Below are 72,089 nucleotides of genomic sequence, written 5' to 3' on the forward strand. Positions count from 1 at the left end.
AAAGTTGCCAACTTTAGGTATGGAAATTCCTGGAGATTTGAGGGGTGGAGCCTGGAGATGGTGGGGTTTGAGAAGGAGGTGAGACCTCAGACAGGTACAGTGCCATAGAGTCCACCCTTCAAACCAGCCATTTCCTCCTGGGGAAACATTGTTGCCAATATCCAGGGGAGGGCTGGAGATCACTGAGAATTACAACTGCTCTCCAGAAGGGAGGGGAGAGGAGATGAAAAACTGAAGTCAGAGGGGCAGATAAAAGTAGGTTGATGGTTGGCTGGGAAGGAGATAGGCTTGCCAACTCCAGGTTGGGAAATTGCTGGAGATTTGAGGGGTGGAGCCTGGATAGAATGGGGTTTGAGAAGGGGTAGGACCTCAGACAGGTACAGTGCCATGGTCTCCACCCTCCAAACCAGCCATTTTCTCCTGGGGAACCATTTTTGCCAATCTCCAGGGGAGGGCTGGAGATCACGCAGAATTACAGCTGCTCTTCAGATGGTACAGATCAGTTCCCCTGGAGAAAATGGTAAGCTCTGTGTCATTATACCCTGCTGAGGTCACCACAGCAAATTGATGCTGAATGCCCAATGCCAGGGCACCCACCCAGAGCCTCTTTCTAGAGCTCGTTGTATTTATTTCCACAACAGGCCTTATTCCTAGTGTAGAGATAAAGGCAAAACTAGGCCATATCATGTTACATGGTGTGTATTCTGCCATTGCACTAAACAAAGTTTACAGTTTTTCTCAAGCCTAGAAGTTTAAAACCTTCCTCAAGTTTAAAGCCCTCTTCCAGGCAAGGATGTTCCTCCAGGCCAGGGGTCTCCAACCTTTTTCAGTCCATGGACTCAGATGGAATTCTGACAGAGGGTGGTGGGCACAACAAAAAATGGCTGCTTCAGGAGGTGGAGCCAATAAAAATGGCTGCCAAAGGAGACAGAGCCAACCACAAAATGTCAAGGAATGATTCAGGTGGGTAGCTGTGTTGGCCTGAAGTAACAGAATGACATTTGAGTCCAGTGGCATCTTTTACTTCTGGGTATAAGCTTTTGTGTGCATACATACTTCATCAGGTATCTGCTGGAGCTGGGGAATCATGCAAAGGATTAATGAGAGTCCATAGTGGAGCTCCCATGTGCATTCTGGAACTGCTAGACTGGGGCTCTAATGTTTACAACTCCAGCATTAAGCTGTGCTTGCAGATGAGGCTAATTTTCTTCTGGCATACAGGATACCTAAGATATAACAGAATTCTTCAGGAATGTTATTGCGCTGGCAAATTTGAGAAGACAAACCACTGTCTTTCCAACCTTATACATAAAATCTGAGAAAAGAGAAGACAAAAATCAATTGAGATTGTCCTGATTTTTCAAGAAATTGGAAATAATGTGTTTTTATTTTGCCTTTAAAATTGTTGCTGGTTAAACAAGCTCTATTTAAATAATTCTAAAGGGCACTTTAAAAAGTGCTAATTCCTCGTATCATGAGAGCTCTGTTTCCAGGCAATTGTATAACTAGAATCCAGAGTGAAACTGTTTTGCGTCCTTAGATTAATTACCTTGTCAGTTTTTTTCTCTTCAAAGTCTGAATAGGCATAATTTGAAGGTTACTTCTTTATGTAACTTGATGAAGGATATAATGATTCCATTCTAGCTATGCTAGCAGATGGAGCATTGTTGTGAGACAACATAACATTAAACAGAATAGATTAAGTTCCTTTCTTATGCAGATTATATAAGTAAAAAGCCAGAAATGTTCTCCTTTAAAAACAACCTGATAAGTTTACCACACCATTTGCAGTGAAAAATATTGGGTGTTTACTGGAGAAGTGGAAGAAAAAGTCCAACGAGAAACGTTTCTTACTTTTCTGAAAGAAGGGCCATTCCATTTAAACATTGAGTGTTCAATCATCCTGAATCTGAAAGTCCTCCCAAGCACTCTAAATTTATCTGACGCATACTGGACTTCAGGATAACATTTACACAATGAGAAGAAGAAGAGGAGGAGGAGGAGGAGGTGACTGGATTTATACCCCACCCTTCACTTGGAGTCTCAGAGCGGCTTACAATCTCCTTTCCCTTCTCCTCCCCACAACAGAGACCCTGTGAGGTAGATGCAACTGAGAGAGCTCTGAGAGAACTGCTCTTGAGAGAACAGCTCTGAGAGAACTGTGACTGACCCAAGGTTAACCAGTTGGCAGAATGTGGAGGAGTGGGGAATCAAGCACAGTTCTCCAGATTAGAGTCCACCACTCTTAACTAATATACCAGACTGGGAATGTGGTCCTAATAGTGCCACCATAAGCAGAGTTACACCCTTTGAAGTCTGTCGAAGTAAAAGGGCTGAGAAGGTGTCAATGGGACTCTTCAAAATAAAGCACACAGCTAGGATCTCTCTTTGAAATCAATTAATCAGTTAGGGGTACCTGAAAGGACTTGCTAGGGGATCTCATACCCTTCCTACTGCTTCTCCTCCCCATGCTGTCTCCACTATCTTTCCTTCCATCTCCCTTGAAGCCCCTGCAGCTTCTACCCTTTCCCAGCTTAGTTTCCTCCCTCTGCTCCCCATCAATTTTCTTTCCTCTTTCTTGTAGCTTTAATTTTCCTCGGCATTTTAAAAAACAATTTAAACAATTTCTCCAATCTTGGAGGTTTCCCCAGATTTGTTGAAACATCTCCCTAATCTATGCCTGGCTTTATTGTGTGATCTGTACTTTAGGGACTTCGTTCAGAATTAGATGAACAGATAGGTCCGAAGTACAATTTTTCAGTGTACATATATTGTTCTTAGACAAGTGGCAGGACTGCTCTGACCTCTCTTCCACTTCTTTCAGCATCCTCATTGGAATCTGTTTGCTCTCACAACAGCAGCTTTTATATAGATGCATCTTTTCCTGCCTTCCTGATACCAGCTGCTAAGAATGATGGCAGCAGGCTATCACTACATAGCCATTCATACACAGCTACATGACAACATCAGTTGAGAGCGAGGGCAAAAAAAAATATGTTCTCACGTCTACTGGGTACCAAGGAGGGGCCACTGCTGTTAACATTAGCCCTTTTCAGACAATACGTTTGAACATGTGTACAAGGCAAACACATCAGGCCCATAGCCAGGATTTTTTTTTGATCCGGGGGGCATTTCAATTTTTAAGGAGGCAGTCAAATTACAGTTACCTAAATTCATCTGAATGACTGTCTTTAAAGGGGGAGGCTCCAAGCCCGTTTCTAGCCATTCCTTTCAAGGGACAGGGCACCAAGCACATCAATTTCTAGGAAAAAAAACAAAGAGGGCATTTAATTGCCTCCAGAAGACATTTAAATGCCCTTTGAGTTCCCTTCCACAGGGCAAGAAAGCTTAGAAGGGCACTCAAGAGTGGCACCTTCAATACATCTCCAGCAAGCCCCCTTTCTGCTAGCCCAGTCCTGCTGCATACCACCTAGGTCATGGTGAGTCTTTCAAAAACATTCCCGTGAGCCTTTCGGAAACATGCATGAGCAAGTATGTGTGTTAGGGCTGTCAGCCTCCAGGTGGCACCTGGAGATCTCCTGCTATGACAACTGATCTCCAGATGATCAAGATCACTCGTCCTTGAGAAAATGGCTGCTTTGGAGGGTGGACCCGGTGGCACTATACCCCACTGAGGTCCCTCCCCTCCCCAAGCCCCACCATCCCCAGGATCCACCCCCCAAAAAAATATCCAGGGATTTCTCAACCCAGAGCTGGCAATCCTATGTGTGTTCCAAGGCTGAAAACCCACACATTGCACCTTTCAGACAACATGGTGATTGCATGTACTGGAAAGATTGCGTTTAAGCCCTTCACATCATATACACTGTCAAGTGTATCGCCTGAAAAGGGAATTTTCTGTCCACATTTGTAGACCCTCTCCTTGAACTTTCCCCCCAAAGGGAACACTGTTCCCCTTCAGTTTTAATTCAGTCTGAATTACAATTGCTTAACTTTAGTAGGACCATGCTGTATTTTTGCCTCGTAACAGAAGTATTTTTTTAATTGCTATATGCAGGGTTAACATGACCTCAGAAGTAAGGCCGCACTCTCCAGGGTTAGCCTTACAGCAGACCTACAGGCCGATAGATATTATCTCCTTTTGCTGGCAGATTTCATTTCAATTCATCAGGTCACGAAAGAAAGAAAGAAAGAAAGAAAGAAAGAAAGAAAGAAAGAAAGAAAGAAAGAAAGAAAGAAAGAAAGAAAGAAAGAAAGAAAGAAAGAAAGAAAGAAAGTCTCACTCCCAAGAATTAAATGAATTAATTTGCCTGATGATAGCATGTACAGCTGACATGGGGCATTCAGAAGAGAAGAAGAAGAAGAGATTGGATTTATATCCCGGCCTTCACTACCCAAAGGTGTCTCAGAGCGGCTTACAAACTCCTTTCCCTTCCCCTCCCCACAACAGACAACCTGTGAGGTAGGCGGGGCTCAGAGAGCTCTTGACAGAAACTGCTCTTTTTCAAGAACAGCTCTTATCAGAGCTACGGGTTGCCCAAGGCCATCCAAGCCAGGTGCAAGTGGAGGAGTGAGGAATCAAACCCGGTTCTCCCAGATTAGAGTCCGTGCACTTAACCACTACACCAAACTGGCTCTTCACCAACATCTTGTAGGCAGCTGTAAACATCTGTGTTGGTGCCAATTAATCCTTGATAGTATCATTAGGCAGGAAGGCAGATCAGTGAAAACACAAAGCTCTATTCAGCACCAACAATAGTGAAGTTGTACAGGTGTTCAAGAGACTCCCCTCCCGCTTTGGTGGCAAAATCTCATGCATGAGGTAACTGAGGTGCTACTCATGTTGCATGAAATAATTGCACTGCAGATAAACAGTCTTTTTAAAATACATGTATTCCTGTTGGTTGTAATTCCAGTATGTGTTTTGTACAGCACCTAGCTCACCACTGGGGCTGACTAAATGTCATGTAAATAAATACATGACTAGTAAAGGTAAAGGTAAAGGTTCCCTTGCTCGAAAGCCAGTCGAATCCGACTCTAGGGTTGCGGTGCTAATCTCCGTTTCAAAGCCGAAGAGCCAGCGCTGTCCAAAGACGTTTCCGTGGTCAAGTGGCCGGCATGACTAAACACCAAGGCGCACAGAACACTGTTACCTTCCCACCAAAGTGGTAGCTATTTATCTACTTGCAATTTCTTGCTTTCGAACTGCTAGGTTGGCAGGAGCTGGAACTAGAGATGGGAGCTCACTCCACCATGCGGCACCCGGGTCTCGAACTGCTGAACTACTGACCTTCCACAGCCTGCAGTTCAGCGTCTTAACCACTTGAGCCACTGCAGCTCCAAATACATGACTAGACTAGTGCTTTCTTCAAGGATTCAAAACATTTTACAAATGGAGCACCGGGTTGCAGTAAAGATTAAAAAAACATCACCACAACTATAGATATAGGAAATGCTCCACATTGATGTCACATCATCATTCAAGAAACAATCTCTGAAAGAACACAGCTTTACAAGCTTTATGAAAAGTTGACAAGGAATGTTCCTTCTGCACCTTTTCTGCCCAGCCCTTCCACAGCACCAGTCCCACAACTGTAAATGCCCTTGTCTGGGCTGAAACAGAGCAGGTAGACTTCATAATGGGTACCGTAGGGAAGGAGTCATCTGAAGGACATTATTGGCACACATATGTTTGGAGATTTATTCCTATAGGTATGCAGACTGTGACCTTGAAGGACCTGGTATTTTGGCCACTGTGTGACAGAGTGTTGGACTGGATGGGCCATTGACCTGATCCAACATTGGCCTTTCTCCTTATCTTGGGCAGAAAGCATATAGTTGACTACCACTGGTCTAGTCACAATGAAGAACTTTCTTAGTTAGTTAGTTCATGTATACATCACCTTTATCTCCAATGGGGACACAAAGTGGCTTACTTCATTCTCTTCCCCATCACTTTATCCTCACAACAATCCTATGAGGCAGGTTAGGCTGGGGTGCATGCCTGGCCCAAGGTCACTCAGGAGGCTTCCATGGCAGAGTGAGTGTTTGAACCTGGGTCTCCTGGATCCCAGGGCAACACTCTCACCAAGACACCAGGCTGCTCTTACGAGTGAAGATGTTCTTGAAAGAAGAATAATAGAGTCAAGAAGTGTACATGGTAGGGAATATGTGGTTAAAAGACAAGAGGATGGAGGGAGAGTAACAATGTGCAGGCATTGCCACGAAGGCATAGAAAAGTGCAATCTGCTGAAATACAGGTGTTACATATTCCATATGATTAACCCCAGCCTGTGCCTTTGCCCTTGTCCTTGGAATAAGCACCTGGTCTCCAGCTCTGGTGTGAGACCTCCCGCCTTCATGCAGAGAAGTGGAGAATCAAGCTCTGTTCTCTGAACTAGAGTCTACCACTCTGAACCACTATACCATGCTGGCTCTCAACATCCCTATTCCATCACAAAACTCAACAGGTGACTTTGGGCCAGTCATTTTATCTCAGCCTAACAGGTTGTTGTGAGGATAAAATGGAGGAGGGAAAAACTTTGCATGGCTGAGTTCCTTGGTGGGATAAAAATGGTTCAGTAGATATCACATATCTTGAAACTAGGTCAGTGTTGTTTTGATGAGGAGGTGTGTTCTGGCTGACAGGTCATTGAGGCTAAATATATGGAGCATCAATTATATTGGGAAAAGTAGGCAGAAATGTTGTCTGCTTGTTCCTGCAATGGCTGCAGATACTCATCTAGTCATCTATTTATCTTGGACTTTGTGACACTCATTTCAAACTAAATTTATAAAAGGGAATGCTTTATATGCTTTCTGACATTTTTGTATCTGTATCTGCTCATTCTTTTCCTGTTACTTCTTGTACCTTGCAGAGCATATTTTGGGAAACCTGCATGGACGCAACCTTTGTTTTGTGGCTGGCTGGTGAATGCGGGCTTTTGTTTCTTTTGCATTGGGGAATGGCTGCCCAACAAATAAAACATGATACTTGGCTTTAAAAGAAGATTTCTTGTATTAGAACAGCAATGCTAACTAGCTTCAGGTGTGTGTAAACAAGTGCCACTGAAGAAAAGCGAGATCTACACGGAAAAGTGAGTGTTTGTCTAAGCGAAGACACCAGAAAGCAACCTGAAAGCCTCCCCTTAATAGAACGGGGGGGGGGACTTCCCCTCGAAAGAAAAAGTGGACTGATAGATGTTACTATAAGGAGGAGCGGATTGAAAAAGTGTGGACTAAAATACAGAACGTTTGAGAACTTATCAAGCGATTTTAAAGGCATTTGAGACTTTGATAACAATTTCTAAAAAGTAAACAATTCCCAAATATGGCACCAAAGAAGGAGGAGAAGGACAAGCAAACGTATCTGAAATTCCCTGCCGGAAATGCCAGCCCAGCGAGTTCTGGTCCTAGACAGGGCACTACCAAAGACTTCCAAAGTATGCTGACTGTGGCTCTGCGACCTCTGCTGGAGCAAATGATATCGCTCCATGCAAAATTTGATGCACAACAAAGCCAACTAAATGAAACTACTAAAAATACAGAAAAAATGGAACAAGAGCTTAAAGAAGTGGATGCCAACACACAAAAGCTGCAGAAACAAATGCAGAGGATGGAAAAAAAGCGAGCAACTGAGAAGGCGCAACTTCTACAGCTGCAAATGGAAAAAGCAAGCTATGTCTTAAGATTTCAGGGGGTCCCTGAAGCAAGAGGGGAAGATCTGAAACAATGTGCGATTTACTGGGTCTGGTTGCAGATTTAAAAGTGGAGTTTCTACAAAATGAAATAGATACAATATATAGATTCTATTCTGACTTCATAAGAAAGAATAATCTGCCCGGTGAGATTGTGGTGAGATTCTCCAGGAGACAAGTAAGAGATCAAGTTTTGAAAGCAACAAACAGAGCCAACCTGAAGATCAAAGACAAAGAAATAAAAGTTTTGAAGGATGTTCCATTTGAAATAAGGAAGAAGAGAAAGAAATACAGAGACTTGGCACTGTTTTTACAGAAAAATAACATTCCCTACAGATGGGCTGTTCCTGAAGCCATGAAGGCTGAAAGCTGGGAGTTCAGAGAATCTGATATGAAGAAGGATATAATGTTATATCAATATTCAGTTGCTATTAGAAAAAAATGAGAAACTTAATTGGCATGGGAGGGAATGGCCACTAGTGAGGGACTGGGGCAGGAAAACTGTGGAAGCCCCATTGCTGCTCCTACTGCAGTGCAATGGGGAAACTACACAAGCCTGTCCGCATGTGAAAAACACCTAAAACAAAAGAGACTGTAGGGTGTTGTTTGTTTGTTTGTTTGCAAAAGGGTGTCCAGAATATAATGAGATAAACAAGAACTCGTGGGCACTCCATGAAACTGCAGAGCGGTCGGGTTAGAACGGATAAAAGGAAGTACTTCTTCACCCAAAGAGTGATTAACACATGGAATTCACTGCCACAGGAAGTGGTGGGTGCTACAAGCATGGACGGCTTCAAAAGGGAATTAGATAAGCATATGGAGCAGAGGTCCATCAGTGGCTATTAGCCACAAGGTATAGCTAGGGGCTCTGGGGCAAGTGATGCTCTGTCTTCTTGGTGCTTGGGGGGGGTCAACAGTGGGAGGGCTTCTAATGTCCTGGCCCCACTGCTGGACCTCCTGATGGCACTGGTATTTCTGGCCACTGTGTGACACAGAGTGTTGGACTGGATGGGCCTTTGGCCTGATCCAACATTGGCGTCTCTTATGTTCTTATGTTCTTAAGCCATTATAAATGTCAGAAAAAAGTAAACACTGACAACTATACAAATGTCTGTCCCCTGTTTTAATTTTTTGAGGGGCGGGAAGCTGAACACATTTGATGGTCAGCAATTCATCCCGTGCTGCCCTCAAACCCATTGAACCAAACCAAGGAATGTGAGACTTTCACCCTCCTGCCTGTAGTATGCTTTTGAGGAGCTCTGGGTTCCCTGGAACTCAGGAGCCTAGTTTACACAACAGCCCCATGCATTCCCTGAAAACACAGGGAGGAAGAAGAAGAGGAAGAAGAGATTGGATTTATACCCTGCCCTTCACTACTCGAAGGAGTCTCAGAGCGGTTTACAATCACTTTCCCTTCTCCTCCCCACAACAGACACCCTGTGAGGTAGGTGGGGCTGAGAGAGCTCTCTCAAGAAATGCCCTGGAGAGAACAGCTCTGAAAGAATTTATGACTGACCCAAGGTCACACCAACAGCTGCATGTGGAGGAGTGGGGAATCAAACCCCGTTCTCCCAGATTCTAACCACTACACCAAACTGGCTCTCTGGAAGTGTGGGAGCAAGCACACCGTCCTCACTCTTGGCCAGGCTGTCTCAGGGGCAAACACATGGAGGGAGTAGCCATGTGAACTCTCCCTTTCAGTGATGTTCCAAAACCAGCATCACTGATCATGAGGAGGGAGAATTCACAGAGCCATTTCCTCCACATGTGCACCCATGCAGATAACCAGGAGATCACACAGAGGTGGGTGGGTGAGTGGGAGTCCAGCACACTCCCTCCCACTCTCCCTCCCTGATCATGCAGTGATTGTATGGGGCTGTTGTCTATACTGGGCTAGAATGAAAAACACTGCATTGGAATGACAGAAATAGCCTGTTTGTTCTAACCTAAAGGTACACATCAGTGGTAGCATTTTTAAAATCTCCCTTATTACCTGAACACTGTTGGTCATTCAATAGAGTAGCTATAAATGTTGACTGGAATCTGAATCATGCCATGCATATATGCATGATTTTTTTTTCCTTTGAGAGTTTTCTTCTCAGCTGGTGGTACAATACAAGTACCCCATGGAATTTAAAACTGGGGGGGAGGTAGCATGCAAGGCAAGTCCTGTAGAGCAGAGGTGTCGAACTCATTTGTTACAAGGGCCAGATCTGCCATAAATGTCACTTTGTCTGGCCGGGCCATGTGTGCCATAAAACGTAATGCCAGGTACTGGAGATATAAATTTTTATAAAGGACAGCAACTGGTAAGCTCTGAGTTGGTGTGTCCTAACTGCAAGGCCCCCTGGGGTGGGAGGGGGGTGCAGAGGAAAACCCACATGGGTGAACTAAAGACCCAGCAGTGCAGCAATGGGCAGACACTCCCATGCCCCAAAAGAGGATCATCTGCACCCCCTCCCATGTGCAAACGCTGATCCCTGAGGCTATCCGGGACAGCACCCCCAGAGCTGCAGGCTGAGTGGAGAGGTATGAATACAGCTGCAATGGCTCCCAACTTACCAGTGAGGCTGTCCCTGAAGTGAAGGCGTTCTGCTTGACTGCTACAGACTCCACAATTGGACTGGCTCCACTCACCCACCCCCAAGCAGCCTCCTGTTCCCTCCCTTGCATCAGTTGCTCGTGGACCACATAACAGCCCTGGACACCCCTGCTGTAGAGGAACAACTTGGTGAGGAAAAAGCATGTACATGCCAATGGCCCTAATATCACTTACAAAAATTGGGATGAGAAGACTATTGCAGCTTGTGCCTTCTGATCAAACACAAACTGCTGTTTCAAATTCTGGAGAGTTTAATAAGTGTGGCGTCTTGACGGGAGAAAAGACCATCATTCTTAGATGGTTCGATCCCTGACAGAAATTAGCAGCCTTAGGGGTACACCAACAGTGTTAGAATGATGGTGAAGATTTCCGTGGCCAAAAATAGTGACTTCCAAACTGTTTGTGGCCTTTGGCTTACAAAATGTGGTTGTAAAACGGAAGATATTTTCAAGGGAAAACAGCAATAAAGGGATTCTGGGATACAAGGAAATCTCTCACAACAGCTCTGGAGCAAGATTTTTGTTTCCTTTTGTCCAGATGCTACAGGCACCATTACAACGACATTATTAAAAGCAAACACAGAAATGACTTTTAAATCCGCCGGCAGCAGCAGCAACCCCCCCCCCCCCACCGCATGCTGTGATTTATGTCTGCTTCATATAGCTTGGATAATCTTCACATTGTACTAACACTTAAAATAATCTTCGAAAGCCCCCACTTGCTGGTTTGTCATGATGGTGCTAAACAGAGATTGCCAACAAACTGTGAGTAAATATCTGCCTCTGAATAAGCTCTAAACCAAGGGCTGATCTTTTATTTCGACACCCAAACAAGGATGCAATTTTGCTAGTGTGGCTGAATAAATAGCATTGACTGCATATGGCAAGGAAGTGAATGCGCAGCACAAACAAAGACCCAAAGGAGTCTCACTGAGCAGATCTCCAAAAACCTGGCAGTCAGCAATTTTTCTAATCCAGGTAATTTCATTTTTATTGAACACATAGAGAGACAGCAGGATGGTACCTCCATCAGAGGGTGATTCCGCACTAGACCTTAAATCCTGGTTCAACCCTGTCCCTGAACTTACATTCTACACTACACTCGAGTTGACCCCTGTAATTATCTCAGGGTATTCTTTCTTTCCACATTACATTGAGGTCACCCCGGTTTTGCCCCACACTTGTCCCGGGATAAACAGATGCTGTTATAACCAGGGATAAATGCAAGGTATTGTGTCACAAACTCTGATAAAACCAAGGATGAGATCCAAGTGCAGAAAGGATCAGAGTGTGCTTAGAGACTACAACCACCTTTGATACCTAAGGAAGAAGGCCAGGAAGACATGGCATAGGGGTGCCAGAGTGCTGCTGAGAAGATTTGTTGTTGTTGTTCAGTCGCACAGTTGAGTCCGACCCTTCGCGACCCCATGGACTAAATCCCGCCAGGCCCTCCTGTCTTCCGCTGTCCTCTGAAGTTTGCTCAGTTTCATGTTCGTTGCATCTATGACACTGTCCAACCATCTCATCCTTTGCCGTCCCCGTCTTCTTTGACCTTCAATCTTTCCCAGCATCAGGGTCTTCTCCAGTGAGTGCTCCCTTCTCATTTGGTGGCCAAAGTATTTGAGCTTCAGTTTCATTATCTGGCCTTCCAGGGAACAGTCAGGGTTGATTTCTTTGAGGATTGACTGATTTGATCTTCTTGCAGTCCAAGGGACTCTCAAGAGTCTTCTCCAGCACCATAGTTCAAAAGTATCTATTCTTCGGCACTCGGCCTTCCTTATAGTCCAACTCTCGCAGCCATACATGACTACTGGGAATACCATTGCTTGGACCATGCGTATTTTTGTTGGCAGGGTGATGTCTCTACTTTTTATCATGCTGTTTAGGTTCGCCATCGCTTTCCTCCCAAGGAGCCGGCGTCTTTTAATTTCATGGCTGCAGTCACAGTACTGGTAACCAAATAGGGTTGGCAGGTCCTCCCTGGCCACCAGCAGGGTGTGGGGGGTTAGGATTGCCAGATCCATGTTGGGAAACTCCTGGAGATTGGGGATGGAGCCCGGGGAGGAGAGGGACCTCAGTGGGGTAGAGTGCCATAGAATCTACCCTCTGAAACATCCATTTTCTCCAGGGAAACTGATCTCTAGAGATGAGCTGGAATTCCAGAGAATCCCCAGGTCACATCTGAAGGCTGACATCTCTATAACCAAATGGAATTGCTGAGACTCTTAGTCAAAGGATAGAAACTCTCTTTTGTCTAGGGATCAACAAATTATGAGAAAATTCTTCTGGAAATGAAATAATCTACGCCTGTCTGCCTTTTTCTAATTATATGTGCAGGTAGTACAAAATGAGATTTTAAAGAGAATCACCAGATAAAACATTTGGAAGACATTTTGTACAAAAAAAGATATGTCAGTGTTTTTACATGCACTTCACAGCTATTTGATTTTTTATTCATCTGGAGCGGATTGAATGAAGAAACAAGAAACACCAAGACATTTACCCACATATCTGAAATCCAGGCTGTAAATATGTTTGACACTTAATCCCCTTAACAACAGTATAACCAGACCTTAGGTCTATAGCTTTTGAAACCAAGAAACTTCCAGATACAATCTAAGGAAGTCTATGTCCATCAAGACTAATCAGATGACCTTCTCAACTCCAGCGGTAACTTCTGCAGGTAAGTACTTGTCTCAGTAGTATGGGCATTCAGAAGTGGGGAAAAAAAGAGTTGTGTTACCCTAGTGGCTTCCGGAGTGGATACTACTACAGAAATTTAAAACTTTTCCCCCCTCAAGTTACTGCTGGACATCTGTTCTGGTGCACTCTGAGACCAGATTCTGAGCGGCAACCCTACATTTTTTGTGAATACATATACTAGAATTCAAACTCCCCAGCATAGGAAATATGTAGAGGCAGGCTGGAAAATATTGGAGGCCCCAGTAAAGTGCCTTAAAATCAGGAAGGTTGCAGTTCTGAGGATCGGCACATGCTTTGCCCACAGTCATCAACTCTAACATCTCTAAGACAGAAATCCTAAACAATTCTCCTCAGAATCTGACTCAGGTCTATTCAATAGGGCTTACTCACAGGAAAGTTTTCTGAGGAGTGTACTGTAATTAGGGTCTTAGGTAGCAGGTGTTTCCTCACTGGAAACCTTGAGGAGTCATTACCAGCCAGAGCAGACAATACTGAGCTGGATGGACTGACTTAGTATAAAACATTTTTGTATGATGTTAGCAGTGGGCACATCAGTGGAAAGGCAGTGGGCAGGGATATGACATCTGCTGCAGCATCACATCACTTCTAGCTAAAAAAAAAGAAAGAATGTGACACAGGTAGCTCTAGGAATTGCTGGAAACTATGTGGTTGTACTACAGAGTTTCCAGCAATCCCTAGAGCTACCCTATGTCATGTCCAGGTTTTTTAAAAACAAGAAGTGACATAATTCCACAGCTAGGGTTGTGGGTTTTTTTTAAAAAAACATAAATTACACACACACACTACTGAGGGAATGGGGCTCCTAGTGTTGAGCTATGGCAGGAACAATTGTTCTGGCTCAAAAAATGACTTTTATATATGGTTCCTAGCTTAACCAACCAAGGGAAAGCTACCACAGTGATTCATCTGGATGCAGTAAAAATCCCAACTTGTTTGAGATACAGTTGTATAATAGGAACATACTCAAAATAGGCATATAAAGGGTCTTTTCCATTCTTCCTCTCTCCTCATCCCAATTCCCTTCTTCCTTGTATTTCCTTTACTTGTCCCACAACTCCCTCTCTGATCTTTAGCAGACACTTTGGCGCCCAGCAGATTTCTTCTGTTTCATGATGTCACACTGGGGATTTTTGGCAGATAGGGTAACTTTTGCTTTTGGCGGCAGGCCACCTTGTATATTAATGCTCACACTCGCCAGGGCTTTCCTGAATGAGATGCAGGTCAATTTATGTTGCTGCTTGCATGGCCTCATGGGAGTCCTATGGCTCAGGAAAAAAATAGTCAAATAATGGATCTGGAATATGCCAGATTCCATTTCAGAATTAAGTGTGACCAAATTCTGAAGGTAAAGATTAATGTTTTGTATTATGGCACCTAGTTAAAGGTGACCTCAACCTGCTTTGTTAATCTATAATGAGGTTCAGCACGGCTCATGTGGTGCATTAGCCCAAAAAGAGAAAGGGGAATAAGTACACTTTATCAGCTGTCCAGGGCCCTAGTCAGGCAACAAGCCATATAATCATAAAAGTTTATGTCATTTCAGAAATATTTTTCTTTCTTTCATGACTCTTGAGAATGTATCTCTCACACTTTCACCCCATTCTTCCTCCAAGTAGCTGAGGATGGCACACATGGTTTCCTCTTTTCCATTTTAATCTCATAACAGGTTAGGCTGAGAAAGAGTGCCTGGCCTGAAGTCACTTAGTGAGCATCATGGCTGACTAGAGATTTAAATCATGGCCTCTAACCATTATACCACACGGGCTCTCGTGTATGAGATGGAAATGTATGTGTATGGGTAGGCTACAAAATTAGACTTGCCAGCTCTGAGTTGGGGAATTCCTAAATATTTGGGAGTAAAGCTGGGGAGGAGAGGGTCCTCAATGAAGTATGATGCCATAGAGTCTACCCTCAGAAGCATCCATTTTCTCTAGAGGAACTGATCCCTGATCAGTAATAATTCTGAGAGATATCCCGGCTCCACCTGGAGGTTGGTAACTTTCTCAAGATTGTCGTGGGCACAGATAAATTATGCTGGGGCCCTGAGAGTCATTCTGCCTGAGGATTTCAGCCACCCATTACATATCATTCTCTCAGTGTTCACTGCCCCAGAAATCTTTCAGCATTTGCCAGTGTAGGGCTGGCAATCCTAGCCACAGTGCAGCTGCTACTATAATATATATCAAGCTTCAAAACTGCACATTACCTCAGGCTTCAATCAGGTCTTCAAGTGAGGCAAATGTATATCTTCTGGGAGAGGTTCTCTATATGCAATGTGTGAACAGGCTAATTTCATGCATCCATCCAGATAAAAGTCAAAGTTCAAACTGTATGAGGCGAAGGGCATATGATCTGGGATCATTACTGGAGATCAACATCCTTCTAATATCCAGGAAAGGCCATTTAATCATTTGTGCAGGTGTGACCAGGAGCATGACTGCACAGATGGATCTCAGTCAGGCAAGAGGAAGGAAGGAAGGAAGGAAGGAAGGAAGGAAGGAAGGAAGGAAGGAAGGAAGGAAGGAAGGAAGGAAGGAAGGACTTAAGGAGGTGAGGGACGAGGAAGGAAGGAAGGAAGGAAGGAAGGAAGGAAGGGAGTTTCTTACTTTGCCTTTGTATACAGGAAAGAGGTAGATTAGTAGGGAAGGGCAAAATGGTTAAAGAATCAGTGGAGAAGGAATGTGCAAGAATTGGAAAGGTGAGTATCAAAGAAGGATATGATATAATTAAGCTCAAATGACCAGATACCTTGTTTTCTATAACATAGACTCAGTGACAATAGGCAGTTATCCATGCATAAGGAACTGTTCTTCAAGACAGGGAGGTCTTATTGGACATGTATGGTTTCACATGTCTGGGGAACACAGAGCATTAACTTCTTAATGTGTGGAGGCACCAGGTGTGAGCAGCCGCAGGGGGAAGTGTAGGATACTCTTGTTATGTAACCAATGCCTGTTTTGGCAGGCGGTGTCCTCACCTGTGGAAGCACATGTACAGTCTGCTGCTTCATGTAAGAATATATGGAGTGAGTTCCTGAGCTTCCAGGGGGCAACCTGAGGAGAGGCTTTGACTCCATGATAGAACACCTGCTATGTATGATGAAGGTTCCAGGTTCTGTTCTCAGCATCTCTAGTTAAAAGAATCTGGTAGTAGCAACCAGCAGGAGCGTTTGGTAGGGAAGGTAACAGCATTCCGTGCGCCTTGGTGTTTAGTCATGCCGGCCACATGACCATGGAAATGTCTTCAGACAGCGCTGGCTCTTCGGCTTGGAAACGGAGATGAGCACCGCAACCCTAGAGTCGGATTCGACTGGCTTTCGAGCAAGGGAAACTTTACCTTTACCTTTTATCCCCTGGCATCCCAGTATCACTTCTGGCGCAAACCAGAAGTTATGACAATGCATCAGGGCAATTCTCTAGCATGCACATATAACTCTATGGTAAAATCATAGAGTTTCAGTTGAATGCAAGAATATCACCCTGACATTTTGATACTACCTCTGGTTTGTGCTGGCAGCAATGTTGTGACACCGGGAGACACCAATTTACTCCCCATTTTCTGCCAAAGTAAGCAGCAGCAGAGGCAGGAGGCTGGTATACGTAGTAGTAGATGATATAAACGATCTCTGCCCAAGACCCTGGAGATCCACTGCCAGAGTAGACAATACTAACTTTGATAAACTAAGGATGTGACTCAGCTGAAGGCAGCTTCATGTGCTCAACTGATTCCCCCCCCCCTTATATACTTTAGTTATTGGTTTTTCTTGCCATCAGGAAGATACTTGTATGTTAACCTGTCCCCCCATTATCCTTTGTTTTAAAATTAGTGTCCAACCATGAAAAGCCTTTTTGCTTTTAATTTGTGCCCTCATCTTGTTGATGTGCCTGCTTACATGACTCAGCCGGTTGCCAGCTTCCAAGAGACCAAGTACAAAATTATTATCCAACAAGGGAGGGACCACAAGTCTCGGGGGGGATCCCATCCCCCCCATTGCTGAGCTGACGAGGCTCCAGGCCCTACAACCAACACTGAGTCTGGCAGCAGGCGTCCACCAGTGCCTCAGGCCTGTAGTGGCGGCTGGCATCTACTGCCACGGCACTCGGAACCTGAGTGGCTGCCGATGCCTGCTACCATGGCAACCAGGCCCACAGTGGTTGCCAGTGTTCTCCACTGATGAGCCTGCAGTGGCTGCTGGTATATACTGCCACCAGGCCTGGAGCAGCAGTCGATGTCCTCCTTCACCACAGTGGCCGGCTGCAACAGTTTCCTTAACCATGTTGTCTGTGCAAGTACAGACAAGGCAATTTTATGGGGGGGGGATTTAAATCCCCCTATGTAATTTTTATTTAAGATTTTTCGGCAAACTTGGGGAATCCCCCAAGTTTGCTGGAAAATCCTTTTAGGCTCCATGTGGCCCTGATCTGTGGATTTAGCTATCCACAGATGGTGCGGGCAGGGGTGGCTATTAGAATATAAGATACTAATTTATTCCCTGGAACCACTCAAAAGGGTAACAATTCTTCCGATTTCTTTTTTTAAAGGAATTAAACATGAAAACATAAGGACTATGAAAACTGCTTCCAATCTATGCTGACTTTCTGCAAGGAACTGCACTTCTCTCTTTCTTTCTCCACCATGACAATCCACATCTGTATAAATGCATCCCATCCAAGCCACAGACAAAATTTCCTTGTTAAAGGCTTTTTCGCTTGCCAAATATTCTCCAAACCTTTAAGCCAACAGCTGCTGTTTAAACTGTTTTGTTATTCATCAAAGGCTACTTTGCAACAGAGTTTGCCAAAAGTGCAAGCACACAAATACATATTCCTCTTTTCTATACAGATAGAATATTTTTAAAACCGTGTGAGCTCCCACCTGCTCTCTGAAGTGGTCCACTTCAGACACAGGTTTACCCCCTCAGTGGGAGCTATGCCTTAGATATTGTATGGATTGATGACAGATTCCCACTAACACAGCTGTAGATTTGAAGAGGGGGGAAAGGTCATTCTGGATGAAACGACATAGATTAGAAGCTAAACTAGAATGATACTCAGTTCTTCTTGAGCGAATTATGGCACCCATAACAAGAGAGAGACTGGAACAAAAACATTAACTATAAATGCTACAGAATGCCAAGTCCAGTTTGGATAATAATTTATGCTTGTATATATTCTATAAATTTCCGCACTGAAGATCCAGGTGGAAGGCAATGTATATTGTCTGAGCTTTTTAATTTGAATTCTGTGTCTGAGGCCTACAAAGATATGCCCTTTGCTCTTTAGAGTATTGCCTCATTGGCCCCAGGCAATTTGATATTCAAAGGGCATAATCCTGATCCATGAATTTCCGCCAGAATTTTGCCCGTGAGTTCAACAGGATGTAGACCGTAGCTGTCAGTTCTATCCATTCTGTATTCCAGAGGTACAAGAGATGAATCGATCAGTCCATCAATTTATTAAAATATATACATGCCATTTTTCTCCTGCATTACAGCACTCAAAGCAGCTTACAAATGTTAAAACTACAACCCTAGAACCAAATACATTGAGACATGAAAAAGGAATAATTACGAAAGTTCCAGCTTTCACCTAGGTGTTCCCAACATCACTCAGATGTCAAAGGCTCATCTGAAGAACTGTAATAAGCCTCTGGGGCTAGCGGTCAGTCTTGAGAAAATATTTAACTCCCCCCCCCAAAAAAGTGCCTACCAGTTCAAAGCCAGTAAAATGGGAGCTCCTCAGTCCTAGTCAAGTTGCATCTTTGTGCATCAGTGGCAACACAAAGCATTGGAGAGCCAAACCCCCCCCCATTTCCATGCAGGAGATAGTTGGAATAATGGGCACTTTGCAGACCATGTGATAAAGTGCCTTCAGGTGGCAGGTATAGTCCTTGTACACGGCCTATGAAGAGCTGCTGTTGCATATCCTCCATATATTTTCAATGCAGAGACTCGTTTTGAAACAGAGGCTGCACATCTGTGTCCACAGCAGCAAATGATTTGATCCAGGGCTCATCAAACATGACTGCTCCTAGCACTTACGGTCTGATGAAATACCTATGCTGAAGAATGGGAGATGAACACAAAACGGCCCATTTCAGGTCTCATGTATTCCTGGTGGAATTTTTGATTCTCTTCTTTGGACACCTCTCTCACACACATCAAAAGACATTGCAGAAATAATTCTTTGTCCTTGTGCAGAGGGTGTTCCTCTCTGTGTAATGACCATGAATTCCCTCAATATGTAGTGGAAAGGACTTCAATGACTTTGAGGTAAGCTTGAGCCTTGCCATTTCTAATATGAGGCATGAGAGCCAGTGTGGCATAGTAATTAGAGTGCTGGACTAGAACTTGGGAAACCCAGGTTTGAGAGTCCCCACTCTGCCATGGAAGCTTGCTGGGTAACTTTTGGCCAGTCACATGCTTTCAGGCTAGTCTATCTCACAGGGTTATTGTGAGAATAAAATGGAGATGAGGAGAACAATGTATGCCACTTTGAGTCTCCATTGGGCAGAAAGGAAGGGTATAAATGAAACAAACAAATAATAATATTTGAAAAGAAACATAAGTTTTAGGAGTGTTAAAACTTTGAAAACTTTAGTCTTCTTTATCCCCATGTATTTTCTTAGCATTGAGTGGGCTTTTTTAATATGGAAAGCTGAATATCTTGCGAAACTAAAAACATCTGTGCTGTTTGGTTGGCTGGTCTCATCCAGAGTCCATGCTTTTGCATTTCTTTGCTATGCTATGCTGGGCTGCTAACATTAGTAAACGGAGTTTATTAGGTGCAGTGTGGGTTGAACAATAACATTTTATACAGTCTGTTGCAGCCTAATGCTTTTTATAGGTAACACATTTCAAATTCTCATTGTCCAACATTACAGGAGGGTGGATCATTCAAAATGTAGTTTTTAAATTATGACAAAAGACCTAATTCTGTTATTATTTATATGTCTGTCAAGCAAAACTCTCTTCTCCAAAAGCCAATAAAATTAAACAGGTAGGACCATAGAATCCATCTTCTGTTGGGCTCATTCTCCTTAAGAACAAAAGCCTGGACTTTTCCAGACCGTGGGGTGGAGCCAGACTAATTTTTCTGCAAGTGCAGGGGAGGGGTTAATTTCCCTCAATTCCCCTTCCCTACTATAGCCCCCTATTTGCCTCTCATACTATTCTTGGGGGTCCATCTGCAAATTACAAACTCCTCATGTTTCTTTGAAACGTTTAGTGCCTCCCAGATGCTTGCTGGTTGTTTTCTGTTTGCAACTATGGCACACATGGAGAAGTGGCTGTAGACGCTTCCCCCTGCTGTTTTTGCATCCTCAAACCGCTCCCGGGAGCTTCTGTTGGCTCTAGTGGGAAACTTAACATATAGCCACACAAGTAATATGATTTTTACTGTGGAGATAATAGCAGCTCCAAGGGTGGTTTGAGGATGTAAAAATGGGGGGGGGGGGTCCCTGTATAGCTGTGGTCACAAACAGAAAAGAGCTGTTGGGTGTCTGGGAGGCACAAAACTCCTGTTGCACATGTGATACAAAGTCTTAATCTTGTTCCAAAACAAAACTGAGAAGTTTGTAATGTGCACAGATTGTAATGTGTCCCGTCCCTCAGGAGCAGCATTTTGGGCTGTTAGTAGGAGGGGGGCAGAGAAGTTCTGTTCCTCAGTCAGTGTCTTGAGTGAGCAGAAAATTGTGTTTGAATTTAGTTCTTTGGGTGAAAGTGTAGCATATTTCTCCCTGAAGAAGCTGTCTAGGGCTGAAAACAACACAAAGACAGCAACATAAGCACAAATTAAATTAAATTAAATGATACTAACATTCTCTACATGGGGCTGCCTTTGGCACAGATTCAGAGGCTGCAGCTAGTGCAGAATGCGGTGGCTAGGCTGATGATGGGTCTCCCCAAGTGGGAATACATCCGGCCTGGGCTGGAAGCACTGCACTGGCTGCCAACAGCATACCGAATCCGTTTCAAAGTGCTGGAACTTGCCTTTAAAGCCCTACATGGCCAGGGTCCGACTTACCTGAGGGACGGCCTTTTCCCACATATACCCCCAAGAGCACTTCGGTCGGGGACACATCGCCTGGTGATTCCAGGCCCCCGGGAGGCAAGGCTCGCCGTGACCAGGGCCAGATCCTTCTTGGTGGCGGCCCCTACCTGGTGGAATGAGCTCCCAGAGGAGATCAGGGCCCTGTGGGACCTTATGCAGTTCTGCAGGGTCTGCAAGACGGAGCTCTTCCGCCAGGCTTTTGCATAGGGGCCGCCACTGCCACCACCAATGGTGTGGATAACAACGGGGCTAGGGACGGCCCCAGGAAGATCTTCTACAACACCACATGGCACTGGTACCACCGGACTTACTTGGGACCAACTACAGGACAAGATCACCCCCAAAGAACTGTTACCATCATGAGATTTATTCAGGGACCATCCTGTTTTAATGGAGCACTTTACTTTTATCTGTGTTATCTAATGGTTTTATTGCTTTTATTATGTTTTACGTGGGCTCTGCCCCTTGTAAGCTACCCTGAGCCAGCTCGTGGGGAGGGCGGGGTAAAAATGTCAAAAATAAGTTAAAAAATAAATAAAAAATAACAAAGACAACCCACTATGAAGCTGTCTTCCATATGTGCCACAGTGCTCATGTATGGCTCCCATATTTCAATAGGATTTGCATAGAGGAAACATCCTTATGGCCTGCATATTTAGTAGTAGTGCTTGCTATGAAACGTCCTTTACACATTTTTCATTTTTTTCTCAGCTTCACTTTTCAAAAAATTGCTTATTCATGTCCATTTTGTGCTAATCTGGTCTACTGACTGCTAATAGGAATGTACGGATATGCCCTTTACATTTAACTCTGGTTTCATATGTTAACATATTTTCATGAGAGCCAGTTTGATGTAGTGGTTAAGTGCGCGGACTCTAATCTGGGAGAACCGGGTTTGATTCCCCACTCCTCCACTTGCACCTGCTGATGTGACCTTGGGTCAGTCACAAGCTCTGGCACAGCTGTCCTTGAAAAAGAGCAGTTTCTGTCAAGAGTTCTCTCAGCCCCACCTACCTCACAGGGTGTCTGTTGTGGGGAGGGGAAGGGAAAGGAGTTTGTAAGCCGCTCTGAGACACCTTTGGGTGGTGAAGGGCGGGGTATAAATCCAATGTCGTCGTCGTCGTCGTCTTCTTCTTCTTCTTCTTCTTCTTCTTCTTCTTCTTCTTCTTCTTCTTCTTCTTCTTCTTCTTCTTCTTTTTTCTGATTTCCACAGCTGCCATTCCAAATTTGTTTGTGTATTTTATAATGTATTCTATACATTATAGCCAATTCTTGACAACTGGTGCAAAAAAATAGGCAACAGATTAAACAGTAATAACTTGGTAAAATAATATCGAAATGATCAGAAAAAAGATGACTGCCATTTCATACTGAACTAGTGTTTCGATGAGATTCAGCAACATTTCTGGTAATATCATTTTAGTCTCCTGCTGCTGCGACTAAAATCATAGTACTTGGACGTAACTTGTTTGTGTCTTGGAAACCAATTTTTCTCGAAAGCTGCACTTCTCAAAGCTCATCATTATTACATTTTTCATTTTCTCTTCATCTCAGAATTACAAGCTCTGTCATTTCAAGGTCACTTTCCCTTCAGGTCACTGTGACAGGCTTCTCCTGTGGGCTTGGGGAAAACCCACCAGTGGCCGTGGCACCTGGTTTCCCTGTGGGGTAGACGACGCTGTGAGTCAGAGGTGGATTGCGAAAGGGAGCTGTGGAAGGACCTCAGACTGGCAGGGGATAGGGTTAACGACACCCCTGAAGTCCCTCTGCCCCGTGCGCCGGATACTGCTCCCTTTTCTCTCTCTCTAGCCTTCACCTTCGCAGTTTCGCTCCCTCGCACGCTGTTCCTCCCCAGTCTCTCCAAAGAGCTCATCTTTTATTTCCCTCCTCCACACCCGGCTCCTCCCCACTCCCCCGCCTCCCTTTCTCTCGGCCTGGCCCCACCCCCATTTATATACATGGATGCGACCCAGGCATCCGGGGTATGGTCGCAGGTGAGCCAGCGGTGGTCCTGCCAGCTCTGGGGCCACACCACCAGCGTCGCTGCCTGGGCGTCCCACTGTGCCTTGCATCAGCTCTTTCTCAGTGGGGCTAGAGCCCTGGTGGTGGGGCTGGGGTGGGCGCAATGCGGCATTCGCTGTGAGGGTCTTGCTCTGCCAGTGTTGCGACCTCTGTCTGAGCTGCCGGGCATCGAGTTGCTGAGCTGCGTCTCCTTTGGGGGCTGCGGTACCATCGCTTCTCCATTCCTCTGCTGCCATCGGGGTGAGTCGGGGCATGGGTGCATCTCCAGGGGTGGGGGATCCTGTCCCAGGACCAGGGAACTGGGACAGTCACCTTTCTCATTTATCATTTCTTCTCACAGTTGGTCAGCTTTCAGTCTCAAATAACTGACACATTGCACTCATTCCCACCAGTGTTCCCTCTAAGCCGAGTTGGTGTGAGCTAGCTCAGTTTTTTAGCCTCCGGCTCACACATTTTTGTCTTAGCTCAAGAAGGATGGCTCCAGAGCAAACTAATTTGTGCAGTAGCCAGATTGCTCGCTCACAACTTTAATGCCAGTAGCTCACAAAGTAGAATTTTTGCTCACAAGACTCCACACCTTAGAGGGAGCATTGATTCCCACCCATAGTTACTTTTTGGACAATACACATTTTATAAATTTAGTGGACATTTGGCATCTTGCTGCAGTATTCTCTCAATGTGTATTGAAGCTGATCTAGGTTTGCCAGCCCCCAGGTGAGGCCTGCAGATCTCCCGGAATCACAACCGATCCCTCAGGCAACAGAGATCAGTTCCCCTGGAGAAAATAGCCATTTTGCTGAGCTCTCTCCCCTCCCCAAATGCTGCTTTCCCAAGGCACCACCCCCAAGTCTCCAGGGATTTCCCAAAAGCCAGAGCTGGCAATCCTAGTCCTATACCAACCGTAAGGGAATGTCCTCAGTCTGGGCAGTGACCCACACAAGCAGCTCTAAGGGCTCTGAGCCTCTACAGGCTTGAAAGGAATACCGAGAATCCAGATTGAGAGGACATAGAAACAAATCAACGAGGAGAATAAGAAAAATATCTAGGCTGAAGAAGGAGCAAACTCAAGTAGTCAAGGAGTAGTCAAGGAGTGTCAAAAATTCAACCATAGAACCCAACACTAGAATCCCCACATTAAGAGCCCAGTATTGTAAGCAATACTCACTCCATCATGCGGCACCCGGGTCTCGAACTGCTGAACTACTGACCTTCCACAGCCTGCAGTTCCACATCAAGTGGTTAAGACGTGGAACTGCAGGCTGTGGAAGGTCAGTAGTTCAGCAGTTCGAGACCCGGGTGCCGCATGATGGAGTGAGCTCCTATCTCTGGCCCCAGCTCCTGCCAACCTAGCAGTTCGAAAGCAAGAAATTGCAAGTAGATAAATAGGTACCACTTCGGTGGGAAGGTAACAGCGTTCCATGCGCCTTGGTGTTTAGTCATGCTGGCCACATGACCACGGAAACGTCCTCGGACAGCGCTGGCTCTTCGGCTTTGAAACGGACATGAGCACCGCAACCCTAGAGTCGGATTCGACTGGCTTTCGAGCAAGGTAACCTTTACCTTTACCTTTATTGTAAGCAGGCACACACAGCGTTTGACACACTCCACTCAACAAGGGTGAGGCAAGAAGACAAAGAGGTAGAATGGGAATAGAGCAGGGACTATAAGGATTTATATGTGCAAGTCCAACAAAAGGTAAATTCCCAAGTGTGCAGGTAGCGAATAAACCAAACATAATCTGAGGGGGGTAGCAGCAGAGACCAGTGTCATGTCAGACTGGCCATTCCACTGCTTAAAAAATTACATCATCCCAGGCAAATGAAAGCTCACAGGGGGGTACTTTGGAAAGTAGATTCTGGTTCCCAATATAGGACAATGGGTGGCGTGGGTTAAAAACAAAACATTATTTTCTTCCTAAATTTGGAAAGAGAGGAAGGGGTAAGGTGGGTATGCTATATGATTGAAGTGGGGGGAGAAGAAAAAAGTTTACCATTCCAGGGAATTTGGATTATTGCAGAGTGCTGAAAATATTTGACCTGCTGTTGTGATTTATGACACATTTTCATATACAATGTGTTTTGTAGTCTTTCTCTCTCCCCCATTTGTCCTCAACATATCCCTGTGAGATAAGTCAATATTATTCCCATTTTACAAATGACACTGAGGGATTATGACTTGCCCAAGGCTATCCTGTAAGTCAAGGAAGGAGCACATCTCTTAAATTGTATGACCAGGGGTCATTTCGTAGAAAAAGAGCTAGGGGAACTCATTAGCATAACTCATTAGCATATGCCACACACCCTGATATCACCGGAAGTGTGTCCTCCCCACACCCGGCGGCGACCTCCAGCGGGCACCAGCAGGGAGCTCCAGGCCGCGCCCTCCCGCACCTCACCCGGGGGGATGGCGTCCCCCCGCGTCCCCCCCAAATGACCCCTGTGTATGACTATATTTTTTGCAGGGAAGCCATCACATAAATAATAGTCAAAGAAATTTGCCTTATATCCAACAAATTTGCCTGATATCCAACAAAGAGATAGTACAAATTCTCAAAAGTTTAATAATTGAACATTGTTTGAGAATGAATATCACTTCTGCAGACAGTGTTCTGTTTCTTGTACCTTTCTTGAAATGAGCTCAGGGTAGAGCCTTTGGTTTTATTTTCACAGCAGCCCTGTGATGCAGGTTTGGCCAAGAGACTGTGAATGGTCTAGGGATCACCCGATATCACTGGTGAGGGTAGAACTACACAATAAACGCAGGACTGTCTCTGAAATAATACAATTTACCTCACATTCTGATATCATAACACTCCTCACCCACCGCACTGGCAATTGCTGTGGGGGGGGGGGACCCTCTGCACAATGACATCCAAACATTAGGTGAATTCTGCTACCAGTTACCAAGGCAAGGTAAACCCACAGCTGCCATTTTCAGCATCAGTCCAATGTTTCTTTTTAACATGCAGTTCTGTCTCTGTGTGGCATAATTCTAACACTCTATTGACTACGCTGCATGATTGACACAAATCAAATGCCAGGTATGCTCACAAGAGATTTGGTATACTGTTGGAACTATTGCTAGGACATAACACTCTTGGATGGTTATTTTGTTTAATATTGGGGGCTGAATTCCTGTTGAAGTAATTTAGTTAGCTATATTGCTGCTGTTGATGTCTAGTTACAAATCACCTTTAAAAAAAAAATGAGAAGGTTTGTTTGGCAGAAGTGACCAGGAACTAATGGATAACACAGAACACACGCTGTTACTCTTTCTATTTTGTTAAACTGGGAATGCTATTCGCCAGTGGAAATGATGCAGAAAATTCACCCCGAGGCTATACGGAAATGGTGTCTAGTGTGAGCGCATCTTGACTCGATAAAGCTTTTTAGCTGAACAAATGTACTTTACAGCAGTCCAGAATGAAAATTTTAATAACAGCAAGCTGGCGCTTGGGATTAAGTCAAAAGAAGGCTGATAGCACACAATTATCACTACCCATGGTCAGAATAATTCTTGTAAGAGCATGAGCTCAAAGTAAGACACATGAGATCCACTGACCTAAGGCAGGGAAGGCCAGAGTCTGTAAGCCTGAAAGCAATGTACAAAAAACTTCCATCACAGCATCCAACCTCCATTACAGTTGTGTTTCTTTTTCTAAAGTAAAGGTAAAGGTTCCCTTGCTCGAAAGCCAGTCGAGTTTGACTCTAGGGTTGCGGTGCTCATCTCCGTTTCAAAGCTGAAGAGCCAGCACTGTCCGAAGACGTTTCCGTGGTCATGTGGCCAGCATGACTAAACACCAATGCGCACGGAACGCTGTTACCTTCCCACTGAAGTGGTACCTATTTATCTACTTGCAGTTTCTTGCTTTCGAACTGCTAGGTTGGCAGGAGCTGGAACTAGAGACAGGAGCTCACTCCGTCATGCGGCACTCGGGTCTCGAACTGCTGAAGTACTGACCTTCCACAGCCTGCAGTTCAGTGTCTTAACCACTTGAGCCACCGCAGCTCCTTTTTCTTTTTCTAGCTCTCACTTTATTTGCCCACTGTTCTCTTTCCAAATACCGGTCCACAGGCAGCAAAATATTGAATTTTTTTGGTTGAGACCACAGAGTTTATTTATTTTAGGACATTCCATATTTCTCCCCAGTGGTGACCCACAGTGACAACAGTCTTCCCATTTTATCCTCGCAACAGCCCTGTGAGGCAGGTAAGGCTGAGAGTGTGTGACTGGACCGAGCTAACCTGGGGCTCCCAATCCTTAGTCTGACACTCTAACCACAGCACCAGCCACAATTCTGAATCTGAATTTTACCACAATCAAAATGTTTACCAAATTTCAAAGCAACAGGGGGAGCGACAGAATTCTCCAGCCTTGGAAACACCAATATGGGCCCTCCAAAGCTTAATAATACTCTGGAAATCTTTTTGGTCTTTCAGGTGCCACTGGACTTGAAGCTAGTTGTATACCAAGGGAAGACATAAATACTGTCCATAAGATGGGCTGGAAACATTTCAGTGGACACCCAACAGGAGTAGTTACAAAATATGATATACTCATTATAGGATTAGCACTATTCAGAAAAACATTCTGCAGAAGGTCATTTCCTTCTACTGTGTGAGTAACCCAAGTCATGATGAAACATGGCCAAAGGCAGGATCAAAAGTATATTTTGGAAATAGCTAGGAAGGACAGAAGAGTCTATGGCTTTTCTTTTGGGGATTCTCAGATAATTTAAAGAACCCTTTGCTTGACCTTCCGCAATGATAGATTTAATGATGCATCCGGTAATGGATCTGTCTGTAAGGGGAAAGTAACAGCTTCTTGAGAGATTAAAGAAACTGAAATTGCAACTTTCTGGTGCTGTCAGATTGATCCTGCACTCATGGGCAGGGCCATCCACAACACTACACAAACCTAGGTGATCACCTAACGTGCCAGATTTTCAGGGCCACCAAAAACCTGAGAGGAATCTCCTCTTCTGACTTGAAGGGAAGCTTGGTATTAACTGGGTTCCAAAATCTCTATAGACATGGACTCTGGCCTTCTATAGCCACCATAACAGAGCATGGAGGTCTTCGGAAGAGCTTCTCTATTTTTATTTTTGCATTTTAAATTTTCAGTGCCCAGTCATTCTATACTCCAGTCATTCCACACATCAAAGTCACAATTCACCTTATGGCAATGGTGTAGGGTTTTCAAGGCAACAGACATTCAGAGATGGTTTGCCATTGCCTGCCTCTGCGTAGCAACCCTGGTCTTCCTTGGCAGCCACCCATCCAAGTCCATAAGAGAGCCAGTCCTGCTTAGCTTCCAAGATCTGACAAGATTAGGCTATCTCAGGCTATCTAAGTTCATCTAGGACACCAAAAAGCCTTGTTTGGTTGGCCCTGTTCATGGATCCTCATTCTAAAATTAAAGCTCAGTCTTCAAGCCACTACTCAGATTCCCACCTGTGAGAACTCTGGATTTTTTATAACACCAAAGAAATAGTGAGCAAAAGGAATCCACTCCAGGTGATTATTTAAGAAGATCTCTGTTTAAAACAAATACGTGGTAGTTGTTTAAAACAAATACTTGGTAAGGTTATGACAAATGTGTGTCAATATGAGTTGTTATGTGGGTTTACGAAAATTGTATGAAAATTTAGGTTTAGCTTAGGTTTTCTGGGAGTATCTACCAGTTGATAATGTTATAATAATTTTAGTTGTTGTAGATTTTCTGGGCTGTATGGCTGTGGTCTCAGCATTGAAGTACCTGACATTTCGCCAGCAGCTGTGACTGGCATCCTCAGAGGTATAACACAGAAAGATGGACAACAAATTTAGAGTCCAATGGCACCTTTAAGACCAACAAAGGTTTAGTCAAGGTATGAGTTTTTATGTGTATGCACACTTTATCAAAAATGTTAGAATGGCATGCAAGGTTCAAATTTATAGTCAAAGAATGAACAGAAAATTAACATGCAACATGATGATGACCAAGATATGCAAAGTGATACTAAATAACAAGTTAAGGTTATAGGGTCGACAGTTGTAAAGGAATAAATATGTCAAACAACAGAAAAATGTCTAAAGATGTCTTTTCTAATTGTGGGAAGTGACTGGGAATCTTCATTCTCTCCTGTCAGGCATGGAGGACACTGTTAGCCAAATTGCCTTGATTTATTAATAAATGTGGGGAATTTGAATATTAAATGGCAGTAGGCATATAAAGGAGCAATAACCTATGTATACAGGAGTCCCGCTTAGTCCAGTATCCCAGAAATAGACGCAGAGACCAGATCTTAATGAAGTGGTTTCTTTACTAGGGAGTTTGCACACACATACAATAAAACTCAAGCACACAAACAACAAGACAGAGCCAAGAAAATCAGACAGAAAGGTATAGCGACATTTAGATTAGCAGGAGAAAGTCGTTGGTTGGGTGATACTGACTTGTCCGACAAGATGAAGCGATCCTGCAGCAAAAAATAGGGAGACTATAAGGAAAAGGAGTCGTATTCTGGCTGGAAGAACACGTGGTAGACTCTGGGCAGTGCTTAAACTGAGAGTCAGCAAGGTAGGATGGGGTCAGGTAAAGAGGAAGTGAGTGAGAGAGAGAGCAATGGCAAATCCTGCACTTTTTATACTTTATTTGAGCTAGGTGTGTGTGTCCTCTAGTCACGTCCCCTAGCCACGTCCCCAGGAAGTTTCAATGCAAAGCCTGGTTTCAGGAGGATGGGGGCTTAATGGTTGGGCAATATTACTTCTATTTATTCTAACAATGGCACCTTTAGGAAACAATAGCAGAAGCGGCCAGGGTCGTTAGTGTTGATGGTCTGGTGATCGCTTTGGGTAATGAGCTTGGCAGGTACGTGTCAGCCAGCTAATCCCTTCATGGAAGCAGTTCTTTTGTTATGCTTGAGAGCATACTTGCAGCATCTGGCAAAGGTGGGGGGAAGGAAGATGCTTGCTTACTGGAGGAGATGTCTACTCATGGAGTCTCTGTAGAGATTCTCAGGTCTCCTTTGCATGGCATGGCATGGCATGGCATTTCTCTACAGCAAACTGTCACTGGCTTCTGTGTGTTTTTTGTGGCTAGGGTGCTTGGCTCCCTCCCTGCTGTGCTGTGAGTGAGAGGTGGCAGGTAACCCATGGATCAACTCTTGGTCTGGCACATCGTCTTAGGAAGAGGCATCCCTCAGCTGTGTGTGTGTCTGCAGTCCAGGTAGTTGGCATCAGCACGTGGTCACCACACAGTCCATTCCACTGGCACACTTATTGCACAGTCCAGTTATTAATTATGGTTCATAAGTCCATGAGAGTGTTATAAGCTCCCTGCAAGGCAACAGCACTTAACATGCTGTTACATCAGCAGACATCCTAATATCCTTTGCATACATTCAGTGTTCTAATATACTATTCTGAAAAAGAAATACACTAAAATACATTAAAATAAAGAGGATTTATAGCCCTTCTTGTTGAGAATACATGTGTGAGGACTGAATGAATTAGCATGTGTAATGACATAAAAAAACCAATATCCCTGTTGAGTCCTGGGGAGGTTTTTGTTCAGTACTCTCTGTGTCAATGTGAGAAGAAAAACGGCAGGTATTTTATATCTACTCAGAAGGTGGGGTAGGGCTGAGTCATTATCTTGTAGGAGTTTCCCAGGCTGTGACATGCTAATGGAGGAGCTTTCCTGAGGAGGTTTTTTGAATATAGATTGGCTGTTGAAATTCTAATCTTATCTGTTGTAAATGCTGTTGTAAGATGTAGAACATTTTGTGTTTTTCAGGACAGGAAACCATGCACTATTTATTTTTAAACTCTCTTCTTTCCTGTTGAAATTGTGTTTATTTTTATGAATTTTAATGGCTTCCCTGTGTAATCTGGCATGGTAATTGGATGTGTTGTCCAGCATTTCAGTGTCTTGGAATAAGATACTGTGTCCTGTTTGAGTTAGGCTATGTTCAGCCACTGCTGATTTTTAAGGTTGGCCAAGTCTGCAGTGTCTTTCATGTTCTTTTATTCTTCTCTGGATGCTATGCTGTATGGTCATGATGTAAACCTGTCTACAACTGCAGGGTATGCAGTATACTCCTGCAGATGTGAGGGGGTCTCTTCTGTCTTTTGCCGATCGTAGCATCTGTTGTATTTTTGTAGGTTGTGTTTTTTCATATGTTTCCCCATCTGATCAGTGATTCCTTTGATATGTGGCAAAAACACTTTTCCTATGGGAGACTGTTTTTCCTCAGTTGTTTGCTTTACCCTTGGTTTAATCGCTCTTCTGATTTCATTCTTGGAGTAGCCATTTGCTTGAAGTGCATGGTTTAGTTGATTTAGTTCATCATTGAGAAACTGTGGTCTTGCACAGTCTACTAATGTTTTGATTATGCCTCTTTTTTGCAGTTATTTACACAAAAACTCCAATCATCACCCTTGGCACCTTCTGTGTTATACCTCTGAGCAGGGCTATTTTTGGGCAGGAACACACAGGAACAGAGTTCCGGCGGGCTCCCAAGTTGGCCACGCCCAGCAGGAACTCATTAGCATAATAGGCCGCACCCAACAGCAGAAACTCATTAGGATTGGCTACATTAGGGGTGTGTGGCCGAACATGCAAAAGGTTCCTGCTACAAAAAAAGCCCTGGGTTTTGACAACAAGCAAGGTAAACAGAATAAGAAGCAAAAGGTGGGTGTGGCTGGATGACCACACTTCTGGTAACGTGGGGTGTAGCCGAATATGTTAATGTGCTGTGCTGTCAGGGGTGTGGCCTAATAGGCTAATGAGTTTCTGCAATTGGGTGTGGCCTATTATGCTAATGAGTTCCTGCTGGGCTTTTTCTACAAAAAGAACCCTGCCTTTGAGGATGCCAGTCACTGCTGCTTGCAAAACGTTAGGTCCTTCAATGCCAAGACCATGGCCATACAGCCTGGAAAATCTACAACAACTAATGAACTCCGGCCATGAAAGCCTTTGACAACTTATAATAGTTCTATTTTTGGATTGCTCTTTTTTGTGAACTTAATAATTAATATAGAAATATTATTTTAAAAAAAATGAAAGAAAATGGAAAAAGCATGAAAATGAGAACCACTGGCTGCAATTCTAAGAACACTTTCCTTGGAATAAGCTCCATTGAATAAAATAGAATTTACCTGCGTATATATTCTTAGACATGCTCACATAATCAATGAATATCTTTTTTTTTTAAGGTCAAAGTATCTGGGGAAGAATTTAACAAACAAAGGACTTACAGAATTAAAACACTTTCAGCTGGCACTGGAAGATCTCTAAGGAAGGAAACATTCACAGAGCAGAGGAGGGGACGGTAGGTTCCAGAGACTGGGGGCAGCAATCAAGAAGCCCCTTGCGTGAATTCCTACTGGTCAGATTTTCCTGATTGGTATTTCTTGCATCAATGCTCCCTTGGCCAGCCTCAGAGTAAGAGCCAGAACATATGGCAGAAGGTGGGCTGCTATTAGGGTTGCTAGCTCTGGGTTGGAAAATACCTGGAGATTTTGGAGGTAGAGACTGTGGAGGGTGGGGTTTGGGGAGGGGAGAACCTCAGTAGAGTATAATGCCATAGAATCCACCCTCCAAAGCAGCCATTTTCTCCAGGAGACCTGACCTTGGTCACCTGTAGGTCCATTGTAATAGTGGGAGACCTCCAGGTGCCAGATATAGGTTGGCAACTCTAGCTGCTCCCTGAGTAGGGCTTTAAAGATTATTACCAGGATTTTTCTATTGGGCCAGGAAGCCAACAACATCACTGGCAAAGAACAGACATAATATGCTCTCTGTGGCCAGCCTCTGTTTAATTACAATGTACTTAAAAACCAACAACAGCCAACCTTTGGATTCCAAAACTGTGGTCTAGTCACCTACTTAAATGCCCACTTTTCTTCTGGGGGGAAAACATTGAAGGCAGAAGAAAGTCATAGGAATGGAATATAACTTCTCATTTGTATAGAGGCTGCTTCTTTATAGCAGTTTTTCATCCCCCACACCCCATGTTGGATCTATTTAGAAAAAAACACTTTCTAGGTATAGCTGATCTCACTGGCTGCATTGTCCAGTGCACAGTTCCCTTGGGCTCACTCTTCTATTAAGCAACTTGCACACATTCAAATGGTATATGCCCAGAAAAACTCCCCAGCGGACACTATCCCCTATTGGGATCATGGAAGACATTTACAAATCAAGTGGGCTAGTAACCTTGGAGGGGACTTTTGCCTTTTCTTGCAGCTTGGCTTAGTTGCTTGAGTTGACTGAAGAAGTATCAGACAGGCTGCCTCAATGCCTAATCTATTCTTAACATAGCACACTGTGATCCAGGCCTAATTAATGTCCCAGGCTAATGTGGGTTAGGCTTTCTGATCCCTTCCTAGTTTATGTGCCAGTATTTTGAACTGCAAGCTGTTTGAGAAATCCTGAAAGAAAGCTCTAAGGCTTTAGAATAATCTGACCCCTTCTATTCAGTGTATGGTACACAGCTGTGTGGGTCTCTCCCCACCCTCATCCCTCTATTATTCCTTGCTCCAAGCAATTACATAGGCTACCTCAGCACTTAAGAACCAGTCAGAATTTATTAACTTCCATTCTCACCCGCAACAATATGGGGGTCTTCTACCCTCCCTTCCCTTAAACATTGGAAGCCAGTTATTCAAACAGAATCCTGGAAAGGATTTGAAGGTCACCTAGTTAAAGGCGTTCTCTAACTGTTGTCTCAGTGAGCCAAAATCACAGAGAAAAATATTTTACTATCCCCAAGTGTTGCTAAGACTAACAAGAAAGAGAGGATTGAAGAAAACATGAACCCACATTGTGATTAAATAGCCCAATACAGGATGCACGTGTGTGAGGAAGAAACTGGCCTGCCCAATAGCAGGCTGACTTTTTGATCCTCAGGCAATAACGAACTATTAATAACAGAAGGAGAGAACCCAGTTGACATTGGACAACTTCAGGCCCAGTCAACACACAGAGAGAAACAAGCAGGAGGTACCCTAATAGCTATCTTAGGGACGCCCTTCTCACACAAAATTCCGATGGAGAACCCAGGAGTCTTTTGGCACTTTAAGATGGACAGATTTATTGTGGCAGAAACTTTTGTGGTCTGGAGCTCACTTGGATGCATACAGATATACAAGCTTTTGTGAGAGTACTTGGGAGTCAGGGCAGCCAGAGGTCTTCTTTTGTAGGCCTCTGCCTTCTGAAATGTCTGGGTTCTGCTCCAGTTCAGTAAAATCAGCTAAAGCTTTTAGGGTCACCCCCCCCCCCCGAAGAGGCATTTTGTAAACATTTGAGTGACAGTGTGTTATTCAAGGAACTGTTCTTTGCCTGTTGCCCCAGACATAGCTGGCACTATGGTCAACTGTACTACTATTTAAACTATAGAAATTATGTGTACACTTGCATGAATACTATAATTAAGCATACATAATTTTGTGCAAATCTATCTTTCTTTTAAAAAGACTCTTTCCTTCTTTTTTTGGTCATCCAAACATGACCACTCTACTTTGCAGTGTGTATACATGAATGCCCATAAGTATATGTGTGCGTATACACACAAACAGACATATGTGTATAAGTGTGTGTACACACGCATACATACACACACTCAGCGTCATGGACCCTCGTCAAATAAACTGCATTCAGTAACTAGCCTTTTTTGCCATGTTTGTGCCCTATCCTTTCCACAAGATTCCACAAGATCATCACCACCCATTGAGGTACACAGTAATTTTCTCCTGGCCAGTCATCAAACTTCCTGGAGGAATGGGGAATGGATTTCCCAATAATTTCAAATATCATGTAAAAGCAACTGTATCAAATATTCACATGCATCCAGACGTTATTTGTCCTGGTTGGGAAAACATGTATGAGTGGCACAACTTATCTTTCTCACACCTTAGTCTGGAGCTTAACACCTTTCTTCTCCCAGCCTGCCACTTACAAAGCACAGAGAAGGAAGGAAAATGCAGGCACCAATGTTGTCATGCTTCTCCGAACCTTCGCCGCAACTGGGAATGTTCAGTGCCTATAAAATGGGTACCATTACTCCTCTTTGCTGGAAATATAACAAGGAGGCTCATTTGCCTGAACACAGAATCCCTAGTTGGATGAGAGAAAATTACAGGTAGAATGCCCCCCTCCATTTGAAACCATTGGAAATGAAAGCTAAAGAACCTGAACAGTTGTAATAAAAATAACAAAGAATTGTAGACACCCCTCCATACACCACAGACTGTGACAGCAGCCATGAAATTAAAAGACGCCTGCTCCTTGGGAGGAAAGCGATGGCGAACCTAAACAGCATGATAAAAAGTAGAGACATCACCCTGCCAACAAAAGTCCGCATGGTCAAAGCAATGGTATTCCCAGTAGTCATGTATGGCTGCAAGAGTTGGACTATAAGGAAGGCCGAGCGCCGAAGAATAGATTCTTTTGAACTATGGTGCTGGAGAAGACTCTTGAGAGTCCCTTGGACTGCAAGAAGATCAAACCAGTCAATCCTAAAAGAAATCAACCCTGACTGTTCCCTGGAAGGCCAGATAATGAAACTGAAGCTCAAATACTTTGGCCACCAAATGAGGAGGGAGCACTCACTGAAGAAGACCCCGATGCTGGGAAAGATTGAAGGTCAAAGAAGACGGGGACGGCAAAGGATGAGATGGTTAGACAGTGTCATAGATGCAACGAACATGAAATTGAGCAAACTTCAGAGCACGGAGGAAGACAGGCCAGGCGGGAGCTGGTTCATGGGGTCGCGAAGAGTCGGACTCGACTGTGCGACTGAACAACAAAACAAACTCCATACAGAATCAAATCTCTGTAAATCCTTAATAATTAGACCCCTGACTTTGAGAGGCTGAATGTTGAGAGACTTTGGGCGTGAGTCCCTCTTCATTGCCACAGTGCTTTGGGGCTGTGACAGGTATAGACCGCTGGAATACTGAACCGTCAGTGTCAAATGAGTTCACTCCATTGATGCTGAACAAACACACAGGTTTCTGCTGGTGAATGTCTTCAAATCTAAAAAAAATGTTACGTGCCAGTTCTTTTCTTGGACATTCAAGTATTGTAAGCCTGTTCAGTGTTGTATTTGAAGCAGCTAATTTCCTGGCTCACTGTCAGCACTAACAAGTCTTAAACTGTATCTAAGCAACAGTGTCTGTAAACATTTCATACTCTCCCTCACCCCCACCCCTTCTGTGAAGACCAGAGCAGGATAAAACATTCTAGAAACTGTACAGGGTGTTGAGGTAAAAGTAGCCATTGGGGTGAAAAGAGGCAGAATTAAAAGAAGGCTGGTGGCTTATTAAACTAATAAGGCTTTTTTGAGGCTCCCCAGATAATTTTTCATGCCAACTAGCCCCAAAATGGTTTTGCCTAGCACAAAAATCTACCTGATGGGGGCAAGAAATGCTTGCACTGTTGATAAACGTCATCGGAATGCAAGCTCAGCTTTTAAGTTCCTTTTCCTGCCCTGCTCCCACTGCTTTTCATTTGTTCTTGAAAAGTTATCTTGGAAAGCTTCAAAGCTTCCATTCTGTTTCGCCAACAGAACTTGGTCCAAAAAATGATATTACATTATTGAATAAGGAGCACAATCCTCACAGACAATCTGCTGAGCAAGCTGCAGGGAGCCAACTGGGCTGTTGTGTGCTGTGCCTCATTCATTTCTATGTGTTTTGCCCTGGGAAACTTCCCAATGTGATTGTGCCTGTCGATGAAGTTAACGCTGGGGAATATTCAGTTTATAATTTTGTGTGAGCATTTCCCTGTAGCAGGTCTGATTCACATTGATTAAAAATGCATCTCCCTTATGATTCATTCTCCTCTCAACGCTTCTTATCAGATCCATTTTTAATTTCACTGCATCTATGTTGAGCTACTCCTGGGTATGTTGGATACACAAGCAAGGAGTGTTTTCAATTGTTGTTATCCTGGAATGACTTTGAAAGTACTGTTTTGAAAATCTCTCAAAGTAGAATGTACTCACATAATACTCAAATGGCACAATTAAGAAAAACTAAAAGCAGTTGCTGGTTGCTGTGTTCACTTCTGGTAGCTAACCACCACCACCTATCTGGTTCCTGCTTTCTTCTACAAATAATAAATTATAATGGCAGGGAATTAGCTGTATTTATTTTAAACTATATTAACCTGTGTTTCATAACTGGCCTAAGGCAGCTTACAACTAGGTCAAATCCCAGAAAAAAATAATATACACATCAGATGAAAACAGCAGGCATACTAGGCAGACATACCACAATTAGAAAAGATACCTTCACACATTTATCCCCTATTTTGACATATTTATTGCTTAGCCAATTTGGTGTAGTGGTTAAGTGCACGGACTCTAATCTGCGAGAACCGGGTTTGATTTCCCACTCCTCCACTTGCACCTGGCTGGATGGCCTTGGGCAAGCCTTAGTTCTGATAAGAGCTGTTCTTCAAAAAGAGCAGTTTCTGCCAGAGCTCTCTCAGCCCCACCTACCTCACAGGGTGTCTGTTGTGGGGAAGTTCCAGGACATTGGAGGGTGGAGCCTGGGAAGGAATGGACTTCAGCAGGGTATAACGCCATAGGAACTCCCCTTGAAAGCAGCCATTTGCTTCAGAGGAACTGATCTGTCATGTAGAGATAGGGTTGCCAAGTCCTCGGTGTATGTAGAGCGGGGGACTCCAGCGCCGCTCCGGGAGTTCGTGCGAGTGTGCAAAGCGCGCGTGCGTCACAACCACATCACCCAGAAATGACGCAACCACGTTGGGCACGCCAGGGGCGGGGTCATAATCATCCAAGGGAAAACCATAGAGTTTTCCATCAGATGACCGCGGCCCCGCCCCCAATGCGCCCGACGTGACTGTGTCACTTCCGGGTGACGTGCTGACACCGAGCACATCACGTGCTTTGGGGGTGGGGTTCCCTTGGGGCCCGATCTGCCGGTGGCGGGTAACGGGCCTCTCAGGTGGGGGTTTCCCCGCCCCCCGGGGGGACTTGGCAATCCTATGTAGAGATTAGTTGCAATTCCAGGAGATCTCCAAGCCCACCTGGAGATAGGCAACCCTACAAGCTACCCCACCTGGTAAGTTCCCGCATCCCCTGCTGATTGCCAGAAGGGACCTGGCAATCCTGTTCAGATCATATTTGAAGAAGGATGAGATACCAGGTCTAATTAATTGCAGGAGGGGAGTGCCTAAACTGATGTCACATGATTGTACTTTCTTCCCATTTATTCCCACTGTTACCTCTTCCCATCCCTTTATAGCAGGGGTGCTCAATATGGTGCTTATGGGCACTATGGCATCCACCAACACCTTTCTTGGTGCCCACTGTTAGATAGGTAGCAGGTGAACCGTGATTAACAGCTTTATTGAACACGAAGTCAGAAGAACCAGAACGAGACAAATCAATGGAGCAACAGGCTCCTTTTTAAACTGCCCGGGCTTGGCAAGCCACACCCACATGTCAGCTAAGGTCCAATCACATACTGTACATAAAGACCAATCATTTCTCTTCCCTCCAGAACTTCCTTTTGTTCTGATAGGTCAGTTTACAACACCTTTCAGATTTCAAGCTCAGTACATTCTTTCCATTCCATTCCATTCCATTACATACATAACACCCACCAAATGTTTTTACAATGTGGGTAGGGTCAGGAGGGGCTTTTGAGTGGCTATGCAGATTTTTAAAGCATCACTTTGGCAGCAGCTGTTACCACAGCACAAGGATCTTCACTGTATGACTGAAATAAGCTCCAGCAGCGATTTTCTGGCTGGCTTTGCCTCCTGTGGTAGCTATTTTGTGGCAGCCATTTTGTTGTTGTACCCGCCACACTGTGTCAGAATTCCAAAGTTGCCCACAGGCTCGAAATAGTTGGGGACTCCACTTCAGATTTTATATTGTAAACTCCTTGGGGCAGAGACCTTGTTTTCTTGTACTCGTTAAAGCATCAAGCACACTGATAGAGAAATAATAATGAGAATCCCAAGACTTCACAACACCTTCTGTATCTTCAAGCTCCTTTCTGTAGGAGGAGTGCCTATCAGTGAGCGAATCCCTCCCTGAGATCATTTTGCCATTGACACCATAAAATGACAGGTGAAACGCCTTCTCAGAAAAGGGTCTGGAAGCAAACACCAGCTTCCATCAGCTGTGTAACATAATTACATGGGTTTCCGATCAATTATGTTTTCTCAGTTGATTCATTATCTGCCTTTTAACATATTAACTGGTTTAATTGGGGACATCCATTTTCAGGAACAAAACAAAAGCAAGTTAAGGAATCAGGCGCATTTGTTTCTTTCTTTCTAGCAGAAAGTTCCCTTGGGTGTTTTTACTTTGGCAAAATTTCTATGGAAGCCATTGGGAGAGTTATAAGAAGTCAAACTCAGAGTATGTTAGGCCTTGTGGATTGAATCCAAATACCGGAATAGGGTCCTTTGGTATGTTTCCACCTGCCTAACAGCCATATCATTAAAGCTGCTGGCATGGGAATGGAATGAAAATGGCTAATCTGCAGATATTCTCATTTACTCTCCCTCATTCCTCTCAGCTCTTTTTTGCTGACTCAGAAAGTTTAAAAAGCTGGAGAACAATCAGCACCAGGTTGACTACCCCTCCAGTGGCAGAAACCAATTACTTGGGGCTTCCACAGAGCATGCTCCAACTTATTCATGACTAAAGCAGGGCATTGTGATCCCTGTTTATGTTGCATCACCGAAAACACAGCTGGAAGAACAGTAAACACTTCAAATTTCTTTCACTCCCAAGCAAGTTAATTATCCCTCTCAAAAAAAAGGGGGGGGGGAGAAATCACACAACTTCTAGGGATTGTTTAAGGGTTCAAGAGGGAAAGGAATCCTTTATTGACATGGCTGCAAAAATTCAGGCTTTTATGTGTCACTCTAGCTCTCCAGTTTAATTTGCCAAAAATGCAGGGATCACTTTATTAAAAGACTAATAGACCAGGTGGACAAAGGGTCACAGTCATTAATTACTTCTACCATGCATAAAGTATATATTCCAGACGTTATAATCATAGCCGCAATCAGACGAGCTTTTTGATCCTATGTCATTACTGTTGCCCTGCAGATTTAAAATGCAGGTTCAGACAGCAACATCTCTCTCCCATTTCTCAGTTGTCAGCACCCCGTCTCTCCCATCTTTGATTCGGAATTATTTGACATTGGGGAAAGTCCAGTCTTTATGGATGTCAGCAGTTTCACCCCACATTTTGGGATGTCTGATCGATCCATTGTGCTCTCAAGCCATTATGGAAGTCTGAATGTTCCGTTCCATGCCTCCCCTTTTAGTCGGTTAGCAATATGTGCATAACTGCATATTAGCACCATGGCTGTGAAGCACCATATGTGCATTTATGCACTGAAACACCTTGTTTGGATCGAGAGCCCCCAGGGGTTTTTTTAGTGACAAATTAAAGGGATAAACCCCTCTCTGTACTGGCTAAGTTTCCCCAACAAGGCAAATACATGGTTATGCGTATGTGCAAAAGATAAGTTATATAAAAAAGCTGCCATGCAGCAGTAATCTGATCAATCAACCACGGAGTGAGTGAGCAGTGAAGCAGTTTAGGATGGGATGTCTGATCAAAACTCTCTGTTTAAAAAAAAACCCTGGATGAAATTAGAAGTGCAGCCAAACCTCAGTAAGCCTGTCATCTGACTGCAGCCCACATGTTCCAGGAGCCCACCTACCATGCATAATGGGAGCACACACTGGCAGCAATCCTCTTGATATCTGCAGTCACATATGTTGTGTGAACAGGAGCAACATGAACATTTGCCCTGAGGAAGTGTGCATACACACGAAAGCTCACACCTTGAATCAAACGTTGTTCTACTGCTTCAGACCAACATGGCTACCCACCTGAATTTGTCCGAAGGGTACAGCTTCAGTTTGTATGCAATTGAAACCTGAGGCTGTATGCAAGTGAAATGTGCGCATACTCGGGAAATGTATATATGGTAAATATGGGTGTTGCCCCTGTTCATGCAACCTGGAGACTGCATATGTCAGAAAGATTACAATTAGTGCACACTTCCATTGCACATGGTTGGTGGACTCCCAGTACACACTTTTGTAGTGAAGGAAAAGGTCTTCTATTTCAAACCATGGGTATCTTCTGGCTGTAGGGATGGAACATACAAATATTATTTCACTTGACAAGGCAGGTGGCAAATTTCAATTAACAGAATTAATACAGACTGAGACAGGCATGTCATTTACTGAAGAAGTTTTTGCTCTCAAGTGTTACGTAATAAGGAATGGGGGGAATCAAAAATATCCCTTTCTCCTAATGATGATTGGTACTAGTCTTTGTTTATGAAACTGTAAGGTGTCTCACGCTTCTCCTGTGCCCTCAAAAAGCCACCTATACTTAGGTCTGCAGCCAAATGTCATATTCTGTTGGCTCAGAATGTGAACTCATGTGGTTATGAATACATGCCTCCAGTCTACTCTTTCTTTTCTGGCTGAGATGACAATCTGCAAACCACCCAACCACCTCCTGAAACCTGTTGTAAACTTTCTGCCACAAAACGTTCCTTCTCCCATGCACTTATGTTCATAGATGCAGATTCGTCTGTAGTACAACTATTAATGAATAAAACACTCTCCTATTCAAAGCTGATAAACATACATAGGGAAAGAGCGGAGATTTGAATAGGCTTTTGGTTACCCTGAAAACAAATTGCTGACTTGCATGTTATGAGCTATATGAAAGGAATCCACACAACTCAACATGCTGTATAGCAATTTGTGCCAGTGGCAGGCAGCCAGTTCATATGAATGGCTCACCCAGGCCTCATTCATACATCCACACTTGTAATTGGATGGCTTTTGACTGATTAATTGAATGTATATCCCATCTCTCTTTCATCATGGAACCCAAGATGACTTACACAGGATTACCAGAACATATCTTATCTGGGCAGTGACCAGATCTAGATTTTTAGCATCATGTGTCCTCCAGTCACACCCTGGAAACAGCTGCAGCAACCAATGATGACATGCATGAATGACTGGACCATCATGAGTGTAATACCACACAAAGAACATTGTATATCCAGTTACTCACAATGGAGGCAGTTCTCCACTTGCAGTGAACAGCGCTCAGGCATTGAAAAATTAAAAGGTTAAAATACAGGTGTAAACCAAAGTTGAGGCCTTCCTTACAAATTGGTGGGAAGGGAGCGAAAGGGATTATCTGAAGTGTCTTCATGTGTATGAATTGTTCCTGGGGGACAGTGGAAGGCCCTCCTCAAAATAATTGTTCCAACATACATTAATTAGGACAGGAGAAAATGTTCCATGTCAATGATAAATCCTAGTTCACAATTAGCCTAGAAGGGTTCAGGTTGGTTCGGGTTCCCTTTTTTCAAGTGAGGAATCTTCCAGTGAAGGAAGGATCCCTTTTAGTAGTGGCAAATTCCTCAAGTGGAAGGGATACAGTTCCATGTTTTTAGTAGTGGTTAAAAAAACAAACAAGTTATACTGTTATGGGTCAAACATTTTTTCCCCTAAACTGGGACATAAAGGAAGAGATATTTTGGAAAGAAAGTTAACAATAAAGAACATTTCACAAGCAGCAGAGTGTCAATGTTGGTCCCTTTGCCACCCTGGCATTGCATATTTCCGCTGGTTAAAAAATGAATACAAACTGCCCTCCTGAAAGGCCTCTATAAGCATCCAGTGAGATGTGTTGACAAGAGGTCCCCTCCCCCAAGATTTGCACTGCTTGTCAGTTATCAGCTATTTAACAACCCTGTGTGACTTCTTCATGTGTGCTGGGAAAAAATTGTTCTTCAGGGCTTTGATGTGTTGGTAAAAGCAGGAAGTCCTGCAACAAAAAATCAGGATTAGCAAAGAAATGTGTTTTAAGGAATGATTTACACTTGCCAGAATCTGAAGCTGATTCTCATTTGCTTTCCTAAGGAAGAAAGGAAGGATTTGTGGAATTTCCTTCTTTAAAAAATACATCAGAGTTGAAATGAAAGTCATCCTCTGGAAAAGGGCCTTCTCTTCCACACTTTGTGGAGTATAGAAACACTCTGCTGTTTCTATACTATGCAGATAAATATCATGTGGCACTGATTGTGAGGCACTCCAAGGGGATCTGTCAAGGATGGGCGAGTGGGCGTCAACATGGCAAATGGGGTTCAATGTGGCCAAGTGCAAGGTGATGCACATTGGAGCCAAAAATCCTAAATATAAATACACATTGATGGGGTCTGAACTGGCAGAGACTGATCAAGAGAGAGATCTTGGAGTTGTAGTGGATAACTCACTGAAAATGTCGAGACAGTGTGTGACTGCAATAAAGAAGGCCAATGCTATGCTGGGGATTATTAGGAAGGGTATTGAAAACAGATCAGCCAATATAATAATGCCCCTATATAAATCAATGGTGAGACCTCATTTGGAATACTGTGTGCAGTTCTGGGCACCACACCTTAAAAAGGATATTATAGCTTTGGAAAAAGTGCAGAAAAGGGCAACTCGAATGATAAAAGGGTTGGAACACTTTCCCTATGAGGAAAGGTTAAAGTGCTTAGGGCTCTTTAGCTTGGAGAAAAGACGACTGAGGGGTGACATGATCGAGGTTTATAAGATTATGCATGGGAAAGAGCAGGTAAAGAAAGAGGTACTTTTCTCCCTTTCTCACAATACAAGAACTCGTGGGCACTCCATGAAACTGCAGAGCGGTCGGGTTAGAACGGATAAAAGGAAGTACTTCTTCACCCAAAGAGTGATTAACACATGGAATTCACTGCCACAGGAAGTGGTGGGTGCTACAAGCATGGACGGCTTCAAAAGGGAATTAGATAAGCATATGGAGCAGAGGTCCATCAGTGGCTATTAGCCACAAGGTATAGCTAGGGGCTCTGGGGCAAGTGATGCTCTGTCTTCTTGGTGCTTGGGGGGGGGTCAACAGTGGGAGGGCTTCTAATGTCCTGGCCCCACTGCTGGACCTCCTGATGGCACTGGTATTTCTGGCCACTGTGTGACACAGAGTGTTGGACTGGATGGGCCTTTGGCCTGATCCAACATTGGCGTCTCTTATGTTCTTATGATTCTCAAACTTGACTTTCTTCTTTCTGGAGAGCCCAATAGGATTGCCAATGCTTTTCTGGTAATGGGGTGCATCTCCTAGGCTCCCATGCACTTCCTAGAATATTGCCAAAATTCATTGTGATACTACCGTCATAGTGGAAATATCCACACAACAGACTTAAATTGTCTTAATCATCTTTCCCTCTTTGAAAGACACATGGCAAATGAGAAGGTCTAGGAAACTTTCTTGGCACAGCTGTAGTCGGTTTTTGGCCTGAGTGCAAAAAAACAAGCAACCCCCACCCACCCAACCCCGCAGCACCTATTTGTGAAGATGTTAGTGTGCAAGCGAACAAAAGGGAGGGAGTTGATGAGGACTGTACATGGCCAGACACTAGGCTTGCCATTTGCTTACTTGTGGCAGACAAACCTTGGCCCCAGTCCCTTTGCCCTTGGGGATTTGAGAAACAGGAGGAAAAACTGAGGGGAATAGCATCAATGGTAAACACCAAAAAGATTGCAGGGATTCCTAGAATGTCACATGGAAGTGAAGTAACGCTGTCCAAACTCCCCCTCCTGGAAGTGAGTTCACATTCTCTGTAGTGCCCTAAGAATTCCCCCAGTCTCTATGGTCTTTGGAATAGCAATTGGGGAGATTCCTAGAGTGTCACAGAATATTTATTTATTACAAACTTTATATCCCGGTATTTTGCCCTTACAAGGGCCACCAAAGTGGCTAACAATTTAAAACATACAAAATAAAATTACATTATAAAGCCATTAAAACAACCCCCACAAAACATAAACCATTAAATTATTTTAAAAGAATTTAAAAATGGCTAAAATACTTACAAAACTGGAAAAATACATACAAAGCATAAAAACATGGTTATAAGAAGAGTTGGTTTTTATACCCCACTTTATCTGAAGGAGTCTCAAAGTGGCTTACAATCTCCTTCTCTTCTTTTCCACACAACAGTCACCTTATGAGGTAGGTGGGGCTGAGAGAATACTGAGACAACAGTAACTGATCCAAGGTCACCCATCAGGCTTCATGTGGAGGAGTGGGGAATCAAACCCAGTTCTCCAGATCAGAGTCCATCACTCTTAACCACTACTACACCATGCTGGCTGTTGGCCAGATGACCTGGCCAATCAGGTGTGTTGCCGGACATGTGACAATATACTCTGCAGCTTTATGTAGCCACAATTAAGCAAGCCAGCTCCCCCCATCCAAGGTTCCTTGTGCTAAGGAGATGGAATGTGGAGGCAAAACACTCTCCCAGTCTTCTGGCCTAGAAGTTTCTGAACCCCGGTGATCTCACTTGCACCTGTATCTAACTCCCATCTCTTATCTCTCTCTCCGAAACTGAAAAAAAAACAAGAAACTGCTAGGCAAAGCCAGTTTCTTTATGGATTATTTACATTAATTCTGGGTCAGGCCTTCCACCAGCAGTAGCACTTCTGTCTTGTTAGGATTAAGCTTCAGTTTATTAGCCCATGTCCACTCCAAAACTGCCTCCAGGCACTGGTTTGGGATTCTTACAGCCTCCCTGAGTTCAGCTGGAAGTATGAGATAGAGCTGAGTGTCATCCACATATTGGTGACAACCCAGACTGAATCTCCAGATGACGTCACCCAGAGGTTTCATGTGGCTGTTAAACAGCATAGGGGACAAGATGGAACCTTATGGGACCCCATAGGCTAAATAGGCTGAAAAGCAGCCCCCCAACATCACCTTCTTAAACCTACCCTCTAGGTGGGACTGGAACCACTGCAGAAAAGTGCATCCCAATCCCAGTCCAGATAGATGGTCCAGAAGAATACCATGATCATTGGTATCAAAAGTCACTGAGAGGTCCAGGAGAATCAACAGAGTCGTACTTTGTCTGTCCATCTCCTGGAGCAAGTCATCCACCAGGACAACCAAGGCTGTTTCAGTCTCACAACCAGGCCAAAACCCAGACTAGAAGGGATCTAAACAGTTTGTCACATCTAGAAAAGCTTGGAGTTGTCCAACCATCACCCTTTCAATCACCTTGCTTAAGAATGGAACATTTGAGACTGGTCGATAGGGATGCCAGCCTCCAGGTGGAACCTGGGGATCTCCTGGAATGGCAGCTCATCTCCAGGCTAAAGAGATCAGTTCTTAACAGCATTGTACCCCCACTGAGGTCCCTGTCCTGCCCAGGCTCCACCCCCAAATCTCCAGGAGTTTCCCAACCTGGATCTGGCAACCCTACCCCCCATTCCCCGCCAATGGCCAGGGGGACCTGGCAACCCCAGCGGGTCAAGGGTAGTCTTTTTTAGAAGTGGACACACCACAGCCTGTTTCAAGGCTGGGCCAACCATCCCCTCTCTTAAAGAAGCATTAACTACCTCTTTAACCCAGTCAGCCAGCTCCCCCCCCCCCGATGAGTTAAGTAACATAGGGTAAGACCTGGGGATCCCTTGAAATTACAGCTCATCTTGAGATGACAGAGATCAGTTCCCCTGGAGAAAATGGATGCTTTGGAGGGTGCATTCTGTTGTATTGTAGTCCACTGAGGTCCCTGCCCTCCCTAGGCTCCATCCCCAAATCTCCAGGAGCTAGCAACCCCCCCCCCATCCCCTGCTGGTAGCCAGGGGGGACTTGGCAACCCTAAACCAGGAAGGACAAAGGTCATACAAGCAGGTAGTAAGACTCTGTCCACATCCTCAGACTGAAGAAACTGAAAGGTATCCCAAACAATTGGACAAGGCAGCACGCTGGCCCCATCTAACCCTGTTGCTACCAACATAGAGTCCAAGTCAGAATGGACGAGAGAGATTTTATCTGCAAAGTGCAGAGCAAAACAGTCACAGCAGGCCACCAAGCAGGGCCACCTCCTCCTGCAGGCCAGATCCCAGCAAGCTTCTTCTTTTTTTCTTTTTAATAAAATTTTATTAACCTGTTATAAAAGAAATCATTACAGAAGACACATGAACTCTTAACAACATACCCAGTATCTATATAAGATAAATGGATACTGGATAGGCTTACATTAGCTTAATGGATTGTCTATCCCTAGATCCCAGCAAGCTTCTGACTACCCCAAACTGCTCTGCTGCCCTACACAGTGCGGATGCAATGGTGGTGGGAAAGTGTTGTTTCTTTGCTGCTGTCACTGCCATGGAGTATGCTTTAAAATGAACTTTTGCACATCCCCTGACACGCCACCCTTCCCAGGCGCTGCTGCCTTCAGAATCTCATTTGTTGGTGCAGGACTGGCAACTAGGGTCACTAACCTCCAGATGGTAGCTGGAGATCTCCCAGAATTACAACTGGTGTCCAGCTGACAGAGATCAGTTCCCCTGGAGAAAATGGCTGCATTGGAAGGGGGAGTCTATGGAATTATAATCAAGCCCCAGCCTTCCCAGGTTCCACCCCCAAAATCTCCAGATATTTTCCAGCCCAGAGCTGGCAACCCTACCAGCAGCCCTACCAGCTGGATTGTTAGCAAGCTGAGCCCCAGTAGCACAGTTAACACCTCAGGGATTTGCATGACTTGCCAGAGATGGCCAGTCCTATCTTGGAACTTCACCAGGCGACAATACCCAGGATTCCAAGCAATGACAGCAAAGTGGTGTCTACCGATTTTGTTCTTCTGGTAGTGTGATGGGACCAGTGCCTTTCCATTTCACCTTGTGAAATCTTTTGTGATAGAAGCTTGGCCGTTTGAATCCTAAGGCTGTATAGTCTATGACCGATTGACTACTTTTGTGCCCAGATGTTCCTCCAAATTGCTTAGAGTGACTTTTTTTTGCCTCATGACTCCTTCATCTTCAGTTACTTTGAGAGTCAGTGAGTTTTGGAAGGCCACCCAATGTGATTTATAGGCAAACTAGGATTTGAAAATGAGTTTCCTCTCCAAGAACGATGCATTTGCTTCTTCGTTTCACTAGATGAGAGGCTGTGAGATCAGTGATCAAACCTGATACTTTTTTTGAAGGGGAATTGTGGGGGAGAGCTAAACCCAGTCTCCTCCCACATCAGAACATGAGTTAGGGCCCTAACAAGAGCTGCCAACTTCCAGGTGGTACCTGAAGATCTTCCACTATTACAGTTGATCTCCAGACAACCAAGATCAGTTCACATGGAGAAAATGGCTGCTTTGGAAGGCGGGCCCTATGGCACTATACCCTCCCGAGTTCCCTCCCCTCCCCAGACCCCCCCCCCATGTTCCATCCCCCAATCCTCCAGGTATTTCCCATTCTAGAGCAGGCATCCCTAGCCCTAACCCTTCCTGCCAATGAAGTTTTGCTGACTGAAACCAATTTCCTCAAAGTATTAAGTGTTGGAAATATATGTGTTGCAAGGTGTAAAATACAGTCATTATAGGGTTAATGTGCTTACCTTGTGGGCTATTGTTTAGACTGACCTGGAAGGAAACCTTGCACAGAGCCAATGGAAACAAAGCCCGCGAAACTGAAGTATGTTTACTCACAATCAGGGGTCATTTCGTAGAAAAAGAGCTGCAGGAGCTCATTAGCATAACTTATTAGCATATACCACACCCCCTGACATCACCGGAAGTGTGCACCAGCCCCTCTGACAGGCAGAAGCACCTGGCATCCATTCTTTCCCCCCTCTCCCTTCCCTTCGTCTCCAAGTCGGGCGAAGGAAAAGGGGAGGGGGAGGATCTCAGGCGCTTCTGCCTGACAGGTGCTGGCGTGCCCACAACCAGCCTGGGTGAATGATAGAATCATAGACTCATAGAGTGGGAAGGGACCTCCAGGGTCATCTAGTCCAACCCCCTGCACAATGCAGGAAATTCACCAATACCCCCACACACCCCAGTGACCCCTGTTCCACGCCCAGAATATGATTTTTAAAAACCCTCCAGGATCACTGGGGGCCAAACTGGCCTGGAGAAAAATTGCTTCCTGGCCCCAAAGTGGCGATCAGCATTTCCCTGGGCGTGTAAGAAAGGGCCACAAGAACTAAGCACTGATGCAACCCTTCCTGCTTTACCTCTCATGATTTGCCTAAGTTCACACAATCAGCATTATGATCCTTTTAAAGTTGAAAGCATGATATAAATGCAAAGGACTATTTGTAAGATTATCTGTAAGACACAAGACCAGGACGCATCTCACTTCTGGCAATCACTAGGAGAGATCCTATCACTCAGCTTCCATTGCCCCACACACACCCCACACTGGAATAAGAACATAATATCAGGCCATAAATGTGGGGAGACCCAGGTTTGTATTCTCACTCTGCTGGCTGAGTGACCCCAGGCCAAATCTCCCCTTCTCTACCTAACCTACCCCACAGGGTTGTTGTGAGGATGAAATGGAGACTCATGGGCAGGGACTCCAGCTTCCCTGGCAGGAACACTATGTTAAGAAATCTCTCACAATTATGCAGCCATAACAGGCAGGAGGGAAGGAGGTGAATACCTCCAGTGCCAGAGACTTGTAGAGGAAGAGTCAAACTTTGGGGACTCACCTGTGCACCAGAGGGCCAAGGCAGCAGGAGGCAAGAAGCCTGTGCGAGCTGGGCTCCTCCATGCCTGGCAGAAGATGAGGTTCAGAGGCAAGAGGTGGGCAAGCAGAAGAGGCACTCAGCCAGCCGCACAAGCTGCGTGCAAAGAAACTCCCACCGCCCCAAGCTTCAGGGCTGCCTCGTTAAAAGAGTGCGGACGCCAGACTCGCAAATGAGAAAAAGCAAGCTCAGGGTTCGTGGGTCGCATTTTGGGCTGTGGAAGAGGAACTGGCTCCATTCCTGGAGTTCTCTCGAGTTCCTGCACTTTTGGTTTTGCTTTTTGCCAATCCACCTCCCAAGACTGCTCCAGGTGCTCCGGCCTGAGGGCTGCTGGGGGCGGGGCTTGAGTGCTCATTACTTGTGGAGCTGAGGCTCAATGTCTCCAGCTGCTCCGCCACCTTCCTTTCCCTTGGTTTGCTGGAGAGAAGGAGAGGCGGTTTAAACCACCTTCCCTTCCCTTGGCTTCCTCAGGATCCCCTGCTGCGCGCTGAATCAGATTTTCTAATCTGAATCGGCTTCCCACAGTTCGGCCCCATTATATCCTATGGGCCATTAAAGTCAATGGTGAAAACATAGGGTATATTCTGGGGGCTGGAGGAAAGGGGGTTTGGGGGGAGAGGCTCCAAAATCGCAGGGTAGCTGCTGGAGCCTCTCCCCAAGATACCCGCCATGTTTCAGGAACATTGAACCAAGGGGTCCAATTCTACGGGGCCCCAAACAGGTTGCCCCCATCCCCTCCATTGTTCTCTATAGTGGAAAAAAAGTTACATAGAAGAAAATGCCTCCTCTCCAGTGAAGCAAAGATCCATTGCAATCTCTGAATATTTAACTATTTTGCCAACTTTTCCAACATGAAGTAGCCCTGGATGAGAGGAAGAACCAAGCACAGAGTGAGTGCCTGTCTCCCCCGACCCTTTCCTGAACTAATAACAACATGGATGGATGTCTAATGATAGGATGAAACTGCACAGGGGAGACAGGTTCACTCTTTTCACCACTTGCATCATGATCCTGGCCTGTATTGACATCTCTTCCCTGTAACCTCATTCTGCCTTTAAAAATGCCAGCAGTATCCGTTCCCGGATCTCCCAGCAGCGGGTCTGGTTTAGCCTTTCAGAGCAGCAATTCACAGGATATTTCCTCATGGCTGGGAAGATGCCATTTTTTAAAAAACCCTACATGGAAGGCAACAGAAGTTTTGTTCTGATCTATGAGGAAAACCAACTGAAGGAAGGGGGATAGACATACTCTAGGGCTTAAATCCAGGGCAGGAAGCTTTACTGCTTGGGAAGTGTGCTTCAGACCACGCTGCACTTTTCAGAGTTAATCAGGGCCTGCAGTGGTGAATCTGCTGAAACAATGCCTAATAATCCTTCGTCCCGGGATTTATTACACACAGCAAAGGTTGCTTTGTGTTATTAATGTGAACAAAGGGGAAGGTGACAAAATGATAAGAATGATATCATTCTTCCAGCTTCACTTAGCCCGACTATGAACTAAAATATATGAATTTAAAATATGTGTCATGAAAGTTGCCAACCTCCAGGAGGTAGAAAATAGTCAATGGCAACTGTCATATATTTACAAAGGGAATATCACTCTTCTATAGAATTTCAAAAAAAAGATCAATAATACTAGTGCATTCCTGTACATTCATACAAGAATAAACATCAAAAAATGATTCCACAGTGTTGACAAGCACAGTCCAATAATCTAAAGTTCTGACAGACAAATTTTCTTCGTGTCTTTCTTGCACTAATATTGGATTGTAGACAAATAGCATAAAGGTTACGAATCTGCAGACAGGCTTGCTCCAACACCTGTTTCATAAGGCTTCTTCAGAGCAGAATATGTGTAAACTCCGTGAATCCTTCCCTACTCAGCATTCATCTCTGCATGCGGTCTCCCTCCCCGCATAATGCTCACACTCAGTGAAATCTTCTTTTATCCAGTTTTCTCTCTGTATGCTTTCTCTCAAAGACTTGGCTAGTTCTAGGAAGGATCCACTGAGTCTGCATGTATATATCACAATTGCCATTGACTATTTCCTACTCACTTATCCTGTGATCTCTCTTTGGTTAACCTCCAGGAGGTGGCTGGAGATCTCTTGGGATTCCAACTGATCTCCAGGCAACAGAAGTCAGTTCCCCTGGAGAAAATGGCCACTTTGGAAGGTGAACTCTATGGCATTATAGCCGAATGAAGTCTCTCCCCAAACCCTGTCTTCCTCAGGCTCCAACCCCCAGATCTCCAGGTATTTCCTAACCTGGAGCTGGCAACCCTAGAAAGTGACTGTGTATTTTGGGGGTGGGGTAAGTTTGCATTTCAAAGCAGCAGTTGGAAAAGTGGAAACATGTAAAGTGGCCCCCAGTAAAGTCTAATTGGGGCTGCGGTGGCTCAAGTGGGTAAGACGCTGAACTGCAGACTGGAAGGTCGGTAGTTCAGCAGTTCGAGACCCGAGTGTGCCACATGATGGAGTGAGCTCCCGTCTCTGGCCCCAGCTCCTGCCAACCTAGCAGTTCAAAAGCAAGAAATTGCAAGTAGATAAATAGGTACCACTTCAGTGGAAAGGTAACAGCATTCCGTGTGCCTCAGCGTCTGGTCATGCCAGCCACATGATCATGGAAATGTCTCTGGACAGCGCTGGCTCTTCGGCTTGGAAACGGAGATGAGCACCACATCCCTAGAGTTGGATTCGACTGGCTTTCAAGCAAGGGAAACCTTTACCTTTATCTAAAGTCTAATTACTCTTGGCATCTAAAAAAAAGAGGTCAGAAGGAACATTTAATGCTGAAAAACCATATTTATGTGGAAATTAATGTTTGCTTTTCAAAGAAGTGAGCCTAGCATTGTGGCTTTAGTGCACTTCAGGAAGCTTTGCTTGGCCTATGACTACTGGTTTTAAGAACTGCTATGGTAAACAACTATTTTATTGTAGACAGTGAAGGCTGTAAGAAACTATTAAGGTTCATCGGGGCAGCTTATTCATTATACATCCTCGGGTGCATATTCACACAATGAGCTCTAATGTCTCCTGCTGGATTTCACAGGGCCATTTATATGCTGGAGAGTTGTCAGCTGGTGTCGCAGTCTACATTGACGTACTTCTGAAATGTGCGTGTTATAGACCTTCTCCAGCAGCGGATCATCTCAAACTCATTTAAGCAGTCTCAGCGAGAAAAGGAACTACCCAGAGAATAATTCCAGATGGATAGGCTTGCGGCTCATCACCATCTGCTTTTGGACTGCAGGAGCCTAATTCAATAAGGTGAGAAGGCTCCTAGATTGTAATTGACAGGATGCAGAAATCCAATGAATTCGATATCTTGCAGTGTGTGTCTTTGCGTGTGTGTGGGGGGGGGGAGAAGGTTCCTTGAATCCCGTGATGCGTGAATGGAATGGGAATCGGACCGAGTGCCATTTCACTTGCACAAAACATATTGTCCAGGGCGTGTGAGCAGAAGCTCTCCCAACTCCCTCCATCTCTTGTCTCTCTCTCTGCTTTCAGCTTCCCTGGCAAACAGGTAGCAGAGACCACATACCACCCCCCAACCACATCCCATACCTTGTGGTGGAGTCCCTAGGGAGTGTGATAGAGACTACCTCCATGGGAGAACATGTCCTTGCACATCCCCTGGCATATGTGGGGAGAACACAAGATGGACACCCAGGGAGCCATGTCCCTGGGCCAGCTGTTCCACTGTCATGATCTTCAGTGCTTCCTTGTGTGGAGCAGTTATAGCCTCCTACATTCAGTGATGCTTCCAAATAGTAGCTTTGCTTGGTAAATTGCATGTCCTGGGTGGTCTTCACATCCTCTCATTCTTGAAGGAACCAAATCTTGAAGGAACCAGAGGTATCTGTATTAGCCTCAGGGCAATTACAAATGGCCCAATTTGTCCTTGTTCCCCATGAGGTAATCCGATGCTTTCTCTAAGCTGTGGAGTCTTGTGAACAAAAATTCTACTTTGTGAGCTACTGGCATTAAAGCAATTTGACTGCTGCATAAATTAGTTTTCTCTGGAGCCATCCTTCCTGAACTAAGACAAAAATCTGTGAGGCTAAAATAGAGAATATGGCCACACATAAGTCCTCTGGTAGATCCATTGTGTGAATACTCTACAAGTGATTAAAATGTGGAATTTGCTGCCATAGGATGTAGTGTTGGCCACAGGCATAGACAGCTTTGAAAGGGAATTAGACAGGCTCATGGGGAATAAGTTTATTAGTGACTACTAGCCATAGTGACTAAAAGGAAACCTCCACATTCAGAGCCAGTCAACCTCTGAATCTCAGGGGCAGGGGGCAACATCAGGAAAAGTTCTTGGTCTCTATGCCCTGTTTCTGGGCCTCCAGAGGAAAGGGCTAGCCACTGTGTGAGACAGGGTGCTGGACTAGATGGACCACTGGTCTGATCGAGCAAGGCTTTTCTTAACATCGTGTTCTTAAATCAATGTATGGAAATGTCAGATACGTGAACAGAACCTCACAACCCTCCCTTAGGAGCTAGTTTTCTCTGTATTGTCATTATTTCTATGTGCCAGAGCCTTGATGCATGCACTCTGAAGTGGCACCATTCCAAAGGATATGCTTTGTGCCCTCTGAATAGGTAGCTCTGCTAACTCGGCCATTGTCACAATGCCGACTCATTAAGTAACCTTCAACTATCTTTTCACTTTTTTAATGAAAGAGAAATCCTCTAAAAGCTTTAGCTTTTTGCACCAAGACTCTTTAAATAAATCCAGTCCTTCCTTCACAAATTTCCTTTGCGTCCTCAGAGAATACGAGTGCATTAGCAGCAGCCAGTAATTCAGAGACAACTGTATTTAAAAGCGTTACCATTTTTTCCCCTGGTGCATCTTATTTGTCATTACCGCCATATGTTCTCATAAATCAGTTAAATGTCTGCTTGAAAATCTTCTAGTCTTCTGTTTCATTGTTCATTGTTTCTGTGAAAGCAGAGATTTTGTTGGAGAGATAAATACCTTTTCCTTCTAAAGACTTTATTGCAGAGCCCTCCCTTGACTTCTTCAGTCTCCATTTTTCCTTCTTTTCATCTGTGGCTCTTTTCCTTTTAATTTCTAGGACGGGTGTTCTGTCTTACAGAGAGCTTAAGATCGGATCAGATACTAAGAAGACAATAACTCCATTTACCCAAGTGTCAGGCACTATCTGCTTCTTGGCTCTTCCTCTGATTCGTTGTCCTGCCATGAAGACATCATATCTTAAAGATATGCATATATATTCAAAGCCTGAACAAATGATGGCATAAACCTTGTTCTCAGTTTGACAGTTATGAAGTCATTTCCCTCAGACAGATGTCAAAACATGAGAATCTTCCTGACACAATCTGTTTGCTTTTGGCTGTTTGAACTAATTTTTTTTTTTTTGGCAGTAAGCCACCTTTTCATTTTTGTGGTGATGTATTTTATACTTTACATTCTTTATTCTTTTATGGCAAACTTCATTTAATTTAGTTTGTAATCAATGAAATTTCTAACAACAGATCGGAAATGGGGGGGACTTGTGAATTGGGGGTACATAGGCTGAACTTCTCTAAAAGATGCTCAGATGTGTCCGCTCCTGGTCAGTGTTAAATTTGGGGGGGGGAGTCATCTTTGTTTTTTAGAAAAGTCTTTCCAGTTTATATTGAAAGCTACCGAATAGCTTGTGTTTTAGGAAGAAACCACTGTAGATTTCCTGACAGGCTTCTAAGAGCTACTATGGACCTCAAAGAAAAAAAAAATACCATGGTTCCCCTTCCACCACTAATACCCATCCTAAACCTCATGCCTTACCTGGCTTCATGGCCCCCGAAGGTGAAGTGGACACCTAGAGTTTTGTCCCAGCCCTTTCTCAGTGACCTTGATGGCAATGAACAACAGAAACCAAAGATTTTATTTATTTATTTATTTTATTTCATTCGATTTCCTATCCCGCTCACACACACACCCCCAGGGGCTCTGAGCGGCTTACAATTCTAATTAATTAACACAGTCCTAATCTTGGGCCACATGTAAGCAGGGAGGTGAGAAACCTTACCAGGCACCCTTTCTTCTGTAGCAGATCTTTCTTTGCGAGGGGACAGTCCCGGCGGCGGCCCTTCTTTCGACGCTGGTCTTTTGCACTTCCGTCCTTTCCGGCAGACGTAACTCTCTAGGCCTGGACCACTTCACGCTTCTGCACATGCTCTGCAGTGGCCTCTGTCCAAGTCAGGCTCCAGCCTGCCCCGTCGCTCTGCCTCCGCGCCTCGTCCGGCCGGCCTCCATTCCTGCCCGTCGCCTCGCCAGCCGCCATTCTTTCCTCCTCTGCCGCCGCACATCGTTCCTCCGTTCTCCACTCGTCCACCGTCGCCGCTGCACCAGAGGTGGGTGCCCCCCTGCTCTAGTAGCAGGTCCCCATTTTATCTACTCACCCTTTAACGGGCTTTCGAACCGCTGGGTGGATGTGAGCTGGGACATAGGGCCAGGAGCTCACCCTGGCCGCGGTGGGGATTCGAACAGCCGAAGCTGCTCGCCCAGGTTTTTTTAAAGCAGGCTTCCCTTACTGCCTGCGCCACTGTTCTCAGTTGATATCAGGGAAATATAACTTCTATATCTGGATTTACTGGAATACTGATGATTTTTGAATTACTTTCTTTTTTCCCAAAGCCATTTCTGTGCTACTGTCTTGGTGCCTTTTTCATTTCATTAAAGCCAGTGAATAGTGCATTCTGCCAGCATAACCTTACACATTTCATGTCTGCTGCTTATGGAAATGGAGGTATGAGGGGAGAGGAATATTCAGGAACATCTGAGCCAGCACCAGGAGTCCTGGGCTGAGCATTGGTCCCTCTCTTTCTTCAGGACATTTAAGGCCGGGGTGTGGCCAAAGGTGCAACTGTGTGGCAAAAGCAAAAATACTCTTGGACCTTGGTTCTTAAACTGTGGCTCACAGTCAGGTCCCTGGGTGTGCCGTGGTCACATCTTGGACAACCTCGTGACTTATCCCATGAATCAAGGGTGTATGGCGGCCTGGGACACCTTTATTTAAATTGTATTTCATTATCGTGTGCTTCTTTTTGAGTTTCTGTGGGGGAGAAAAGAAAGTTAAAAATATTTAAATCCAACAAATACCCCCACGGTGCTGTAATTTCATACCAGCCAGGCAGATGCACTACGACAGGGAAGAAAACAATTTGATTCTGCTGAGCATGTTGAATCTTCAAAGCCACGCTCTGCTAAGTAACCACATTCTGCCATCGCCTTGCTCACATATATTGAACTGCTTGTAATTAAACTCTTAAACAAGCCTGTATCAAAAGGGCTATGGTGCATAAAACAAACGGGATGTGTAATTTCGACAACCTTATGTCTGGTCCCAGATCTAAAGGATGTTATTCTAGATTCAACAGGTAGCAATGCAGATGGAGATGTAACCGTCAAAATAAAGCAGAAACTGAAAGGGGAAAGGGGAAAAACTGAGCCATCAAAATAGCTTGGCTTTTTTCATCTATGAAACACAGAGCACCAATTAAAGGCAATGCATTTTGTAATGGAGTGAACACGCCTCTGTTTGAACTGCAGTTTTGTTGCAAATTGCAGGCAACATCTTTGAACACACACAAACACACACAAAAGATAGTTTACCATTTTTGAACACTCAGAATTGTCTGCATTCAAAGTTCTGAACATGCTTTCCAGTGGCTCTCCCTGTCCTCCTTCATCCATTTACTCTCTCCCTGTTAGGGTTGCCAGCTCTGGGTTGGGAAATACCTGGAGATTTGGGGGGTGGAGCCTGGGGAGGGTGGGGTTTATGGAGGGGAGGGGCCTCAGCAGGATATAATGCCATAAAGTCCAGCCTCCAAAGCAACCATTTCCTAAAGGGGAACTGATTGTTATCAGCTGGAGATACACTATAATAGTGGGACATATCTAGGTACTACCTGGATATTGGTAACACTACTCCCTATCTATCCAACAGGGGGGGAGAGCATTTTCCTTAGTTGTCTTGAGCCTGCTTGGCATGGAGGAGTGGGGCAGATCAGCATGCTAACACTGCCCATTTTACCTGCTTGATTCCCAATATTACGCGTTAATTGATTGCTTTCAATAAGATTTGCAAATTCTTTGTGCACTTTCATACTTTTACCTTGGAATTGTTGTTCCATCCTCTTCCCACCTATCAGCCAACTTACTTTTATGTGCCCCCCCCCGTCTTCAACTTTCTTTCTTTCCCTCCCCCTGGCAGCCTCTATCTGGGAAAACTATGGCCCCATTGTGCAGTGGTGGCCACTGGGCTGAATATCCCTTCCCCATACTATTTATTCATGACGGCCTCCATGTCCTCATATTTTCCTGCTTCCTTCTCTCCTTTATACCCCAACCAACATGTCTTTTTATCTGCCCCTCCCACCTTTATCTATATTTATTATTTATTTACTTCATTTATATCCTGCCCTTCTCCACAATAGGGACTAAACGTAGCCTACCTCATTCTCCTCTTCTCCATCTTATCCTCACAACAGTCCTGTGAGGTAGATTAGGCTAAGAAAGTGTGACCAGCCCCAAATCTTCCAGCCCCAACCTGCCACAGCAGATGGGATTCAAATATGGTCTCCTAGATCCAAGTCTGAAACTGTAACCACTACACCACACAGGCTTTCATGGAGTGGCTGCTATTGAACATTAGCGAGCAGTGAGTCATGCAGTGAGTCATTCAAGTCACATGGTATCAAATCACCTAATGGTCACTGCCAGGCCTGTCTCTAGTTTGAGTCCTTCCTCAAAGGCCAAAACAGCCCTGGAAAGGGCCCTGATCCCTTTCTCTGTTTTTTACTGACAGAAACCAAGGCTTGAAGGCAGGCAATACTGTTGTGGTTGCCTAGCAACAGCCACTAAGGGTATCAGTTCTTTAAAGCTACAGGTGATCACTGGGTCACCTGGTGGTTCACAACCCTATCAGTGAAGCTCATTTGCTTTTTACTATTCCTTTGCTTTACTAGGACAATGAGCATGCGTTAACACAAGTAGCATACGTATGCTACTCTGAATTAAGATTGAATAAATCACTACATTTATGGGACAATTAAAACAGACATCTCTGCTTCTTAATTTTAATCAGACATAAAGCCATACAACTCAGTCCTAAACTTGTTTGCTCAGAATTGCTATTGATTTCAGTAGGATTTATACTCAGATTAAATTGCAGCCATTGGTTGATAGAATAGTTACTTGTTTATTGTCTCTTAGAAAACAAAACTGTTCATGAGGGCATCCTTATAAAGGGAATAGATTTGCAGTTGATGTCTGGGGAATTTAAGGTATTCATCATTGTGCATATTATGCTTTCCCCTTGGTTTATTATAATTAAAATTCCTGCTTTACTGTCTGTATTTTACTGTGTTTTATGTGATGTTCCCTAATTTTGTTGGGTATATGTATCATATTGTTCTTACTGCATTGGTTTTAGTTGCAATCGACCGTGAGTCTGAGTAAGAAAGGTGGACTATAATGAAAGGGGTTTTTTTTAAGCCAGCCAACAAACAGAGAAGTCACTTTGAGACAAGAGGAAAGGCAGTGTAGAAAGATTTTAATATATAACATACAATAAATAAAATACACAAACTATTTAAATTATCAACATGGCTCCCAAAACACCCTTTAGGTGGCAGGTAGAATATATAGCATTTTTTTTAAAAAATTATGTGTTCCGGTACAGGTTTTCCCAGGGACTTTTAAAAAAATCTGGGTTGAAGAAAAGGGAAAACTCTGTTCAAAATAAAACCATTTCCTGTACAGTGCATGGTACATGACGAGTTTGAGACAACGTTCTCTTGGCCCAGTCAGTGCAACCTTTCTGACTCACTGCTATTATGTGGTGAATGTGAACTAGCAGATAAGATGAAAATGGTTTGGGAGAGCGGTAAGGGGGAGAATGAAACAGAATGTGAATGCCTTATCCCAAGGACGTCCATTAGTTCTGTCATTTATACCTGTGTACAAGGGTTTCCGAGGAGCTGCAGTGGCTCAAGTGGTTAAGATGCTGAACTGCAGGCTGTGGAAGGTCGGTAGTTCAGCAGTTAGAGACCCGAGTGTGCCGCATGATGGAGTGAGCTCCCATCTCTAGTTCCAGCTCCTGCCAACCTAGCAGTTCGAAAGCAAGAAATTGCAAGTAGATAAATAGGTACCACTTCAGTGGGAAGGTAACAGCGTTCAGTGTGCCTTGGTGTTTAGTCCACATGACCACAGAAACGTCTTTGGACAGCGCTGGCTCTTCGGCTTTGAAACGGAGATGAGTACCGCAACCCAGAGTCGGATTCGACTGGCTTTCAAGCAAGGGAACCTTTACCTTTATTTTACAAGGGTTTCCAACTATAGGTTGGGAAATGCCTGGATATTTTGGGGGTGCAGCCTAAAGAGGGCAGAGTTTGGAGGAGGGGGACTTTAATGGGTTATAATATCATACGGTCCACCTTCCAAAGCAGCCATTTTCTCCAGGGGAATTGATCTCTGTCACCTGGAGATCAGTTGTAATAGTGGGAGATCTCCACCCACCACCTGCAGGTTGGCAACCCTACCCTGTACTGCTGCTTATGGATTCCAGCCCTTCAAACACTGTGTAGACCTGTATACAAAATTCTATATGAACATTAAAGTATAAGGGGAAGTATTGCAGGAAGGCTTGTTGCCCAAACACTTCTGGTATTTTTCAGACTAAAGGCAAATGTTTATTCTAAAGCTGATACCAGCAGAGGGGAAATAGTTGGGAAAGGAGAGAGGAAAATCATTCTTATCTCTCTTGAGGGGAGAATTTCATTCACCCAGAGATCTGGAATCTTTCACCTGCAAGGCAGTTCCAACGTGCTGCAACGGGGCCAAAGGTCAACTCCAGGCTTCCTCTGCAGTTCAAAAAAATCTATCCTGTCTGCTGAGATCTTTACCTAAACATCCTTATTCCTGAAAACCAGCACAGCTCCAGTTGTATTTCTCTTATAGCCTGTCTACTCAGAATAAGAAGTGCCAAAGGACAGCAGCTAGAGTGGTACAGGCCTCTACATGCCTCTTCCTTGTGTCCTTTTGCCATGGCAGTTCCACATCCTTTTGCTCCTCATTTGGTGTGAAGTTAGAAAAGAGTAAGAGTCCAGTATCACCTTAAAGACTAAAAAAATCTGTGGCAGAGTATGAGCTTTCGTGAGCCACTGCTCACTTCTTACCCATCTTGGTGTGAACTTAAGCAATCACAACTGGTATCTGTGGCAGAAAATTCTAATGCCCTCCTCATTAAAAATATAAATTAAATAAGTGAGAGTTTGATGCCTTTAATGGGTGTTCCAAAATCTGTCGCTGGAAGTGAGTCACCTTATGCAGCCTAATAGTGGAGTGTCCCAGGTTTGGAGGAGTATTCAAGAAAGGTTACATAGATTTAATGGTAAGGATCCTGCAATATTCTGATACATAGCCTATCCATACTTAAAATATTGTTCTATTCTATTAAAAAGATTAAAAGGGCATATTTTGAAGCTGACAATAACCCAAACCTGTCCCAACTGTGTTTATGGATGCCTAATTCCCAAGTTGATTATTTACAATATTTATATCCTACCTTAAGAACATAAGAACATAAGAGATGCCAATGTTGGATCAGGCCAAAGGCCCATCCAGTCCAACACTCTGTATCACACAGTGGCCAGAAATACCAGGTGCCACCAGGAGGTCCACCAGTGGGCCCAGGACACTAGAAGCCCTCCCACTGTTGACCCCCCCAAGCACCAAGATGACAGATCATCACTTGCCCCAGAGTCCCTATCTATACCTTGTGGCTAATAGCCACTGATGGACCTCTGCTCCATATGCTTATCTAATTCCCTTTTGAAGCCGTCCATGCTTGTAGCTGCCACCACCTCCTGTGGCAGTTAATTCCATGTGTTAATCACTCTTTGGCTGAAGAAGTACTTCCTTTTATCCGTTCTAACGCGACCGCTCAGCAATTTCATAGAGTGCCCACAAGTTCTTGTATTGTGAGAAAGGGAGAAAAATACCTCTTTCTCTACCTGCTCTTTCCCATGCATAATCTTATAAACCTCAATCATGTCACCCCTCAGTCGTCATTTCTCCAAGCTAAAGAGCCCTAAGCGCCTTAACCTTTCCTCATAGGGAAAGTGTTCCAACCCTTTTATAATTTGAGTTGCCCTTTTCTGCACTTTTTCCAAAGCTATAATATCCTTTTTAAGGTGTAGTGACCAGAACTGCACACAGTATTCCAAATGAGGTCGCACCATTGATTTATATAGGGGCATTATGATATTGGCTGATCTGTTTTCAGTACCCTTCCTAATAATCCCCAGCATAGCATTGGCCTTTTTTATTGCAGTCACACACTGTCTCGACATTTTCAGTGAGTTATCTACTACAACTCCAAGATCTCTCTCTTGTTCAGTCTCTGCCAGTTCAGACCCCATAAATGTGTAAAATCAGGCAGCTGACAAGCAGCATAATAAAATGTCCAAAAACAGAGCATCTATCTATCTATCTATCTATCTGTCTGTCTGTCTGTCTGTCTGTCTGTCATCTATCATCTGTCTGTCTGTCTATCTAACAGAAGGAAGCACAGGAAAGGATCATTGAGATGAAACAAAAAAAAACACCCTTCATCTGCTGAGGAGGAGGGAATTCCATAATTTCGGCAACACTACTGACAAGGTCATTTCTCAGGTTGCCACTTGTGTAGTCTCAGAAACCAGGGGCACCTGAAACAAGGCCTTGGAGGATTACAGCAGTGGTTGGGTAGGTTCATATAGGAGGTTCATACAGGAGCAGGTTTAGGTTATAAAACATGAGTTAGGCAGAGGATTCCAGCATAAAGGTTTACATATGATGTTCTGGCCTCCAGGACATCCCTTTTGTGTAGTTGTGTAGTTTTAAAACTGGCAAAATGGAAACGGAACTGCTGGGTAGCCCAAAGACAGCACAGTAGGATTGTTGGGTGCAAGACCCAGAGAAGTTCCTCATACCTTTAAAAATTAAATTCCCCTAGCTACATTTTTCACGTGTCTGTGCAACTGTATGATGGCTAAATTCCCACTGCTGAGCTTATTTTAAAGGTGCAGGGGACTCAAGTTCTGGACCTTGTACCCCTGATGTATACTGTGATTCAAATTTATGTCCATTTTTCCTGTGTGTTCTCCAATAAGAGCTGAAGCAGCCATTATTGTTCCTTCCCCCCATCTCTGAGTCACTATGCCTCCCCCCCATGATGTGTCCCTGAAACAGTAAAAACCAACAGTTGTTACTTTTGAAAGCAAATACCTGTATGATTAAAGCACATTTGCAAATGACGAAAGCCACTTCAGAGATAAAGGTTATGTTAGATGTATACTTCACAGGCTGTGCTCTGAAAATTCCTTAGGAAGTGACAAGGCCAGGTGTCATTAATCAGCCTCGGGAAATCTGTCCTGCAATTGGATGACAGTACCTATCATTTGATGCTCTCTGATAGCTGTGTGATTATCAGTTGCCCCCTAAAGGAGGAATGTTGTGCAAACTATGTAGTGACTTCTTCAAAATACATCCAGTCCCTTCAGAGAACTGTTGCTTTCTCTTTTTGTTGTTGATGTTCAGTCGCACAGTCGAGTCCGACTCTTCGCGACCCCATGGACCAGATCCCGCCAGGCCTTCCTGTCTTCCGCCGTCCTCTGAAGTTCGCTCAATTTCATGTTCGTTGCATCGATGACACTGTCTAACCATCTCATCCTTTGCCATCCCCGTCTTCTTTGACCTTCAGTCTTTCCCAGCATCAGGGTCTTCTCCAGTGAGTGCTCCCTTCTTATTTGGTGGCCAAAGTATTTGAGCTTCAGTTTCATTATCTGGTCTTCCAGGGAACAGTCAGGGTTGATTTCTTTTAGGATTGACTGATTTGATCTTCTTGCGGTCCAAGGGACTCTCAAGAGTCTCCTCCAGCACCATAGTTCAAAAGAATCTATTCTTCAGTGCTCGTTTCTTTCTTCGTTTCTTCGGCGTTGCTTTCTCAGTCAGAGACAAATTTAAGGGGACTGCAGGTGTTCTTTGCGTTAAAGCTTAAAGGGACTCCACTCCAGAAGACAGCCCAAAACAGCTGAGCAATGAGGAGTGCCTCCCTGCTACTCAGCTGTTTTTGCAGCTTTTGCAAGGAACAGAAAGGGGTTTAAAGGGACTCTGAGTCCTTTTAAAACCCTGCTTTCTGCTCCATCCATGGACCACTCTTAAAGTTCATAGAAGTTTGTGACGGTGATTCTGTCATGAACTTCTGTTTATGAATCACAAAAAGGGCAAAATTTGTCATGAATTTTGCTTTGTATTTTGGTTCATGGCCATCCCTACTGATCATGCTTATTGCTTTTAGAGTGAAGAAGAAGAAGAAAATGTTTTGTTTTAAAATGATTTTATATGGTTTTATTGGTATTTGTGCCAATGTTGTAAGCTGCCCTGAGCCCGCTCGCAGGGAGGGCAGGGTATAAATTGAATAAATAAATAAATAAATAAATAAATAAATAAATAAATAAATAATAAGAAGAGGAGGAGGACATAGGATTTATACACCACCCTTCACTCGGAGTCTCAGAGCAGCTTACAAACTCCTTTCCCTTTCCCTTCCCCTCCCCTACCCTGTGAGGTAGTTGGGACTGAGAGAGCTCTGAGAGAACTGTCCTTGAGAGAACAGCTCTAACAGAACTGTGGCTTGCCCAAGGTTATCCAGCAGCTGCAAGTGGAGGAATGGGGAATCAAACCCAGTGCTCCCAGATTAAAGTCTGTGCACTTAACCACTACACCAAACTGGCTCTTGAGAGAAACTGGCGCTTGAGAGAAATTGAATCAAACTGGCTCTTGAGAGAAACTGCATCAAATAAAGAGGAAAAACAACAACAGGGACAGGAGAAATTGGCCAGCTGAAGACCCAAAGACTTTATAGTTAACTGAAGGGAAGATTTGAATCGGGGTCCCACTTGTTTACTTCCCCCACCCCTGTGCTGTCTTGCAGAGCCATAGCTGGTAATTTACAAATTACTTCTGCATAAAGACACAAATTTATGGATCATTTCTGTACTGTGCTGTGGTGTTCCCAAGCAATTGTTCAATTTCTTTTTATAGGCTGATGTGTTTCGTTCTTTGTTGCTTTGGTCTATGACTACAACAATTTAGAAATGCTTTTGCATCTGTATTTGATAACAACACAAGCAATGGTTATTCTGGATAGCTGATGTCAAGGCATCAACATGGCAAATGGGGTTCAATGTGGCCAAGTGCAAAGTGATGCACATTGGGGTAAAAAATCCTAACTATAAATACACATTGATGAGGTCTAAACTGGCAGAGACTGACCAAGAGAGAGATCTTGGAGTCGTAGTAGATAACTCACTGAAAATGTTGAGACAGTGTGGACTGCAATAAAAAAGTCCAACACTATGCTGGGAATTATTAGGAAGGGAATTGAAAACAAATCAGCCAGTATCATAATGTCCCTGTATAAATCAATGGTGCAACCTCATTTGGAGTACTGTGTACAGTTCTGGTCACCACACCTCAGAAAGGATATTATAGCATTGGAAAAAGTGCAGAAAAGGGAAACTAGAATGATAAAAGGGTTGGAACACTTTCCCTATGAAGTAAGGTTAAAACGCTTGGGGCTCTTTAGCTTGGAGAAACAACGGCTGAGGGGTGATATGATCAAGGTTTATAAGATTATACATGGGATAGAGCAGGTAGAGAAAGTGGTACTTTCCCCCCTTTCTCACAATACAAGAACTCGTGGGCACTCCATGAAATTGCTGAGTGGTCGGGTTAGAACAGATAAAAGGAAGTACTTTTTCACCCAAAGAGTGATTAACACATGGAATTCACTGCCACAGGAGGTGGTGGCAGCTACAAGCATGGATGGCTTCAAGAGGGAATTGGATAAACATATGGAGGAGAGGTCCATCAGTGGCTATTAGCCACAAGGTATAGATAGGGACTCTCAGTCTGGGGCAAGTGATGCTCTGTCTTCTTGGTGCTTGGGGGGGCAACAGTGGGAGGGCTTCTAGTGTCCTGGCCCCACTGGTGGACCTCCTGATGGCACCTGGTATTTTTGGCCACTGTGTGACAGAGTGTCGGACTGGATGGGCCATTGGCCTGATTCAACATTGGCTTCTCAATGTTCTTATGTAACATGACTCCAAAGCCTTTCACGTTTGAATTCTGAAGAAGTGAATAACCCTCATACCAGCCACTCTCAAAGGGCAAAGAACTATTTAACATAAACTAGTCTTTGAGGTCATCACACAGAACCTTCCATGTGGGTATGCTTATAGCCATTACTTTTGCTAACATGTGTTGCTGAAAGGAAATCTAGCATAAAATTATTGATGAGAAGGGACAGATTTAGGATATAACTGCTAATATTCTGCTGCATTAAAGTACAAAGGGGGCTTTCAAAGTATAGGAAAATACCTTATAAACAGACACCTACCCTAATATTCTTTTATGGGGGGGTTTATACACCTGTTTGTAGCCCTAATGTTATTGTTTGGGTGCTTTTTAAAGAGATTGTTTCTTCCAGCCAGTGAGGGATCACATAGCAAATGTGATGTCACAATGCCTCATAGCCAACCACATTTGACTACATAATAACATAATTGAGGGGTTAAAAGGCCATTAAACTGACTTCATTCTGGATTGTGGAGGAGGGAATATACCCTCGCTTGCTAAGGCAACTGGGCTGACACTCTCAACATGATGCATGGGTAGTTTAATAGGCTTCTAGCACTGGCATGGTAGGACTTTTAGTCCAGCTCAGCTATACTCCCACTCAAATATGCATGATGACTAGATGCAGCAGAATGTGGACGAGAATGAACATTTGGATATGAACACAAACAGACATCACTTTGAAGGTGCAACTGTGCCAACTGATGACATCCACATTTGGATATGCTTCCAAATGCTGATGTGTCCCGTTTCATGCTGCCTTACTTCCATTCCATGGAATGCACACCCAAATCCATATTCACATTCATGTTATTGCCCCAATTAGACACCTTCACATGAACAGAGGTGATAGAGCTTCAACCCAGCACCTTGGCAATGGAGATGTAGAACCTTTTCTCCTGACATCTGCCCACCTTTTTTGCAAAAGATGGAGGGGGGAAATGCCAAAGGGGGGCACTTTTTACAAGGGAGGATATAGTCTTTGAGAGTGCTTCCTATTTTTGCTCAGCATTAACATCTGTACTACATATGTGTATCAGTTTTATACAGATTAAATGTCATAGCTTCCTCCAAAGGATCCTGGGAATTATTGCTCAGTGGGGGTGCTGAATATTCTGTTAGAGGTCCATGACCCACTTCATCACAGTTTCTTTAGAGAGAGGAAATGCATATTTTACCCTTTAAAGGTCTGTATGATAGATGAAAAAGAATTGGTTTTTATACCCCACTTTTCTCTACCTTAATGAGTCTCAAAGCGGCTTATAATTGCCTTCCCTTCCTCTCCCCCCAGCAGTCACCTTGTGAGGTAGGTGGGGCCAAGGGTGTAGACTTTCCAATTTCCCGGGGGGGGGGGCTGGGGCTGGGCCAGAAGCATTGCTTTGGTAGGAGCAAGGGGGGCTCCCGGGGGAGGCTGAGTACCTTCCTGAAAATTTCGGCGGGGGCTGAAGCCCCGCCGCCCCCACGAAGATTACGCCTATGAGTGGGGCTGAGAGAGAGCTGTAACTGGCCCAAGGCCACCCAGCAGGCTTTATGTGGAGGAGTGGGGAATCAAACTTGGTTCTCCAGAGTGCGCTGCTCCTCACCACTGCACCACACTGGCTCTTAGATATGGCCTCGTATATTTTGGCACTCCAGGCAATGATTAACATATTGCTCTTCTTACATGGTCATCTGAAGAACATCTGAAAGGTGACCTGGAAGCCCCATAAAACACCAGGAAGGCATTGCAGAAGCAGACGGAGGCACTGGATTGGTGAGGGCAGGCATAGACTGACAAATCACTCTTCAGAGAAACATCTATTCTCTTTCATATATACCTGTGGAGGAAGATACAGCTGTGGCTCCTCCTCTCTCCTTTTCTGCCCTGTCCCAGATGTTTACTGCCATCTACCCCACCTGCTGGAGGACAAGAAAAGATCCTGCCTGTAGATGCAAACTGGGAGAGGAACGTAATAGGCAAATCCAAAGGGACATCTTCCTTGACTACTCTGAAGGCAGGAGGGTTCTCCAGATCGCAGCCTGGTAATCCTAGCAGGCTCTGGTTTGCAGCCACCTAATGGTAAAATAGGGCCTCTCTTTTGTTTACTCCGTTTATAGTCTGCCTTTCTCCCCGAGACTCAAGGTGGATTACACAATTTAAAACAATGCAATAAGAACAATAGAAAACAGTCAATACAACCGGATTACCAAATAAGAGGACAATGTACTGAATGAATGTAATACATACAAATAAAGCAACAGCTGAGTTGCAAAAATTGGTGTGCAATGCAATTAACAGTGTAATATATACATGGAGCAAAGCAATGAAAACTAAATTTCACAGATGTTAAACAGCCTAATTCCCTGTTTCCCTTTTCAACCATTACCAATTTGTGCATTCAAAAGAACAGCTTTATTATACACTTCCAAATGCCGTGTGTTCTATATTGGACTTAACCCTCAAAATGTATAATAACAATTTGCCTTATAAAGTATTTTAGAAGGTTCAGAACACCTTATCTCAGTAGCCATTCCAACAACCCAGTAGAGTAGGTCAGCATTATTATCTCCTAATGTGCCTAGAAGTGAGATTTGAACTGAGGATGTCACAGGTCAAGTCCCTAGCCATCCACCAGCCCACCAGCCCACCATTTGCACACGAGCAAATGAAAAGATTGCCAAGATTGGTTCTTTATTGTGCTTAACGTGCTGAGATAGTAAAAACCATAGCTGTGCAAAAGGAAGTCTTTTTAGATTTACACAGGAGATACCTTTTCATACATCCTGCGATATATGCTTTGCTCCTATATATTACATAAAGCCATGGTATTCTTTTATTTGACAGATTCAACAATGACGCACTGTATTTGCAAAATGAGACATGTCAGTTTCCTGCCCATGCCAAATGGGCAGGATACCAGCTGGCTTAGGTTCATAGTTAGAGGGGGTAAATATTTAAATTGCAAGACCTAATTAAACATGAAAACATCTTCTCTTTTTAAAATAAGGGTTCCTTCTTTTAAAATCTCATGGTTATAGTTTTACTGTCTATCAAAGGTAATTTTTAATCACTTGTATAAAGTTAATTCATTTGGAACCTGCAATGGGTGGGAAAGGTTAGAAAGAAAGAAGGGTGGGGAGGAGAAAGGGATACTATGCAAGTTACAGTAGAAAACACCACTATCCAAACTCGTTGGTAGCTGTGTAGATATCCTTGTATTCTTTAATAATGAACAATTTCATTTACAAACCAGTCTTAAAGAGCCCTGTGAGGTTCAGCTGCACAATCTTCCATAGTTTAAGTAGCATCAGGGGACAAACCACACCTGTTTTACATGGTAAGTAGGGATTACTCAACTCACAACAGTTTTGGTCAACTTCTGATCACCACCAGTCATGAACAGGGAGTCAATTTTTCAGTGGACTATTTACCTCATCAAGTTAAGTTTTATTTGTTGGCTTACTGTTCAGGTATTCAAACAATACAGTACAGTATAACTGGCAATACTGTATGTATGTGTATCCTTACAACACCTCAATGGTAGTTCTTGTAGTTCTAATTTCCCCCATGTTGTCACTACTTATACACATATAAAAACCACTGTTTTGTGTTTGTTCTCTTACCTTGCCATTGTAAGCTTCTTCATGTTGTTTGGTTTTTTTTGCTGCAAGTGATCCTGAATCATTTTTTAAACACCATTTCACTCCCATTTTTACATTTTATCATGTTTATATTTTATACACTGTTTATATGCAACTTATACAGAACAGGTGAAAAATAACATTAAGAATGGCATGAATAAAGGAAAATATATAACAGGAAACAGAAAATGACATGAGAAAGAAGATCCATTTTTCTTTGTAAGTACCTACGTAAGTTACTGTCCATGGGGTTTTCTTGGCAAAGATACTGGAGTGGGTTGTCATTTCCTTCTCCAGTGGATCATATTTTGTCTAAGTTCTCCACTGTGGCCTGTCCATCATGGGTGGCCCTCCATGGCATTGCCTGTAGCCTCATCGATCCACGCAAGCCCCCTTGCCACGTCATATGCCAGCAATTTTGGAAAATGCAACAGAGACCACAGGATTGGAACAGGTCATTTTACATTCCAATCCCAAAGGAGGCCAAGGACTGTTCAAGCCATTGCACAATTGCACTCATTTCACATGCTAGCAAGGTCATGCTCAACATCCTCCAAGCTATGCTTTAGCAGTACATGGATAGAGAACTGCCACAAGTACAAGCTGGATTTTGAAGAGGTAGAGGAACTAGTGATCAAATTGCCAACATTTGCCGGATTATGGAGAAAGCAAGGGAGTACCAGAAAAACATCTACTTCTGCTTCATTGACTACGCTAAAGCCTTTGATTGTGTGGATCACAACAAACTGTGCCAAGTCCTTAAAGAGATGGGAGTACCAGATCACCTCACATGTCTCCTAAGAAATCCTGTATAAGGGTCAAGAAGCAACAGTTAGAACTGGATGTGGAACTGGTTGGTTTAGCATAGGAAAAGGAGTATGACAAGGATGTATATTGTCACCCTGCTTATTTAATTTATATGCAGAGTACATCATTCGAAATGCTGGCCTGGATGACTCACAAACTGGAATTAAGATTTCCAGGAAAGACATCAACGACCTCAGATATGCAGATGATACCACTTTAATGGCAGAATGTAAGCCATCCTGAGCCTGCTTTGCGGGGAGGGTGGGGTATAAGTGGAATAATAAATAAATAAATAAAGAGGACCTAAAGAGCCTCTTGCTAAGGATGAAAGAGGAGAGCACAAACGTTGGCTTGAAACTCAACATCAAACAAACTAAGATCATGGCATCCGGCCCCATCGCTCGTTGGCAAGTAGAAGGGGAAGTCATGGAAGTAGTGACATAATTCATGTTCCTGGGATCCCAGATCACCACAGACTGTGACAGCAGCCATGAAATTAAAAGACACCTTCTCCTTAGGAGGAAAGCTATGGCAAACCTAGACAGCATAATAAAAAGTAGAGACATCACCCCACCAACAAAAGTCCGTATGGTCAAAGCAATGGCATTCCCAGTAGTAATGTATGGCTGCAAGAGTTGGACCATAAGAAAGGTCGAGTGCCGAAGAATAGATGCTTTTGAATTATGGTTCTGGAGAAGACTCTTGAGAGTCCCTTGAACTGCAAGGAGATGAAATCAGTCAATCCTAAAAGAAATCAACCCTGACAGTTCCCTGGAAGGCCAGATGCTGAAGCTGAAGCTCAAATACTTTGGCCACCAAATGAGAAGGGAGCACTCACTGGAGAAGACCCTGATGCTGGGAAATATTGAAGGTCAAAGAAGAAGGGGACAGCGAAGGATGAGATGGTTAGACAGTGTTATCGATGCAATGAACATGAAATTAAGCAAACTCCGGAGGATGGCAGAAGACATGAGGGTCTGGCGTGATGTGGTCCATGAGGTCATAAAGAGTCAGACAAGACTGTGCAACTGAACAACAACAAACCTGTGTAAGTACTGTCAAATTGCAACTGACTTAGGATGACCTCCAGGGCAAGTGAACCTTCAAGGATCATTCAAGGCAAATGAGAAGCAGAGGTGGTTTGCCATTGTTTTTCATTGCAGAGTGTTTGTCAGTGGTTTCTCATTCATGCTGGAGTCATCATGGAAAAGGCCCAGGCTCTGGCTGATGCCAGAGAGGCAACCAGGCTATCTGTTGGATAGCCAACAGATGACTGTCTGATGACTGTCGCTGGTGCACAGGGATATATGGAAGAAGACGGTCCTTCAAATATGTGGGTCCCAGGTCATGAAGGGCTTTAAAGGTCATAACCAACATCTAGAATTGAACCCAGAAACAGACTGGCAGCCCATGAAGCTATTTGAAGATGGGCTACTGTGACAGACTGCCCTTTTTAAAAGCTTAGAAGTGCTGTACAAACAGGTAAAGGACTGTGAAGGGTTAATTCTTCAGAGAGCCTTGAATGACGGGCTGTTCCAAGAGATCTGATTGGTTGGCATCAACTGAACAGAGAAAGACTTCTGAACTCGTTGCTGAGAAGGGATTCAGTCTGATTTCAGTCCTAGCTGAGAAGAATTCAGTACTGGCAGTTTTGGAATTCAGCCCCAACTTAGAGTAGTCTTAACACAGAGAGGAGAACTCGGGAAAGTTGGCAAGGATGAGTGGGTAGTTAGATGGAGACTTTAATTTGGGCCAAGGAAAGTAGATAGATCTTCTAGAGAGAGAAGGAATTTCCCTACCCAGTTTAAACAGGGTGAATAATGCAGTGAT

Source organism: Gekko japonicus, unplaced genomic scaffold, assembly GCF_001447785.1.
Source record: "Gekko japonicus isolate JY-2015 unplaced genomic scaffold, Gekko_japonicus_V1.1 scaffold307, whole genome shotgun sequence".
Classification (NCBI taxonomy): domain Eukaryota; kingdom Metazoa; phylum Chordata; class Lepidosauria; order Squamata; family Gekkonidae; genus Gekko; species Gekko japonicus.